We start from the raw sequence: 72,089 nt of genomic DNA, 5'->3' as shown, positions 1-72,089 counted from the left end.
TTTTGAAAATTACCTAATTAACGAGCGGATCGCGGCGCCGCCACAAAAGTTACACGCGCTCTTATTCGAAACGAATTATTGAATCACGATCGTTTCGCGGTAAAGGCCGTTACGCGGAAATTCCAATAAAAAGAAGTAAAACTGCACGTTGTCGATCAAGCTTGTCTGCAAGCCTTGTGGCTACTGCTCAAGTTCGAAATTGAATTTTAAAATGCATTTAACACGCATCGTTCCAATAGAACTAGTTATTGCTAATTTAAAAGTGTACAATACAATACACATTAGATGGCCGCAATAAAAAATAAATAAATTTTCGCATTATTGACATTGAACTTATGCCTTTCACCAATGTAACTACCTTGTCACGAATGCCAGTTTATCGAACTGTGACCAATTATTTCCAATTCGATTTAAATAAATACGTGATGTATGTATTGCAATCACGAGTAATCTACATCCATTGATTTGTCCCATTCCAAAATACTTCCCACCATTACTCACCAAAGTTGATTTGGCACAATTATGCATATTTTGTAGTCCTTGGTACGGATGGTTGCCTAGGAACTTCAAGGTATTCCCATTGTATTATGTTCGCTATACATATAACGCGTTTCCTTTGTAACATACACCTAAAATGACCAGTCCCAACTATCCTTATTTTGAGTTAGTATATTGAGCGATTAGCATAAAATTGATTTCATCTTCTTCGAAAAGTCGAATACGAATTTTTGAATTCTGTTTTTGGCTAAAAAGTCGATCAAATTCACTCAAAACAGTTAACATTTATTGGGAAACGAGCGCCCAGCATCTTATTTACGGAAATTTATTCATTGCATATTCGCGAATTAGGAAGCAAATAATTTACGCCTATTGAAAGCTGCTAAACTTGTAGAAATTTTTATATGTTTATGTAATGATCGTGATGAAATTAACAAAACTGACCAGAAAAGAGTGTATTAAAGGGAAAGTTTTGAAATGTCGGTTTAAATGTATAGATAAAGTTGCGATTGATAAATGAATTGGTGCTGAAAATTAGGCAAAATACGAATTATTTGCTACTAAAAATAGTACCATACTGTTACCACTTAAAAAAATGAAGGATGTCCGTACCCAGGGGCACTATTTTGGGTGATTTAGTATGGGCAAAATAACGTTTGCTACAGTTAACCAGCACGTTAAGTTAACCGTGTCTTAGTGAGAACAAAAAATACAATACGCTCTGTATACATTAATGGTGCTACGTTTTCGATTTCGACCCTTCTAATGCCGAAAATCAGAGGATTTTCATAACGAAGCTTGAAGAAAAAGTTAGCGTTAGTTAATGGTACTCGAATCCGAGCTGGGTTTGAGTAATGGCGTGTCTCTAGGGTTTATTTTGTTTGTTCTTTTTTAAAAAGTGTAGGTATCTACATAGGTAATACCTAACCACCTAACCATTTTATTCTTTCTTGTACGGATACATGACATTATTAAGCCCTTTAGGTACGATCATGAAATTGGTAGAGGGCACATTAATTAAGCGTTTTCAACAAACAAATTTTCGGGAGAAACCCGAAATTTTGTACAATCTTAGTTAAAAATTTACTTCATTTCGTCGAAATCTGAGGTTACGTTATTTATATTGCGTAAACTAGTCCTTTATTTCAATAGATGAAACTGAAAAATGTGACAGTTTCAGAAGTAACAGCCATATTTTCATCATTCTTTTTCTACTAAACTGAAAGATGCTGAGTTTAACGTGTACATTAACAGTTAATGAATGAAAGTAGTACTTATACACAAAATAAGAGACACTTCCATGTCACATATGGATACACTTTAACAAAACCACTTTTGGAAGAGCATACAGTCTAAACTTGATTGCCTTAGGAACGAAGAATGTCGTAGAGAGGGTTAAAGTTGGATCTGGCACCTTTCCGTATCGACCAGTGAAAGGGAAAACTTACCACTTAAAAGGAGAAGGGACATCTTTCGCATCTTCCATAGACCGCCTCTTTGTTAGCGACCGCCGATTAACTTCGGCCGCCTTTTTCGTACCAACTGCTGATATTGTCAATCTGACTGCAAGAACTGCAAAACGACTCCCTCCTGCTATTCCAATACTTGCAAATCACCGCAGTGAAATAAATACTAGAAAATATTAGAAACACATGTATGGTTATACATCATTCTTTAGAGTTTATTAAATCGTGGAAAAATACCATAACCTCTTAAGAAATTAAAGTTCTGGAAGGAATGTTACGCACACTACCAACCTAAGGTACCGTTATCTGAATCCTGTTTATTTGTTATACTGTACATGTGTTTATGTCTTTATAGTGTTTCATTAAGTATTTATTTATGCATTCACGAGGAAGTTTGTTATCAGTGTGTTGTTGGTCTATATGCTTCGATTTAACTATTCCGTGGAGGGAGTACCGCATGCAGTTTGATTTTCGGCTGCACGTATGTACTCGTGCGGACTGCAGCGACTATGTAGCTCAGTGGCAGAGCATTGGGTTACATAGCCGGAGGTCGGATATGTGAACCTGGGCTGAGGTAAGATTTTTTTATACCACCCCTGCCCACTTAGTTGGGTTGGACTCTGAGGGGTTGTGAAATTAACTTGAAAGTAAGAAAAAGAAAATGAAATGTGCGATTTATTTTCCCGGTATTTTTCATGGTTCTTGAACCAGCACTTGCAAGGTTGCAGGCAACCTATATAAATGTTAGTTGCGTATTGCGGCTGTGAACAATACAACAAAAATTGTGATAGAGATGGTATTTTCCTTAGATCAGTTTCGAGCATTCTTCCGGCTACTCCGAATTAGGTTTTCCTGCAGTTTTCCTAATTCGTAAGGTAAATACCGGAGTAGTATAGAACAACTTAAGACCTTCTGCAGTAGCACCTCTAAAAGCATTGTGCAAGCCTATTGAGAGCCCAGAACTAGAGAGGGATAATAAATAAAGAAATAAATAAACTATTTCCGCAACAGTCCGCTTCTTGGCTGTATCTGTTGCTTTCTTTTCGTGCGAACTGCAGTCTTGTGTCTTAGCATAAACGAGAAAGGGTTCTCTAATTAACATTTTCTCTATTTAAAATATGTTTCGCTTGAGCGATAATGGAACATTAATATTTAATATTGGCATTCTTACCACACGGTTCATACTAAATTAATTGAAGTTGATGGGGGAGTAGACCTATCCTTTTGACGTGATCTCTTTGGTACGTGCAATTTAAGACTTTACGAGTTGAACCGGAACCGTAGATGTGTTTTGTACTTGATCTGATTTATCGTATTTTCCACTTGTGTTTATGATGTCTCGTGTGTTTAGTTCTCGTTTAATTAACATCATTTCACTTGTTTACCTGATTTAATTTATCGTGCTTTCCTCTTGCATTTATTGTCTGTATTGTTTGTTTTTATGAATTTGTTTAACTGCATTTTATTCGATTACCAGATTTTTATCACACAATTTATCATGTTCCATTTTGGTATTGGCTTTGGTCGTAGTGTTTCCCCCAGAGACTGTAAGTATAGGTTAAGTCGCGATTGCAGTGCCCGATTGTGGAACATTACAAAATATTCATGATGTCCTGGATGTCTTCAGTTTTCTCGAGCGCCACCAGAAGTTGATCAACCCATCAAGCTGTCACGGAAACTACCAATAAGTTCCGATATTTTATCTCTTTTCTATTTCTTCAGATTATGATGTACTCTCTCTAGATAATTCTATCAAACGCTTCCGGGATGGAAGATATCACAAACACTCATATTGTATCATTGGAAGATAAGTACTTTCTGTGAAAAAATATTTGAAAGAACTCATTATAGAGATAAAAGTGGTAATTATACTCTTAATTTACCCTTTAAAGATGCCGAACTCTTATTAGATTTTAATGCTACATGTAATAGCGCCATAACCATATTTGCTTCGTTAGAACGACGCGACGCATGTTGAGTAAACCCGCAAATCGATCTTAGTATGGACTCTGCCTTATGCATATCGTCTTCCTAACAAGACGAAATAAGGTGCCCTCTCTTGCAGAACATTCATAGTTCTTGCAAAATGGAAAAGATCCCTCCAAATTTTTAAGAAAACTCAACGCTTTCTTCGATCAAGACGGCATACTGAGAGTGGATGGCCTCATTAGAAACTTGAACTAGAAACGTTTTCTTCACATCGGGGCCCAAAAGCTCCATTTTGTTATTATGCAACACTTGATAATGTTGATTTAACACACAAAGAACAAACCTTAAAATATGACATTCACATAGTTTGGATTTTGGGTGACCAGTCCAAATATTTAACACATCACACAGAGTTATCTTAGTTATTCTTGGTTCGATAAGAACCAAACAAACATTAATTAATGTCATAGTAAGTCAACCTTGTATAAAAACGCTAGGTGAAAGCGTAAGTACATAATATAAGAGAGGGCACAAGGTATTACCTATTAGCAGATCCCACATGTTCCGACAAGGCAAGAGCAACCGTCGACATATACTACTTGTATTTACCTAACATAAACAAAATATATAGAATCGGTAGACTCAAAGAGGTGACATAATTTTGCCTCGACTTAGCAAAAGATTGGCACAAAATCTAAAGACACATAAAATCAAGTACATACAGGGTGACAATTTGAAAACATACCACCCCCCATATCTTAGTAAATAAACGAGATATTTAAAAAAATCAAAATCCGTTTCGGTAATTTGGAGGGGGAATCACAATGACATAGTTGGCGACGCACCCCCTCCAACCCCCCGCGCCCCAGCCACCCCAACTTTTAAATCTTAAATAGTGACCCCCCATGTGTGATACGTCGTTGGAAAGCTCTGAAAAAATGCTTTCCAACCATACCAAATAGCATTACATTTAGGTTAGTAATTATCGTGCAAATAAAAAAATAAACTAATATGATACATTTGAAATCTGTCGTATTTAAAACGCAACCGGCGAACATAGACGAACTAAGACAGAGAATAATTCAAGAATGTCGAAATATTGCAAAACCAACATTTGAAAAGGTTCGACAAGAGTTTGAGAATAGATTATAACTGGCGATCAAAAATGAGTTGCTGTCGAGTCGGCTTTGGAAGTTCAAGTTAAATACGATTTTCCATGTTTATTTTTTGATTTGCACGATAATTACTAACCTAAATGTAATGCTATTTGGTATGGTTGGAAAGCATTTTTTCAGAGCTTTCCAACGACGTATCACACATGGGGGTCACTATTTAAGATTTAAAAGTTGGGGTGGCTGGGGCGCAGGGGGTTGGAGGGGGTGCGTCGCCAACTATGTCATTGTGATTCCCCCTCCGAATTACCGAAACGGATTTTGATTTTTTTAAATATCTCGTTTATTTACTAAGATATGAGGGGTGGTAAGTTTTCAAATTGTCACCCTGTATAAATATATTTCTGACGTACGTCAGGCACTTTTGTGGGTTAACCTACCGACGTTCAAAGTGAGATTTGGTATCGAAATCAAATAGGTACATCACATAATCAAAACAAGTCATCCTACTAAACATTAATACTCATCATTACACGATTTAATTAAAAAGTAACAGGAGCATTACTTTAATTAACATTACAACAAAACAACGAAACATATCGTGTCAAAATATCTTGACTTAAGGCAACCCACCCCCAGATGAAACACCCTGTGTTACTGTATCTAAATATAATAAAAATAAGGAAACCTGCAAATGAAAGAGGGTTCGTCTACAAAGGAATTTTTTTTGTGCGAACAAATGGAAGCCGTTAGTAACAAAAGCGTAGCTACTCGATTACCTACAGTGATAACTGTAAATTGGAAAACTTATTTACATAAAAAAATACAATGGACTTTTACGGTATGAGTCATTAATTATGAATATGATCTGCATAATTTAATTATAAAGGTGCAAACGGTAGATGTAATTAATATGTAGTTATAAATAACGTTACCACGGTATTTACCCAAAGTATCATGCACATTAATTTAGCAAATAAACCCATAAAGAGCGTTTAAAAAAGTGGTAGAGCCCATCGGTGTGACCCCACGGAGTCATTGGATTTGACCCATTTCCAATTGGCTTGTTACATGTGGTATATATGTTAACTGTGCAAAGTTTGAACCAAATAGCTTCAAGCGTTTGCCAGAGGCAGAGCGGCGTGACTCTACGGGAACGGGGTCATCGGATTTGACCCATTTTCAATAGACTTGTTACATGTGGCAAAGTTTGAACCAAATCGGTCCAAGCGTTTAACAGTTATCTGTTCACGGACAGACGGACACCATCGACTCCCCTATAAAACTTGCATCGCTTTGCTCTGCCGCTTAATAATGCAATGCAATCGGTACCAAACAAACTAAAGATAAAAAGAAAAACATGACCTGAGTAATAGTCCTATCACAACGGTGCACCCACTCGATTCATTCCAACCACAAAAAAAAACAACAACAACAAACTGGATTGATTTTCTTCGAAGGGAGTGGGATAATGGCATTCTTCGCTCTCCCCGTCTCTTTATTTATTTATTAATTGTCTCTTTTTGTTGCTTTTTAAAGGTGCCCCTTCAGAAGGTCTTACGTTGTTCTATACTACTCCGGTCTTTACATTACGAATTAGGAAAACTGCAGGAAAACCTAATTCGGAGTAGTCGGAGTTCTTCGATATTCAGCCTTAAAAGGAGAAATTTCCCATAGTTTCATTAATGTTCTAACAAACACAAATTCCTGTGAGAAACCATAGATTCCCATGACACAGTGCAATCCCATTTGTTGCGCCAACAAATAAGTAAATCACCACCGGAACTTTTTTCAGCATAACGTAAATATACTGGCGCGCTAATTAGTTTGTCCTTGATCGCGTAAGGCTGTTTTAATTTCTCTAAGGAAAGCGTTTTATTCGAAGTTAACTTGTTTATTACTTCCTCTTAAATGGGGTCATCCCGCCTTCATTTTTTATTTCTGATCCACAAAGTACATTAAAAATAAAAAGACCCGTGTGTCCTCAATTTTTATTTGCGAGTAAAATAAACCCAAAATAAATTATTGAAAAGCTGTGTTTTTAGTCCGAATTTGAAACGCTTTAGACTAAATACGTCACAAACCTACAACCAATCACGTAGAAGTGAGCTGGCAACCTTACGCGAGGGTCTGACGTTTGTCACATTTGACGTTTTGAGAGGGATGTTTAACTGCATCACAGCCGTCTATAATTACAAGCCATGCTGAGAAGTTTGGCAACGTTGTTCGAAAGTCAATCGGTGGGCCGATGTAAGTTTTAATGGCGTCTTGTTGCTCTTGAAAAATGGCATTTTTCCTCTCTCCTATGTTTCGCCTTGGCGGTTTTAATGTAGAAGAAAGATACTTAGGCAGCTTACAATTGTGCATATATATTATTTATTTACAAAAATGGATAATAACATTTTTATTTGACTTTAAAATTCGGAACGCTGTAAATTGGTAACTGCATCATAATGTGTTTTCCATCGAGATCTCCGAAATTGGCGAACTTCTGTCGAAAGAGGTGGAGGTGAAGCACACGCTTGAGCACTTAATTTCGGCAAAAGGATAGTAAATCGCTGTGCATCAGCGAGGTTTTATCAACCACCAGGTGCGATTCAGAATGGCAGATTTTAAGCCAGTCGCTACTCCAGTGGGTCTAGGTACGAAGCTTTTAAAGAGGGGAGCCCCGTAGACTTCAAATTCCTGTACCATGAACTCTTGGGAATAAGTTGAAAGGTTCCTTCAGAAAATCGATTTGACATGTCCGTGCTAGAATACCTGAAATACAAACTAATTGTATTTTTTCATGATAAACACTTACCGTACTTACGTACCCACGTAGTGTGTAGGTCATATTTGAGCTTGTACAGGTACTTTGAACAAATACAAGTGCTTGTAAAGGGTCCAGTAACGAGTAGCCTGCTTTAGAGGTTATGACAACAAATCGATATATTTCGTTTAGCAACTTACCTGAATAATAATTTCTGTTCATTCCATACGGAGTAACACAAATTGTCGCATTCTCGCTCTGTTAAAACAGGTAAATATGAATATTACACCCAAAACACGTATAAAATACACCTGAAATCTGTCAAGTTGAATTAGGAAATCGGCCTACCATGCAGTGTTGCCATAATTCTCAGCACGGCTTGTAATTATAGACGGCTGTGACTGCATCTAGCACGAAAGTGACAAGCGCCTGTGACAGATGACGCAAGTTATAAATGCCATTCTCCTGCAATATTGCCAAGTCGTTATGTCATCTGAATGGTTCTAGGAGCTGATTGGTCGGGCTTATTACGTCACAGACCCGCCACAATCATATCGTTTTGAATAAACCTTTAAAACCGCACATGTTCATTATTTTTTTGCTAATCAGCCTCTATTTTTAAATAAACTTTTACTGTCCAAAAAAATGTTTTATGGTTTCAGGTACACGCTTACTAAATTAGAACTGCGGAATTCAACTATACTGTAAACCCCCATTCGCGATAATCCGTATTCTGCAGTGAAAATATTTTTCCACCGCTCTCACACCGTAGTCGACTAAGAACTACGACCGTACCGTAAATACGTGAGAAAATTATTTTGTGCCGTGACCGTTAACAACAAAAAATTGCAGGTTACGGAAGCTAAACTAGTGCCCCCGCACGTACTTTTTCATTGTTTATGTAAAGTTTTGTGCTAAATATGAGCTGGTTTGCTCCACGAAGGAAAACTTTTGTTTTCTTTTTATGAGATGTTGAATAGGTACTAGAATACATGGATGAACTTAAAGCCTTTCATGTTAATTAATAGTGAAAACCAAGAGCAGTAGCTAAAAATCAACTTAAAGAAGAGAACCTTTTTTTACTGTGTCAACTTGATCCAATATTACAATGAAAACGTATAAGCTGGAACGTTCAACGTACAGTTCATCGCAACTTTTCTAGACTAATCCTTTGTAAATAGGTATTCCACGTTGATACTCCACCGGTGTTGCCTAACTATGTGATTAAACGAATGATTATTCTTATCGTTAATTGTACATAATTACCTTGTAACGTCCTTCAGATAGCCACGCGGTATTCATTTGGCAATGGAACTTTTTAAATTAACGTTGACGTCTCGCAAATAAATGCCCAGACGTTACAAACCACCTGAAGGGAAATGCGGAATGTCGCACTTCCAATGTGAAAAAAATATACTTACGAATTAATACCCCTTATCAGGTGTATTTGAAGAGACCTTTATCTAAATTATACTAACGAAGCAATTTCGTAAATCCAACGACTTGATGTCTCTGAATTGGTAGTGGGTTTCACAGTGCTGCGTACAATATGGGCTAACCTGTAGAGGTCCTTTTCACAAATATTTGGTAACGGATCGGTAAGCAATGTAAAATATATGGATGTTGGCTTCACTAATAAGGCATTGGGAAAAATAAATCTTGAAATCTTAAGAAAAGATAGAGGTGCCGTTATCTTATCCGAAACCATTGTCCCATGAGAGCTTGGATAGGCATCTTCGATGTGCAAAAATTGACGTGAAGTCTAGTGATAACTCCAACAGCCATGACCGTCGAAATATTCATACTTGTGACAGTGTTCGCAATCTTCATTGCATCCTGTTGCGGGTTCCTTCAGAAAATACGGGAATTCTACAACGGCCAAGGTAAGTCATCTACGTTGCCGCGTGTCAGGCTGGTGTAAATCAATTTCCAGGTATTCCACAAGCGGCTAACACACCACATCAAAACGAAGAGCAAGGTACAGCTGGCGTCTTTCCCGCAATGTTCTCTCCTCCACCTTATATAGGTAAATTCCTTTCCTGTAACGAAGTGTGTTTGTAATAAGAATTGTTGCAGAGTACTTAGAACCGCCGCCAAAATATGAAGATCTGATCAAAGAAAATCAAATTACGGTAGTCGTCCCTCGGACGAATGAAAATCCGGTTGAAAGATCCCAAGATGTTCCTTTGACTTACACGATAGCAATAAGTCGCCAATGATATTTTGTATGTATGTAGCAGAAACTTTGTTTTAAATCTGTACCGTCTCCAATAAACGTTTTTTTCTGGATTTGAGGGTGAACGGGTGTTCGTATTCGAAAAAGTAGGTTCGATTTTGTTTTAATGCCGCCGCAGCGCTACTGTCGTCGCTTCTAACATGCGCGCATGCTTCCTTTGTTCACATGCTACAAACATACGCCATTACGGTTAAAAGTTTTCGGTGTTTACTGAAGCCGTGAGGGTATCCGAAATTCATCGTCATATTAGATTTACAGTGAAGGCAATGTCTGAGAGAGTGGTTCATAAGTGGGTGAGAGAGTTTAATGGAAGAAAGCGAATGCCGTTCTCTTGTGAATGATGACTCGGGTGGACTAGTTGGCCGGAAAATTCAATAGAACAGACGACTCACAATGTCGATACTTACTGATGGAAATGAATTTTCACAGGTTTCGAGAACTGTTTTGCATGAGACCGAAACCGACCACATCTTTAAAGCTGGCATAAACCGCTAGTGCAAGTTCCTGAACAATGGTGGGAACTATGTAGTATAACAATAATTTCTTGTATGACCACGGGTATAAATTATCTAAAGAAAAAAATTGTTTTCGTATATTTACACCGAGCTTACTTTCTGGATAGGAGAGGTATTCTGGACCATTGTACTCCCCTCTGCCACCTAAAATGTCACTCAAGAATAACATCAAGCGACTTAATTTTTTTATCAATTTTCCACAAGAAGCAACTAAAACATGGAATATCTCGGAAACCGTTTGAAGCAGCTTTTGACATTTTTGCATCAAATTAAAGGTCTGGGAAAAAGGAAAACAAGGGTGAAGAACAAAATGGGGGTTGCCATTTGAAAAAATGGAGTTACGGATATTTAAAAGTAACGGTGTGTGGATGGTGAATCCAGGACAATGCAATGAAGCCAGTTTTGATGTCACTTGCACCCATCCCTCGTGCGTGCGTCCTCTTCTTGTCTTGGGGCTACAAGAGAGGCTGCAAAACAAGATTCTGCAATTAGTATCGGCGGACACTTGACGAAGATGGAGAACTCCTTCCATACATTCAGATTCAGAGCTGCGGTTGTAGGGGAAATTGCTACAACAATGGCAGCGAAAGTAACTTTATTTTACACAACTTTGAAAGTGGTAGGGAGGAAGTCACAATGTTTTAAAAAGTTTTCATATAAAGAAATTAGAACATTTTTTAAACTAAATAGGTACTATATTTAGTTTAAAAAATCTTCTCATTTCTTTGCATCAACTAAATAATGGAGTCATTACATTTACGTTTTCGTATGGTTTCTTACTTACCGAATGCCCTAAAATTACGCCGCCAAACCAACTTCTGCCTCTTGGTTGCATAGTTAACATCCGCAGTTAAGCCCTTCAGGTGTGTAACATCCGGTAGTCGCAATTCGCATATTATTGCTCCGAGCCACCGAAATGAGGAATGAGTGGCCAGTGTAGTAAAAATACGGAAAAAAGAACGCCTTTTTCATTGTTTTTGGACTTGCCAGGCGCCATATTTGTAATTAAGCCCCAGGCATATGACGCTGCAAGAGGTCTCCGCATACTTAAATGTTAATGGATGTGATTCTACACGTAAAGTATAACCCAAAACCGGAGCTGTGCAAAGCCCTTTTGCAATGTGCTTCATTCCAAAGCCCTCAAGCCCGTGTAAGAGGAATGGTGAATGGAAAGCTCAAATTCGTCTTAGCACGAAAAGGGCTTAAAATCCCAAAGCCCTTTAAAAAAGGCTTAAAGTTACGAAGCCTTAAGCTCAAAGCCCTTTGAAATTGAATTGAATTCCTTTTTAAAAATGAATTGAAATCCGTTAGGAAAAGGAATTGGGATTTGGAATTAAAAGAAATTGAAATCCTTGGCAAAGGAATGGAATTCCTGCGCAAAAGGAATTGAAATGCTTTATGAAAAGAAACCGAACTCCTTTAAAGAACGAACTAAACTACTTTGCCTTTCTAGATTCTAGATCTCGTCCCACCAAACAAACAAACAAATAATTACTTAACAAGTTACGTGCATTATAAAAAATAAAATTTTATTCTTACAAAGAATAAATAAAAGACGATTTTTTCCATCATAACAAAAAAAATAAATTCAGTATAGACACTGTAGACAGTAATTATGGTAAAAGGTAAAACCATTACAGGTCACATTACGACAAATGGGCATCAAAGTTGGCATTTGCCTTTAATAACACCAGATTCTCAAAGTTTTTCTCGCTCAACGCATGGCGCCGAGGTGAATTAATGTAGGACGCAAATGAAAATAACCTCTCAACTGCGGCACTAGCAAACTTGCATTAAATTTTTTAAATAATGTCCGTTCTGGGATCTTCTGGAGAACTTCTAATTCAATATTACGTAATATAACGTAATAAATATAAATAGTTTGCACAAGTGCTGGTTTGGTTTGCTTGCTTGCTAGTGCATCAGTATAATTGCATATAATTGTATTATAATTTAGTTAAGGCTCTAGATAGCTCTAGATAGAGGTAGGCACTTACACTTTATCCCATTAGAGAACAACAACACCGCACGCACTAACAGTTCTACGTACTGCAAAGTGCAAGCTCACAAAAATTGGAAATAAAAAATGATGTGGGAGTGGGAGGTATATAAGGAATTGAAGCCTTTTTAAAGAGGATTTCAAGCCTATTAAATAGTATATTAAGATACAAGTGTATAATCAAGTCTTTAAAGCACGCGCAACGAGTTTAAGGGCACGACGCAAAGCGGAGTGCCTTTAACGTTGCAAGTGCTTTAAAGACTAATTATACACGTGTATCTTATAGTATTTTTTATTATACCTGCAGTATAATTTAAAAATAGGAAATACAATGAAGTCATATTGACGTTATACTCGAATACATGTCTAATTAAGTGGGCTGGGTGTTCGTAATTTCACGATTGCCATGGAAATGTCACTTGACGTTTGCTTATAAAAATCATCGTCTTTGTGAATTAAACGATTTCCGTTGAAAAAGATAATACACCGTCCATTAAATCGATTGTTGTAAAATCTAAACAAACGTTGGTAGGTGTAAAATCCAACTCCAGCAAAGCCTATTATAAAGAATATGAAAAGTTGTTTCCATGGATGAATAGAGTTACTTACGAATACAGTCTTAAATGCATCCATAATGCTGGCATATATGAAGGAAAGGTATTTAAATCTTCTATATTTTGGTGCATTCATTCAAAACTTTAAAGCAATGCTGCGATTAAAAAGTGGAACAGATTTGGAAGCATACCCTAAATTACGCGCGTTTGTGAAAGCTTCAACCAAAGGATAGGTACAAAAGCCAAAGAAATGTTCTGCATTTACAGAAAGCGACCTAAGAGGATTTTTTATTTCATCCAGATGACAGTTTCAAAAGTCATACTTGAAGTATCGTTACTTAGCAACTTTAAAGCACGTGTGTTTTAAAGGCCCTTTTTCGCACGCATTTGAGTGTTTAAAACGGAGATTGTGATTCAGGTATAATAAAAAAGGAATTGAAGCTCTTTAAAGGGAATTGCATCCTTAAAATGGAGTTTTCAATGAAAAAGTGATTTCAATTCTTTTAAAAGGAATTTAAGCTCTTTGTCTGAAATCCAAAGCCCCAAGTTCACGCGAAAAGACTTTAGACGTAAATTCCAAAGCCCTGTTTTTAGAAAAGGCTTGAAGCCTTGGAATTGCAAGCTCTTTTAGAGCTTGAGGGTTTTCCAAGCCTCTTGTACCAATTCCTTTGCACAGCTCTGCCCAAAACGTTCAGCGGCGTGCCTTGGGGGCTCGAAATAACCGAAAAACGGCTTTGCCAGTTTGTAGCACAAACCGCTGTTAGACATGATTTAGAGAACCTTTTTCAGAAATGTCTCCCTGACTATACTCTATACATACCTAGAATAAGCGTAGGTATAGAGAAAATTAAATCGACGTGTACTCACTTTTATAACAATTGCCTTTATGTTTATGATGATGTATTGGAACAAGATACAGGACAAACGCTTTTTTCTGTACATGAATGATACGAGGACCTTCAAGCTTATATCTGGCCATTCCAAGTTGCGCTACAAGGTTAGGGAAATAAATATTTTAATTACTTAATATTTACGGATTTAAACATACCTTGCCGTAAAGTAATCGGGCTTTTTAATTGTGTAGCCGGTTAATATTTATAGGTACATTTACTTGCGAGTTGTTCCGAGAATAATACGTAGAAATAATTTACTATTGATGTTGATATAGCAAAAAGCAAAGGAGTACATAGGTGAAAGGTACTATTGAAACGATTCGGACGATCCGAGATTACTTTCGCCATAAATAAAACTACTCTGCAGGGTGTTTTTGTGGGACTGAATACCATATTGCTAATTTTTACAGTTTCAACGAAAATGTAGTAGGTATATTTTTGAATAAGTAATCAAAACTTAGCTCCTGTCAGACTCCTTAGGTAAACGTTGTTATAGTAAAGTATCAAAAAAATCATTCACAAATAACAAATGTATTTGATTAAAATTTAAAACTTTTGTGAAAACCCTCGTTCATTCAAGCAACATAGTTTTTATAGGTAGATACATACCCGCGATACTATACTCATCACTAATTGCCGTTTGCACCGACAAATTTAAGCGGTGCTTAGCTTAAGCATAGCTTAAAATCCATGGCAACGATTATTGAGACAATGGTTGCCGTGGATTTTAAGCAATGCTTAAGCTAAGCTCCGCTTAAATTTGGTGCAAACAGCCATAACTGAATAAAATTTTTGCGAATACAATAGCTGCTTTTATTTTAATGATGTCGTATCTCCACATCGTAATATGATACTTTTATTACTTACAACACTTCTGCGGTCTGCCACTAATCTGTACCGATTTTATCAAATGTAAGGGTAGTATATTTAAATCTGTGGTAAGGTCTCCAAATCAAAAAAATTGTACAGTTTCTTGAATGTACACTTTATCTGGGTAAATGCTCCCCTTTTCGTTTATTGTCTTGGATTTCTGTATCATTTCGTTCAAACTTTCTCTAAAAACGCAAACTTTACAGGCTTGTTTTGGGTAAATAAATAAAATACATCGGAAAATAAGCCTTCACCCATTTAGTTTATAGTGCCTACTATCATGCACTCAAATCGCTTTCTCGTAAGTTTAATAATAACAAGATGGCACGTTATTTTAGAACACTCGAAATGCTACAGCAAACGGGTGCGGTAGATCCCTCTTAAAGCTGTACATCTTATTTTCATTTTCATATGGGTTTGTGTAACGTGTTTAAATTTATTTTAAGGTGGTGGCAATGTATGCGTTGTAAACAATGACAATGTAAAACGTCAACTTGAGAATTAATACAAAAAGTAAAAAAAATTCAGTTTACATAAATACCAAGTAAAAAGAGAGAATATCTAACTTACTGTAGTAGCATAGAATAAACTACGTTGTTTACTCTATGGTAGTAGTTTACTCTAGTTCTCTCACGAACCAATCAAAAGCCAGAACGGTCTTTTGAAGACTGAAAAATATACTTACGAGAATACTTTTTACTTATCTCGCTAGTGTGTTTATTGGCAACATTGGTATTGCGTCACCGTACAGTCAAAAAATCTAGTGTGTAAGCTGTTCGTGATTCTAAAATGATATTACAAAAAAATCATTTGACATTTACAGAGTAGGTATACGTTCAACAAACACTGCAAGATCAACAAAAATCTAATCATAGCATTCATAAAACCATATGGCGCACTTACAGTATACTTATAAATTATATATCACATACGAAATCGGTAACAGTAATAAATATACCCCGAACCTTAACTGGGACTTGGATCTTGATTTGTTCTACTACTCGAAGCTGCATGGACCGCGGGTGTGTTACTTTTAGGAGCAGTCATACAAACCGCTTGCTCATATGACGGTAATTCAACTGAAACTTAATTATCAAGTTTGCGTATGCCACTTAATAAAAAGCATCTTACTTTCAGAATACGGTGGAGGTGGGACGCGATCTTTTTGCTGCATTCTTGCAGATTCCGTCAATATAAAGGAATCTACTGAAACATTGCTGTTATGGGTGGGCCATCTTTGGTTATCGGTACTGTTTTCATGGTTCATCTGTCCTGATACACTCCAAATGGTTTGTTGAGCTGAAACAATAGACGAGATTAAATTTCACAGAAAGTACAGCCGACATTAAAATAACTAAGAAATTGGAGGAGGGAGTATTAACTAGTCATCGATCTGTATTGCACTTTTCTCCATTTGTCAGATTGAGCTCATACTGATTCTCAAGGAATACGCCATCTGATAGTCGGGTATCAAAATACAATGACTGACACAGTGCTTTGTATGGTAATGATACCTTCCTATATGAAGAAAAAGCATCGCTTACGGTAAAGTTTTATCCACACTTTTCTAATAACGCCAGATGCACAATATATAGTTAGTACACTAAACACTACTAAAAATGTAAAAATGCCAATGACAACGGTAGTTTCCATAATAACAATTAACACGATCATATAGCAATTGTAACTTGGAGGCCCTAAACGATAGGGGCTTATCTGATAAGATTAAAATATTGCTCCATGTTTTGCAATTATTGACGGAATTTATTTCATCTATTGAAATCCGAGGTCAATTGCAGTTGGTGAGCATTATATTACCTTACTGTCAACCAGTAAGTACTGTTCACGAAGCCCCTAATCTAAATCATTAAATAGAATTGTGAATTCACAGTGGTATGACTGGATTTATATTATCTAAAGGAGTGTACACGGAAAAAACAATGACAAACAAAATATACCTAATAAGGGAGCTCAATGGACTAATAATTATTCTAAATGTTGATCCTAAAAATTCACTAAGGGCATAATTTTAACATAATTATACCCCTCTTGCCAAGAGAAATTAGAAACCAAACTTACAGCGTCGATCCGAACGAACAGTTGCCGCCCTTTTCCAACACACATAGCACGTCCATCGTATAAACACATACAAAAAACAGCTACCCACCAAAATAATTGCAACCTCAAATGCGTTAAGCATTATTAGCACCTAAAAAACTTGCACTATCTAGTACTGAATGCGGACGATTTTAATAAAATGGGTAGTAGGTATATCAAAGTACTTACCGATGTTCAGATAACATTATCATTAAACGCTATGTTCATATCTATTGGTTCTAGCTGAGTTCTTTATATCCTAACTCTAAAAGGTATTTGACTTACCCTTAACCATATCGTTCATTACTTTCCATCTAACAAACCCGTATACTGCCATTGTTAATAAAATGGCAAACACAAATATCAATAGTGGTGTAAGCGACATGGCGAAATGGAAGTGAAAGGTTTGGGTGTTCGCGATATATAAACGTTTGTAGTCGATTAGATAATAGTGATTATTAATAGAAGTATGACGAAAAGAAATCTTTAATTGTACACCTAGATCTCGAAAAAAGATCTTGGTTTCCTTGGAAACGGGGCAACCGGGTATACCGTTATTATTATTGTCCAGGAGCCTCTCTTGCAGATAGAGTAGATACGTTGTGCTTTGTCAGATTATATAGTTGCTTCTGAAATGATGCTTTTCTTACATTTCACATTATTCAATTTGCATAGCAAACGAAAAGCATCTAGCTAGAAAATTCTAGTCAGCATATCATACTTTCTAGAAAGTATACACGTCATATGCTACTTCATCCCTTATCCCCGGTGAGAGTGACTTATCCTTTATCGACTTGATGACCAAGAATAAAATCTAGTGTAAATTACGTTCAGAATTATAGAATTTCTAAAAAATACAAATTCTCACTTTTTGTCAGAGCTGCCCACACATTAGTACTGAAAAAATATAAAATATTAGGGTGACTAAAATATCGAAAATGAATCATAAGCGGTAAGAGGGTTGAAGAGTGTACCGTGTGCGGACTATGAGGAATGCAATAGTTGAAACTACTGCTGAAGGTAGAAAAAGACAGGCAATTGACAGAGGTGAAACGAACGTGTAAGATTAAGTATTCTTTGGTGTAAGCTCAAAATAAGTTTCAATTAAACCTAAAAAAATGTTTATATAAAAGAATTTTAATTTTGTGTATTATTTATTTCCTAAGTATACCTATAATTAATACTGAATACCGAAGCCACAGAACCGAAACCGCTACAGAAACCCCTACAAAATAATTCTACCTAAATAGTGGAGAACCGGAATCTATATTTCATAGGGGTTCCAACCCCTGGTTTTACACTGGTTCGATGTGACTTTCCTGGTAATTCTATTCGCCAGGAATTAATAACATCTATGTTCTTGGCGTGGATTGTTCTTCAACTAAAAAACGTGAACATTTTTCTAGTGTATGTAATTTTTTAATTCACGAGCGAACTGTAGCAAAGCGAATAGAATAGATTACTAACTTAAGAACACGGTTGCACTTTACACAGTAAAACGTCTTGTCGTGTAGTGTTGAAAATGCGAAGTATTTTCGTGTATATCATTACACATCTTGTACGATTTACCCATCGCATTGTGACAAATCATTTAAAGTTTACACTATTCGTAATCATATTCGATTTGGTGTAAAGTGATTAATGCCCCCCAAAATATACTGATGCATATATAAAGTACCTAGATGTTGATAAACGTATAAGGTAACTAGATATTAATATATTATAAGATTGTAACTGCCTTGATAAAACTGCTTATCTAAAATACTGTGAAAATTTAATTTGGAAGCAATTTTTCTTAAAACCCGGTGCTTGTCGTGGAGAAACTGTCAAAGGTTGGCCTTTAGGAGAGCTCCTTTTTATAGACCGACGACACCAGGAACGACACTGATGTAATCTTAGATGAAGAAATGTTACTTTCTGGATGCTATAATATACTGCCTGAACAGTGAACACCCAGTATACTTTTAGTAGGGGAGCTAGCCCGAAATCCACTGAACGCGAATGATCAAAATTTTAACCGATAGAGTTCCACTTTGGCCTATCCGGGTATGCTCAAATCTAATAAATATACCGGATAACCTCAGCTACGTCTATGGATATCATACTTCTTGCTACCGTCGTTATACAGTAGTGAAAAAAACTGCTATTGAAAAGTATAATAATCTTTCCGAAGAAGTCCCTTCTGAACCACATGTGCTAAGTACGGAATCAGATAAAGATGAGACTCGCGGTTCTGGTGAGAGCATGTTAACTAAAGAAGATTTAGTTAAACCATTAACATCGAACACAACTGACCTATTTAAAAATGTATGTCTCTTCTATTCTGCAATAAGAAATATTTTTGTGATAATCAAAAAAATTATGGGCTTATTAGCGTTGCCACGCAGAAGATGCAAATTAGCATATTATCTTGAATATCAGTGCTCTTCTTCATCTTTAATCAGCCAAATTATTCTCGATGGACAACAAGATTCCACGACAATGTATTAGACATAGAAACAAAGTACCCTAACTACAACAGTCAATTGGTAATTGGTTTATTTTCAATTAAACGAACTAATAAACCGTTTTCCCGATCACCAATAGATTTAAGTCTCGAGCAGACCATAAATGCAAATGCTGCACGACGATCAGGAGTAACTTCCATAACGAATTCTGTGGAAGCTCGGAAAAGATGGACACTTAGTCATTCAGTATAAGAACTTCAATCGTGACACAAACGTTTGAAGATGCAGGTTGCAATAAAAAGGAAGATATTTCAGCCGATAAAAAAAGACAAGAAGGCATTAAATTCACTAATAACTACTATAGAGGATTTCATGAATCCTTTTTCAGATGTACCGAAAGATCAATTGTTTAATATTGCCACTGGAAAGGCCACCTCCAATCAAGCAGAAAAGTTCCTTTTGAATATTATAATAATAATAATAATATTTATTCAAACCACTTTACAATAAATATAATTTTGTTTGTGGCAAGTCAAGAGAGACAAATACAAGTATAAGACAAACGTAATGACATACAATACATACAACATACAGGACTAGTTGACTGCATGGAGGCCCAATCCAAGTACTCTATAGTTGAGTAGAATGCATGTGAGATAAGAACTTTTTTTAGGGAAGATTTGAATTGGGATAGTTTCAAGGTTTTAAAGATTGCCGGAAGTTTATTATATAATTGAATGTTAATTGAATTGTTAGATGAGAGTTTGAGTCTATGTTTATGTAATACTAAGAGATTTGATGATCTTGTGTTGTGATTATGAATATTTGCGACTTTTTGGAATCAAATGGTTTTATACGTACAATTTTCACCCCAACACGCGGTGTGCACTGTTTAGACAATATATTTGTTAACTTTTCCACTTCTAATTATCGTGCTTCGACACTAAATACAGGTTTATCCGATCATCTAGGTCAACAAATTGAACTTGTAAGTGCATCGAAAGGAAATGTAGTGTGTGCAAAGAACTTGTATCGTCCTTTGACTAGGTCGGGGATGCAAGACTTCTTTAAAAAACTCTCAAACTGTGATTGGAAGACTATTGTTCGTTCAGAACACAAAAATTTTAATAGTACGTTTAAGAACTTTCACGATATTATTTATGATTTTTACATTGCTAGTTTCCCAATTAGAAATACAACTAAAAAAAATGATGGCAAGGTCGTAAACTGGTTTTCGCAAAACCTATCTCGTTTAAGAGATCATTTACAACTCATTAGTGAATTGTATAACAGGTACCGCTCTCAGAACCTTTATGACCTAAAGAAATCCTTATCTTTAACTTATAAAAAGGAAATAAGATCGGCTAAAATGAAAGCAAATGATACGTTTATTAAAAACTCCTGCAATCCCACTAAAGCGATGTGGACAGTAATCAATTCACAACGAAATTGTAATATTGTACCTCAATCCAATTTATCTTGCAATGAATTTAATATGTATTTTGCTAATATCGTAGACAACATTTTAGCCAATTTACCCAGTAGGAACACCGACTCCATGAACTATTGTAAACTAAACTCCTCTCATACGACCTTTGATTTTAAAAATGTATCCCAAGTTGAAATTCGCGACGCAGTAACCAGTCTGAGAAATAGTCATTCCAGGGATATTTACGGTCTAAGCATTCAGTTGATTAAACTCAATATTAATTCCCTTGTCTACCCACTAACCAAGTTAGTCAATACTATCATTGGCACAGGAGTCTTTCCAGATATAATGAAGGTAGCTTTAGTACTTCCCCTGTATAAAAACGGTTCCAACGATATGAATAATGTAAGTAACTACCGACCGATATCTATTTTACCCATATTCAGTAAAGTCATAGAGAAGATCTTATACAAACAGCTTATAAGCTTTTTTGAAATAAACAATCTGTTTTATCGGCATCAATATGGTTTTAGGAAGGGAAAAAGCACTTCAGATGCAGTTATTACCTTTATCAACAATGCACTAGAATGTTTTGAGGATGGTCGTCACATGGTTGCTGCCTTTGTGGATCTCTCCAAGGCTTTTGATTGTGTGTCTCATAAAATCTTAGTGAACAAGCTCAAGGAAGCCTACAAATTTGGCAACACCAGTGCACAGCTGGTTAAATCATATGTCACCGATACCAATGCGTACGTTACGGTCACTCCCTATCTGATAGACTGCCAATAAAACATGGTGTGCCGCAAGGGTCAATCCTTGGCCCCATATTGTTTCTTATCTATATTAATGACATGCCCTTGACCCTACCCGCTGATGTTGGGTGCATACTGTATGCTGACGACGCTACTTTGATGTGTAGCAGCCCTGATATCAACTATGCGAAACGTCAAATTCAACTTACATTGAACATGTTACAAAATGGTGCACTGATAATAACCTGATGCTCAATACGGATAAGACAGTGATCATGCCGCTAACCCTGAAAAGAGGAATTGAGGTCCTTGTTACCAATAAAATGTCATTATTGGGCTGTACGATAGACAGCAAATTAAATTTTAATTACCACTGTGATCATCTAACAAAAAAAATTAATACAGCTATTTTTTTAATGTTACGATTGCGGAATAGTACATCAACAAGGATTGTCAAAACAGCATACTATGCTCTCATCCAAAGCATCCTCTTATACGCAATATTAGCATGGGGACGTACTTCACATTGGCGATGCATGTTTAGATTGCAGCGCCGAGCCATCAGAATTATAGCTGGGTTGAAATACAGGGAGGATTGCAAGAAGGCTTTTATTGAACTGAACATTCTTTCCTTTCCTTGCATGTTCATTTTCGAAGCAATTTGTTATGCTAAGCAGAACTTATCAATGGCAAAAAAACAATGTAACGTACACGATCACGATACTAGGCTTAAGCATAACTTTCGAACTAAGTACTGCAGGTTGTCAAAAACACAGGATGGTGTAGTCCACCAATCTCAACTTCTTTACAACAGCCTTCCTAATAATATAAGATCTATGCCCATTGGAGCTCTTAAGTCACACCTCAAAACATTTCTTTCAAAACATGCTTTTTATTGTCAGGAAGAGTTCATGAAAAACTGTTATGCGATATAATATGTAAAATTGTACTCTGTTATCCTCTTCTGTTAGTTAGTCTCTGAATGTATCTTTGTATTTTGTTTGTAATATTTTTTTTTCCAATGACGACCGTAAGTGTACCCACACGGATAACGGTATAATAAATATTATTATTATTATTATTATTATCCGAGTGTTTTTGATACGATGATATGATATTGAATAAATCGGGACTAAATTAGTACGTGACAGATTTATTCAAGAATGTGTATTGGATCCTTGGTTTGAGAAGCCTATAAAAAAAGTGGAGGTTCATACTTTTGCCAACGAAGGTATTAAATACTCAATTAAACACAAAGAAACTAAACGTGAACTTAAATTTGAAAGAGATTTAATGAGTAAACTTTTGCTGTTATCAATAAATAATAAGCTAGACCTAGAATTAGTGATGACTTATCTCTTAACGCCTGTTCCTTTATCGCTTTCTTTGTAACCTCGATGGAAGCATGATAAAAACAACAAATCAACACTTCTTCAAATTTTAGAAAAAGTTTACAAAAACCCTGAAGAGCCACAATTAGTTGATGCCACGATCATTGATGGATATTTTTTTACACTTTAGATTAAACCAAAATTTCAAGGTTTGGCAAGATTTATCCGATCTAAATTATGTGGTTATAATGGAAATGAAATACACTTGATATTTGACAAAATTATTAATCATTCGTTAAAAGATGCTAAACGTGATCGAAGAATTGTAAGTGGTAACAGAACTACTGAAAATTATAGCGAGTAAGTATGCATTTTTATGATTTTCGAACGTTTTAAGTATTTTTTTTGCAGGAAACGTGGTGTATTAGTCAGAATATACTATCGGCTTTGAGCCATTTCGCTTTCAGTAATTCAGTAATGTTTATTGTTCAACAGATTAGTAATCCATAAATGAACAATTATAAAAGTAAATATAGAGGCGTATACATACATTATTATTAAATAATTATAAAAAAAAGTAAAATAAAAAAAAAGATAAATGGAATATAATTGTTACAAATTAGTAAGAAAAGTAAACAAACAATAACAGAAAAGGGTATGTGTATATAATGGTACACGTAATGTTGCAAAGTAGAAAGCAATTCTATGAATGAAGGCAAAATAATAATTACAAAACTCTGTTAATTAAAAATAGAACTTAAAACATTCGATAAAGAATTATAATTAATGTCACAGTTCTGACAATACATATTATAATTACATGCCATTATTAAAGATGAATAAAGAACAATATAAGTTCAGATTCTATTTCTGAAAGCTTGATAATATCAAGAAACCAATACTTTTTTTTTGAATTTTCAGATTTATCGAGACACATTACTTTTTTCACTAAAAACTCCACTATTTGTTTATGTGCGCCATTTTGTTTTTCGATAAATTCCGTTTCAGATTCAGAATCAATGACATCAAAATATAAAGTAACCAATTTCTGGATGAGAAAAGTTCTGAAAATGACCAATTTTTTTGGAAAAAATCCATTTTTTTGAGTTTTTTGGTAATTGCACATTTGCACACATTTTGACTTTTAAACTTGTTAGAGGAATCGATTAAATTGACGGGTTCTACCGCCAACTATTCACATACTAATTATGTCCTAATAAATTCACTTTTTCTTCTTGACTCCATTTACAGGAGTACAAAAAAAATAGCGTATATACCACAGGACTAAAGTGCGGAAGTGCGGCCTAATCCCTGAGGATTAAAACACACACCAAGGGACTTGGTACATAATATACTATTACGTCGAGGAAAACGCCTTCAATGAGAGAAATTAAAACAGCCAGTCAAGGATAAATTAATTAAGCGCACCGATATATTTTTACGTAACAAAGAACTGTTTTTAAAATTGAGTATAAGTTATCCCAACGCTAATGAAACCAACGGTAAATGAACTTTGTCGTTGAAGCTCGTTACGATAAGATGGTGATAAACTTAAGCATTTAAAAAATTCACTAGTAAAAGCAAGGTGTAAAATTTTGAGTTGGTGAAAGTTCCTTCTTTTGTGTTCGAAAAGAAAAGTTTAGGACCATAAGATAAGTTAGTTACAAATTACCCCCAAACTTTATCACTAAAGTGGGTATTCTCATACGTACTAAATATTTTATTTTTTATTATTTACAGCCCTTCGATTTTTGACCGACGAGTTATAGACCGGGGGATAATGACAGATTTTCGGACGTGATTTCTTACAGTATGCCTCTTGGAGTATATTGAGGTGTGGATATTCTAACGTTAATGACACAACTATGAATGAATCACTCCTTGTTCTTCATATATAAAAGTTAATTAACTTAATTAATTAATTAATTAAGTAATGCCATTACGTTCCCATGCAGTTTGTGATAACGTATGATCTATATGCTCTATTGGCATAACGAGTGGGACAGTAAAATTCAATGGTAAAACGTGCAGACATACGCAACAGAAGTTGCAAAATTGTTAAACAAATTTTCGTGTATTGATACAGTATGCCCTTTTGTTTTTCACTTCATATAGATGTATTTAGGTAGTATATATAATTCCCAGTTACAACTGTAATTTACAAAATAATTTCTTATGTGTCCTATCCAGAGCTTCGTAGCATACTGAAGAAAATGCCGGCATATTATATGAAGAACACGGAGTGATTCATTCATAGTTGTGTTATTAACGTTAGAATATCCACACCTCAATATACTCCAAGAGGCATGCTGTAAGAAATCACGTCCGAAAATCTGTCATTATCCCCCGGTCTATTAGGCCCTAAATTAAATTACGGGTTCAAGCCTCAAATCCGCCTACAAAATGGCGCGTCTTTAATCGTTAACTAATCGACTTCGTTTCCTTATAACCTAAACAAGTGTGTATAAAGACCATCTGTCAAAATCCACCAGATTACTGGCTCACTTAGGTTGTGCTTCTCGCGCTTCTGCATGACATCACTACGAGTAATTCTGATTCAGTCGTTTTGATCACGTAAAAGATATTAATATTGTGTTATTGCCTGTCAGACTGCCGCTGATAACTTTTTTGAGGCCATTAACCGATCACTGCGCATCCGGTAGCCACTCACAAAATATAGATCGCCAAATTCATTAATAATCCGTTGACCTACAAATCTGAAAATAATAAAATGTTGGAATTAATAGTCTTCTATTGGAAACACCCATCAGGATGCTTCCCAATACTTAACCCCTAAAACTGAGTTACGCTAGCTAATTTCAAAGTTACACCATTAATTTGGAAAATATTATGTTTTAATGAAATTTTGGGATATCAAAATTTTAGAAACCGATGGGATTAACTAGCGGCAAAATATTTTATGGTGCAATTACCGCTCTACGGTGCGATAATCCATTTGGGGATTTTATAAGTCTGAAGATCTGTATAAGGATAATCATTGTAGCGCTTTCCATTGTGATACAGATACCAATTAATTATCTAATCTCCTAATCATCACAGCGTTCACAGTGTTTATTGACATATGGCGCACTAGGACCAATTTTACGCGTTATTAATTTTCCCATGAATGTATTACATCAAGGTAGGTAATCAGTTGACAATAAAATGCAAACTTACCACAACGCGATGTCTTCAACGCTCGATCACAACGGCAAAATATCATACAAGTCAAGAATAACGTAACTGCGCCAAGTGCACCTAAACCGTAACAGAGGTTTTGTGTGGGAAGCATCTGTACTGATTTAATAATAGCGTAGTTCCAGCGCAAACGTCCGATGCGGATAGCGATAGATATATAGTAGATAAAGGAGATAGGTAATAATTTATGGCAGACGGCATGTTCACAGATTGCAATGAGGGTTTGATTGAGAATTATTAACTGCAAGCTTCCACTCCTTGTATCTCAGCTATCGACAACTTTTAGACTAAGGATTCTCGATACATTTTCAAAATGCAAAATCTCTGTCCGCAAATGCTGTTTTTTCGGGACGAAATTATATGGACGTGTTTAGTGTGATTTAAAAAATATTTCCTCGCACAAAATTTAATCTTTATCAAAAAATATTAAACGCTTCAGCCATCTAGACTTCTAGATGACCAACGGGGAATTTTTCGTATTTACAAGGGCTACGATTGTCACAGCGGCAAACAACAGGATGGTATGCACTAACGTACTATAGATAGGAATAGCACAAAGAGACGATAGGTGGTATACACTTCGCATCATTCCGTGAGCAATACATTTCAAACAAAGTGCAAAAGTGATTACGTTATTATTCGATCTTTATATAACGCTAGTTAAAAAATTTTTTTGACTACGCCACCGGACTTTACCTAAAAATATCTAAAATAGGTTTTTACCTGTTTTCTGTTTTACATGGGTAGTAAGATATGATAACATTCCAAAAGTGAAACTTTTCGTTTTCGCTCTCTATCTCAGAAACAAACGTAGCTAGATTGGTTCTGTTTCTGAAATAAAAAGTTTCACAAGAAGTGGCACAGTGTCGCGAAAACCGCAAATCTATATCTTTAAAATCAGCCGAGACTGCAGTCTCGCTCAAAATAGGACTTAGGATACACGGTACAATGGCAAAATGTGTAGTTTTTACGTTTTTAATTTCCATAAAATAGTTTGTATAAACCCTGTGCCGGATTCTTAGCAGGTATGGATGTGAAGATTACCAAGAAAACTAGGGTGAATTAGTTTGTACTGCAGTGTATGTCATTAAATGTTCTGGAATGTAGTCCTCAACGGCCAACGGGTTGTTGCAAAAATTTCCTTCTTGTACATAGTAGTCAACTTGTAAATGAATGCGGTTCGTTGAACTGCATCGTTTTACTTTTTATTAACTATAGCGAGTAATAAAATGTTTAAATTAATTTTCTAATGGAAGTTATTTGACTGACGAAGGAAACCTATTATTTGTTGACTAAAGATTATCAGTGATGGTATGCAATATACGAAAATATAGAAGTTTAGTTCATTACCCGAGTACCAAGGTAATAATACACTTACTTACCCGATACCTGTTATATACTGACGAAAAATCACGATCAAGTTCAAGACAAATTATATTTTATATAACGTGTTTATGTCGTCATTTTAATGTTCAAGCTTATAGAGTACTTTATATATGGGGTGATCATAAAGTAAAGGGTACACTTTAAAGTCGTATATAACTAAGAAAGTAAATTAAATCTAGTTGCCTTAATAATTGGATTTTACTGTATCTGTGGATTACTGATACATCAGACGTAATCATCGCAACATATAGAATTATTATGGTATAAATGTGCACAATACGAAGAAACGGTTGGTAATCATACATTACCCACGTCAAGCACCAACTAAACTCTGATTTGTTGTCTCTTAATTTAAAGAAAACTTATTTTGTGTATTTTTCATTAATAAATCGCCAAGTTCCTTTCAATAACGTTTTGATTCATTCATTTAGTTGTTTAAATCAAAACTATCTAAATTGTGTATGTGATCACAACATAATGGCAGCTTCTGAGGTTAAGTACTTAGGTATCCTAATTGACTGTAACTTACGATGGAAAGCCCATGTAGACAATGTAACTAAACGAATAAGATTGTTAACGTACAAAATTAAATTACCTGACAATTTATTAAATATGGTATATTACGCTACAGTACAGTCGGTTATTATGTACGGCATTTTAGGATGGGGTGCAGTAGCAGATTGTTATTTGCATCAATTAGAAATTTTACAGAAACGGATTATTAAAATACTGATGGGTAAAGACTAATCGCTACCCTACCAATCTTCTGTTCGCTGAATCGGGATTATTAACGATTTGACAATTGTATCTGCAAAAGATTGCTACTTTTACTTTTGAGCGCAAAGATACATATAAAGTGCTTGCCCATGAACATTATACAAGAAGCAACCAAAAAACGTTAATAATTCCTAAAACGAGTACTTCGCATGCCCATCATCATGCATTATACTTGGGTGTTAAGCTTTATAATAAAATGCCTATCTATTTAAAAAATTGCGAGACCCTACATTCGTTTAAGAAAAGGTTTAAGGATTGGCTATTAGGTGTAGAATTGGATTTTTACTCCAAGCTAACGTGATCTATATTTTTGTTTTGTTCTTTTTTTTGTATTAGTGTACTTACATATAATATACTCGATTACCCATCACGCACGAGCCTTGGCTTATGTGATTGTTGCCAATTTTTTTCATTATATCAATAAATAATTATATTATGCTAAATAAATACAAATACAAATAAATACAAAATTAGCAAAATGGACAACATATCGAACATTTACGTTAACCACTGGTGGACATAATATCCCACCCTGTATTTTATTTTTGTACTTATTACTTAATGAGATACTATACAATCAAAAATGAGTTGCTGTCGAGTTACCTTTGGAATTTTTGTTTAATGTTTTTTGTTTTTTTTTTTGTTTTTTTTTCATAAAAATCATATAATATATTATGGAAACATATCATTTGAATTATAGATATATAAAAATATAAATGCACATATAAAACTAGACATTAAACTATGCAAAGACAAAAAATCACAAAATCATAAACAAATTTGTTAAATAGATTTGCACTCACGGACGAATTCGTCAATAGAGAACGCCTTTTCGATTAGGTTCATTTTGATTTGATGGGGAATTGTACTTAACTTGAACTTCCAAAGCCAACTAGATCGCCACTAATTTTTGATCGCCCGTTACAATTATAAAATTGTGGCTTTCCCTTAAAAAATAGGATTTTTTCAAGTCAATTTTAATGTTAATTTTCCCCTGTATTTATTTATATTTAAAATTCAACATATCAACACAATCCACTAAAACGAAACTTCTTCTAATTGTACAGTCAATCTATTCCGTTTCTCCATAAAAGGCTTCAAACTAAATTTTTGCGATGAAAAAATAACTGAGTTAAAGTAGGAATTCAACATATCAAAAAATCCATATCCGAATATGGCCGCTAAAATTGTTAACTTAATAAAAACGATTCACTACCACAATGCTTATAACACAATAGTCCAGTCGATATAATGAAAAAGTGGGAGGTAGCTGGAAAGTATTACACAAATTACATACGCATAATGGTAAACTGTGAAGTGTGCAGTAACAAGCTAGGAAGGTACGATGATATCTTGCACTGCACTGGTAACTGCAAAGGCGCTTATCACATACAATGTGTAAATACTTCTGTGGACCTATATCAAACAATGAAAAAGGATAAAAGTATCACTACGTGGTTACGTAATGCTTGTGATCCAGGAGAAATTGATAAGAATGCCGCAACGGGCAGCAAGCAACAGATGCGTGCTAAGACGATTGATGAGAAGCTCGATTTCCTAATAGACATGCATATCGACATAAAAAACACCGTTGCTAATTTAACAAAAAAACTTGAGGAAGCAATGGCAAGTAACATCAAAAATGAAAACAGAATCATTGCTCTAGAAAACGAAGTTGAGAGCCTAAAGAATGGGGCAAACACCGAAGAAATAATTAATGAAATTAACGAACGCTGGACTCGCCAGAAGAACATTATCATATTTGGGGTAACAGAAAGCAATAATGAAAGTATTGATCTCCGCAGAGAAGACGACCGTAGTCGGGTAAACCAGATTTTACAGCTAATCAGCACTGATTGCAACCTATCCGGAGTGTCTATGTTTCGACTAGGTATCATTAACAAGACATCTCGCCCAAGACCAATTAAGGTTATACTCAATACCAGTGAAGAAACGAAAATTATCTTGAAAAACAAGATCAAGCTCAAAGGTAACCCGAACTATCAAGCAATCACCATCAGTAGCGATCAAACGCCTAAGGAACGCGACTATCTGAACAAATTGCGCAACGAACTAGATTCACGGAAAAACAATGGCGAACCAAACCTTACCATTCGATATGTACGCGGCCAGCCCAAAATCATTGATCAAAAAAACTTGTAAATGCCCTCCTCACAAGCTACACTAATCACACAATGCAAATATGTTTTACCAATATACGATCCTTGTCTAAAAATGCCGACTACATAAAATTGAAGGTGGTTGATTTCGACTTCATGTTCTTATCAGAAACCTGGTTAGATCCCAAATGTACCTATCCCCATATAGTATTTGACACCCATCAAGTACATCGAGTTGATAGACCTACCCATGCTGGTGGTGTGGCGGTTATAGTCAAAAATCATATCAAAGCAAAAGTAATACACACCGCTAACACTGGAATCGAACAATTATGGTTGGAAGTCGAACACGGACGTGAGATTTTTGCCATTGGGGTCGCCTATCGAAGCCCAAGTAGTAACATTAGTGACCTGTCTGCTCTAAATGATACTATTAAGAACTTATATTTTAAATATAACAATCTAATCTGTGTTGGTGACTTTAATATTAATATGCTTGGTCCACGTGTACCTCATGTTTTTGAAGAAATGTTCAACGAACTAGGTTTTGTTCAGATGGTTAAAGATCCTACAAGAATTACTCCCAGCTCGAGTACACTCATCGACCTCCTGTTTACAATCCATCCCGAGCGAATTATTAATATCAAACAAACTTGTCCTATTGGAACTTCTGACCACAATGTTATTTCTTTTGAATACATTATGAATAATTCAGTCACAACTACCACCAACGAAACCAGCGTCCATGTTAGAGATCTCAGGAATATAAACTACGCTGAATTTTGTCAAACTGCGTCTTCACTGGATTGGAATGGCGTAAACAGCTGTCACACAATTGATGAAAAACTACACCACTTATATGTGCTTATCAATCAACTCCTCAATGAATATGCACCGATAAAAGCTATCAAAACGAGCAAAAAATATAAGCCATGGTTGTCTGGAGAGCTTTTAAAAATGATACGTCAGAAAAACAATGCCTGGCTAAGATATCGATCTCAAAGGAATTACACCAACTGGGTATTTTACAAACGCCTACTTACTGACACAAAGCATGCAATTAAAACTCGTAAAATGGAGGCCATCAATAGATTTGTTAACACAAACAATATCACCCCACGCAGCCTTTGGAATGGACTACGTAACATGGAAATTATCGATAGCAAACACAACAAAAATTTTTTCAGCGTATTAAAGGACCCTAACGTGTTTAATAAATACTTTCACCAAGACTGTAGATATACCGGGCTACAACCTAATTTTACTGTGGAGGCCAAATGTCGAAATCCTGAGTCACATGTATTCAATTTGAAATGTGTGGATAGGTCTGAAGTATTATCCGCAGTGCAATCAATCAAGAGCTCAGCCAAGGGATGTGATAATTTGTCCATTACTGAGCTGAAGTTGTGTTTGCCATTTTGTTTAGATGCGCTGACTGACATAATTAATTATTCATTATACAGCAGTATTGTCCCAGCACTATGGAAAACCGCAATAATCACACCTATCCCGAAAATCAAAAATGCTCAAAATGTGGAACAGTATCGGCCCATAAGCATCCTTCCAGCAATGTCCAAAATACTGGAAAGAATCGTACACCAACAAATCGATATTTATTTAGAAAGAAACCATCTCTACTACCTAAAACAGTCAGGTTTTCGTAAGCACCACATCACTGTTACTGCTCTATTGTGTTTACTACATTCAATAAAAGGAGAGTATGATAACGGCAATGTTACTGTAATGTGTGGATTAGACTTTTCGAAGGCTTTTGACACTGTCAGTCATTCTAGACTAACCCATAAGCTGGAGACATTAGGTCTTTCTAAACACTCTATAAACTGGTTCAAAAATTATCTATCCGATAGATCGCAAAGGACTAAAATCTCTACGGCAAAAGGGATTTCCGTATCTGCTTCATTACCTGTTGAAGGAGGTGTTCCACAAGGAAGCATCCTTGGACCATTACTGTTTAACGTGTATGTCTCGGACCTCAACTATTTCCTAAAATATGTTGATATACATCAATACGCAGACGACATCCAGTTGCTAATGACGATCAACAGTAGCAACTCAAATACGCATATGAGTAATCTAAATGAAGATCTACACACAATTTCTAAGTGGGCAGCCGTGAACAACTTACATCTCAACTCCAACAAAACTGTTGTTATGGCCGTTGGCACCACGACAAATTTACATAAATTTCACATGTCAACATCTCAAAAAGTAGAAGTCGACGGAAACTGTATAGAGTTTGCCACATCCGCCAAAATCTTGGGACTGCATATTGATCAAAATCTGAACTGGGAAGTGCACGCCAACTATGTATGCACCAAATCGTATTACAAGTTAAAAACGCTATACAGATCTAAAAATCTTTTAAGCCAAAATATTAAACTCAATCTAGTTAAACAATTAGTTTTACCACTAATCACCTATGGAGATGTATGTTACCATGGTCTTAACGGGAAGCTATCTTACAAATTACAAAAGGTCCTAAACTATTGCTTACGTTATGCATGTGGCTTACATAAGTTTGATCGCATACAACCTATGCTACGCAGTCTAAATATGCTAGACATGAAGAAAACCCGTGTACATAACACACTTTGTCTGTTGCATAAAGTAATCAAAACAAACAGTGCACCATTATACCTACGTGACTTGTTCAAATCCCTACAAAGTTTTCACTCGTATAACACACGTACCAGTGACTTGTTTCTACCTAAAACGAACACTCAGATAGGCTCTACTTCATTTCAAGTGCTAGCCGCAAGCCTATGGAATACCTTACCGCCGAGCATTCGTGACATCACTGCCAGAAAACTTTTCATTCAGCAATGCCACAACTTCCTGATGAACGCTGTAGGCTAAAGTTAACTCATACCACTGCAATCAATGTATATATACTCTTTCTCTTTGATGTTATCTACTTATCTATATTCTTATGTACTTACTATTTAATGAACTTTAACTACATTTATATGATTAAGCTTGTAGAGGAGGGATAAATGGCCCTTGTGGCTTTTCCTTATCCTAAATAAAGATGATTATTATTATTATTATTATTAAAAATAGGTTGTAGTTATGCGGACAGTAAATTCTTCGTCCTACGCATTCTATTTTAAAGAGAAAAAGGTATAGGTATACAGATTAATGCGGATCGTAAATAAGGTTTTTAGTGTATAAGTAGTTCCATTTATTATAGTGTTTGTTGCAATATTATGCAGCTAAAAACGAATGGTTAAGCGGCTTTCGGATTCCAAATGTTTAACAACGCATCAAAGCCTCGCATTTCATTCTGCCGACGTACTTCGTTAATACCCTCATACATTCCTCTCCACGAAATAATCCTTAAAACTATTTATAGCAAAGACAAATAGCAAATGCCCTTTATAAATTGTCTCAAATTGAGTTTAAAGCAATTATGGGGAAAGCCTCGTCCCTTCGTAGCCAAGTTCTCAATCCAGCAACTTTGTTTACAATGGCGATGAGAAACCGCCTCGGAGCTGAAACAAATCGATAGCAATTATGACACTTTCCCAAAAATAGTATGGGAGTGGCGCAATTTAAATGAAACTCGTCCTTATCATCACATTACAGGAACGATCATAGGAATTTGAGCATTATATAAATTGTGGAATCGTCTAAATTGCACAAAAGGAACAATAGAAAGACAGGCCGATTAGAATAACTAAAACCCCCGTTATATCAAAGTAAATAGGCAATTACGGAGCGTCGATTCAACATGGGCACGCACATCTGTATTGAATAACAGGAATATACCTTGACAAACTAATCTGATGCTCTAGCGTAGTCTCCAATTTGAGGATGTATTCAAACTAAAATTACGTATAAATTCAATTTCAAATTGTATTGCTTCCTGGATGCGGTTAAGAAGGCAGGAAACTCAATTATAACAAAATTTAACTTCCGGTATTTTTAATTACGAACATGCACTTGCAACTTGGTTTACTTACAGGTTCAATCAATCAATGCTTGTGTGTGCACTTCACTGTAATTTCAGAAGAAACCACATTTATTCGTTTTCACTACCTGATATGGCAAATTAAGGACGCGCATGGGGCACACAAAAGTAATTTCTATACAAACTTTACTATACGTAAAGATATATACGCTACATGAAAACGAATGATACTTTACATTCATCATTGGATCATAAAGTGACGTTTTCTTGCTCCCCGTTTGTCATAACAGAGGTGTTATTAGCGCCCTTTTACTTTATGACTTCATAATAGAATACGGCTGTAAAGTAAATGAACGATGTAAAAAATGTTTTGAAATATAGACACGAAATGGCTTTATTTAACATACACTCATATACTTTCCCTTTTATTTGGTACTAAACGGTAAAAATTTATGGGAAAATTCAACAGATAATGGTCTGAAGTTTTGAATAAAATGTTTCTTTTGTGGTAATAACGCAGACGCAAAATATTACCCTCTGACAAATCCTTCTCTCTTTTCCAAAGAGAATAAATATTACACCAACAAACAATGAAAAAAAATCTCCAAACTTTCTATTGAGAAGTAAACTGAATTGGGAACCATCCACGATTTTACCAATTAAAATGCTAGAGTAAATTATTTTTTTTAAGTCGGAGAAACATGAAGCAGCTGTAATGCTCAAAAGTCACATCTCAAAACTAACAGAAAAGTGTGATATATATCACTTTACTTCCGTGATTTCAAGATCAATGAAATCATTTCCACTCATATCACATGAGCCAGCTGTTGCGTATTTCAACGCATGGGGGTTGGGATTGAATAGAAATATATGGAAAAGGGTGGTAAGAGGGATGTTGCTCGACCAAGCAATTAAGATCAAACAGATAAGTTGTGTATTTATTTTTGTAACTTACCATCGATTATCCATAACGGCACTAATATTCAGAAGGGAATGTAATAGGATGGTGGGATAAATTTATGGTAATTGGCCGAGATGGATAATGAATTGTCTGTTGATAATTTAATGACAACTGACCACTTTCTTCTAACTTTTAATCTCACAATTTTTCGTTTTCGTTGTACCCGTCGCGTAGGTACGATGACGTCCGACTACATGGCGGCAATTTAAAAATAATTTCTATTGCGTGTCCATACCCCCCACCATGAAAACTTGTTTTCAACTCAAATTGTACCTAAAAAATACCAAAAAAAAATGTAATTATTAAACATTGAATAACCTTAAATTTTCCCAAATACCATTGCTCCCGCATAATAAAACAAAAAAAAACAAATCTCAAAATGAGATGAAAGAAAAAAAAAATCCCTTACTTTCTCTATATACTCCAAAACTGATAAGATCTACTGTGTAGGTAAAGGACATACTTTAACGACAGGTCGCGTAAAGCTCCCTTTCGTGGTTTTAACTTTAACAACTCTGATCGTACCGTCCTCTCCGGGAAATACGTCCGTGACAATTGCTAACGGCCAATGTAGTGGCGGTGAATTATCTGCCTTTAAAACTACTACCGTTCCAATTTCTATATTAGGGGTAGGTATCTTTATACCACTTTTTCCGAGTTTGCAACGTATTAAGGTACTCCAGGTGCCATCGTTTCCAAAATTCTTGAATTAAACGATCGATCATTTGGAAGCTATCCAATCTATGAGTGGAATCTCTAAAATTGGTTCCGCAGGTAAATTACCCACGGTGACCCGGTCAAAAAATGAGCGGGTGTTAAAGCGCTCGGGGAAAAAGGATCCGCCGACAATTGACACAGAGGCCGAGAATTTAGTAACCCTTCGATCGGTGTTAAAAAAGTAGCGAATTCTTCGTATGTTAACAATTGATCACCGATAACTCTGTAGATATGACTTTTGGCTGATTTAACCTGACTCTCCCATATACCACCCATATGTGGTGCCGAGGGAGGGTTAAACTTCCATTCAACGCCCTGGGTGGATAATTCCGCCATCAGCGTATCGGTATACTCCCGAGAATTTAAAAACATGTATAGATCCGAAAGTACCCGCTTGGCTCCGATAAAATTGGTTCCCTGATCCGAATAGAGAACCCCACAAGGACCTCTACGAGATAAGAACCGCTTAAAGGCTTGTAAAAAATGATTAGTTGATAAGGAACTTACCAGTTCCATATGTACAGCCTTTATGCTCATGCACACAAATAAACATACGTAAGCCTTATACATCGACGTTCCTCGCCTCCTACCTAAAGTAATATTGATAGGCCCGAAATAATCTACTCCCGTATGCAGGAACGCTTTAGCTGGCTGTACCCGACAGGATGGTAAGTCCGCCATTATCGGAGGTTTTGCAAGTGGTTTACGCCTAAAACAGTGATTGCACGCATGTACCCGACTTCTAATGAGATTCCGACCCGCTATTATCCAATATTTTTGTCTAATGATAGCCTCCAGTAAGTGAGGCCCCGTATGCAGATTAGTCTGGTGATAATAATCCACTAATCTATCAACTAATGGCTCTTTAGCTGGCAAAATTAGGGGATGCTTTTGATCAAAGGTTATTTGGGCCCGACCCAATCTACCCCCCACCCTAAGTAATCCATCTTGAACTAATGGTCTTAATTTCCGCAATTTTTCCGAACATTCCTTACCCAAAACTAATTGTTTGATATCAAAACCGAAATGTTTAGATTGAACCATTTTGATTAATATAGACTCCGCTATAAATAAATCTTTAGAAGTAACAAATTCTCCCAGTTGAATTAATTTTGCAAACCGAAGTACCCATACCGTAGTCCTTAAAATAAATGACCAAGACGAACGACGCAAAACCAACTCATATAAGGGATGTTCTTCCTTTTCCCGAACATTGACTAAACTGGTGTGTATATGTTGATCGCCTTCTAGACCTTCCTCCCCCAAATCAATAGAAGTCACTGGCCAAAGTGATTCATTGATTTGTAACCACGCTGGGCCCGACAGCCACAAACGGTGTTCCATTAATTGCAAAGGGGACAACCCTCTAGAAAGACAATCTGCAGGATTTTCCGTACCACTCACATGGCGCCAAACACTAGAAGGCAGATTTTCCCTAATCTGTTCTATCCGATTAGCCACAAAAATATCCGTAATGTAGGTTGACTTCAACCATTGAAGCACCGTAGTCGAATCTGAAAATGCATAAGTTTTTGAAATTACGATTCTCTCTCCGTAAACTTCGATCACGTGCTTAAGCAATTTGGATAACAATGTTGCCGCGCAAAGTTCCAATCTTGGTATTGTGATTTTTTTGAAAGGAGATACCTTAGATTTTGCACATACTAATCTAACCTGAATATTTCCCTGCGCTGTTATCGTTCTCAAATATATAACCGCGCCGTACCCGTCAAAACTTGCATCCGCAAATGCTACCAACATCACCGGTGTATTTTTTATCGCACCTACATGTCGTAACACTTTAAATTTTTCCAGGATACTCCACTCGTTATGTAGTTTAATCCATTCCTGCATAATATTTTCAGGAGGTTCCTCGTCCCAAGCTAAATTCAACCGCCACAACTCTTTTACTAATAATTTCAAATAGAGAATAAAGGGAGCAATGAGACCTATCGGATCGTAACATCTCGCCACTGTTGACAAGATTAGCCGCTTGGTACACTTCAACTCGGGAAGTGTTATATAAAAACTCAAAGAATCTGAATCTGGATTCCACTGCATTCCCAAAATTTTAGTATCCGCCTTAAAACTTACAGAATTTGATAACCGCTTATCAATAGGAATTTTTTCTAACAAGTCAGTACAATTTGTAGACCATTTAGTTAATTCAAATCTTCCCGCCGCACACAATTTAATAGATTCTACATGAAGACTATAGGCTTCCTCGAATTCACTGACACTTGTTACCAAATCATCCATATATAAATCCCTATTTATTATTCTAGCAGCTAACGGATATTTGAAGCCTTCTTCCAGAATCAATTGTTTAACAGTTCTCAACGCTAAATAAGGAGAAGATTTCACCCCAAACGCTACCGTTGTAAGCTCATAAACGTTTACTTCGCTTTGAGGTTCGAAACGCCATAATAACCGCTGAAATTTCCAATGGTCCTCAATTAATTTTATTTGGCGGTACATTTGACGAATGTCCGCCGTTATAGCTATACCAAAAAGTCTAAAATTAATTAACATTGTAAATATATCTGCCTGTAGCTTTGGCCCGCTGTACAACAGATCATTTAAAGAAACGCCGCTATCTGAGGGAGCGCTAGCATCAAACACAACCCTTACCGGAGTACTAATACTTTCGGGTTTAAATACCGCGTGGTGAGGAATAAAATAGGATGACTGACCCTCGTTAATCTCCTGAACCAATCGCATATGACCTTGATCGATATAATCCTGCATCACCCTATTGTATTCCAATCGAAGTTCCGGAACCTTAGATAATCTTCTCTCCAATGATAATAAACGACACTGAGCCATGCTTTTAGAATCTCCTAAATTGTTTGGGGAAGTTTTAAATGGTAAAGCGACTTTAAACCTACCCTCTTCATCTCTAGCCTTTGTGCACCTATAAAGTTTATCACACTCAACTTCCTCCGGTTTAGGAATTGCCTTTTGTGGAACTTCTTCGACTTCCCAAAATTTTTTCATTAACTGTTCCAGTGAGGACTCATTGGATACAGTAAAACAAGCCTGGATATCCGTTTGTACTGGAGCTACCGGCACCTTTCCCATTACAACATACCCCAAAGTAGTTTGAAGAGCAATTGGTTTTCCGGCTGTACCCAATACTCTACCAGAACCAATTAAACAAGAAAATGTTTCCGCCCCTAGAATCCCATCCACTTCTCGAGATTGGTAAAATAAATCATCAGCCAACGGAATATCTCTCAAATGAGAACAGCCGTCGGTATCAACTTGAAGCCTAGGAAGTTTATCCGTAATTTTTTCGACTATTAACACCTTAAGTGCATATTTACAATTCCGATTATGACGAGACGCGATCAACATCTGCCATACCCCTTACCGGTTCCGACACCTTACCTAATCCCTGCACCGAGGAATAACATTTCGAAATTTTAATACCCAAATTTTTGCAACACCTAGTCGTTAACAGGTTCGCTTGACTTCCGCTATCCAAAATAAATCTAGCTGTTTGACCTCCAACCTGACAATTTAGAATATCGACCACCGCGGTTGATAACAAAACCGTATGCTTAGTAGGCATCGGATTGGCTGTTGCCTCCTCCGTCGAGCACAGGTTAGTCACCAATCCTGAACTCTCCGCTAAAACCGATGGCCTCTGCACATCCAAATCTGCACTTCCCCTCGAAGACCCTGTCGCCTCGTTTAGCCTTTCCCTATTTGGCCTACCCATGTGTAGCAGAATGTGATGCCTTTTTTGACATTCGATACACGACCGATCAGATGTGCAGAACCGTACACCATGATGTGAACAATTATAACACCAATTATTTTTTCTCACCGCTTCATACCTCATAGCCGGAGTCAACCGCTTAAATTTGTCGCATCTAGTTAAATAATGCCACCCCTTATGACAATAAATACAACTGTTTCCAGTATGAGAAGTGGTAGCCGCATTCTCCTCCTTAGGAGCCTCATTGACCAAAAAAGACTTTGATATTTTTCCTACGCTTTCACCCAGATTTCCCGATTTTAGTGGTAGCTTCTTATTCAAACTTAATATTTTTGACTAGTCTTTTACAAACGTTATGATATCCTCGTAACTAGGAAGCTCCGCATTTCGCTTAGAAATTTCAAACAATTTTACTGTGGCCGGGTCTAATTTTGATAAGGCTAAATAGCCTAAAATGAAATCCGTTAAATCAACTAATTTGAAATTCTTAAGAGCCTTTACTGCCGCATCAAATTTTTCTAAGAATATATTTAAGCCCTTTGAAGCCTCGTATAGAAGCTGCTTAAAGTCTATAATCTGTTCCAAATAACTATTAGCGAGAACTCTTTTATTATGGTATTTATCGAGAAGCGCTTTCCAAATGATTTCATAGTTCTCCCCCGTGGGAGCTAATCCGGAGCAAACCGCCAAAGCTGGACCCTTAAGCCTCCCGACCAAATAATGCACCTTATCGGCGTCCGATAGATCCTTATTTCCATGAATCAAACTTTCAAATATTGAATAAAAGATTTCCCATTCCCTGATTTCCCCAGAAAACAGAGGTAATTCAATTTTCGGTAATTTGGGTACCGCCGCCGTCACTGAGGGCCCCGTTGCCGGCGCGCCTTCCCTTGCCGCTGCCTTTACTTTTACATAACGTTCCGCGGCCCTACTAATGTGACAACAAAGTTCATCTATAGTACTCAAAACCTTAAAATCTGGCTTATAATCTTCATTAACTTCCAAACTATATTCCGCGATTTCCTCTAAAACTACATTTAAATCTTTTTTTGTAGTTTCTAAGGACCGATACAATATCTTAAACTTTTCTAGTTTATTGGAATTACCTAAATCTTTAGACAAATCGTATAAGTTTTGGAGTATTACAAATAAGTAAATAACGACTCTTTTTTAGCAGTCAAAGTTCTAACTTTTCGTTCCGCTACAGTTGCCATTGCAATATTATACGTCTCTTTATCAACAAGCAATACCTGTATGGTAAAGATAAGCAATAGACAAGAATATTGTATTCTAATAAGTAACAAATAAACAAGTTTGAGTCGAAAACAAGCCCTCTGATAACCCGCTGATAAAACCACGATTTCCCGCTGAAATCGCACGCCTTCGTACTCAGGGTATCAACCACCCTTTGTCTTTCCGAAAATCCACTAATAGGTATGTATTAACGATAAAATTGCGAGATTAAACTTATCTCAAGTTCGACCGATTCGAACTTATTATCCAAAAAATTTCCGCAAATCCTGCTCGAAGGACCAAATGTATTTATTTTTGTAACTTACCATCGATTATCCATAACGGCACTAATATTCAGAAGGGAATGTAATAGGATGGTGGGATAAATTTATGGTAATTGGCCGAGATGGATAATGAATTGTCTGTTGATAATTTAATGACAACTGACCACTTTCTTCTAACTTTTAATCTCACAATTTTTCGTTTTCGTTGTACCCGTCGCGTAGGTACGATGACGTCCGACTACATGGCGGCAATTTAAAAATAATTTCTATTGCGTGTCCAACAGTATACCCAAATATTGTAAGAGAATATAAAAGTGGCAACGTCAAAATTTTATTTGTGAAACATCTTGTAATATGTGTTGTAAAATTCCTCCGTTAGATGTCGCCATTATCGCCCCATCCTTTGAAGACAGCATTGAGAGATTTTCAATACAGCGTTTCCTTTCGGAGATATCATCATCAACTTTATTTTTATTTGGCACGTGAAAAAGTACATACTGTATTGAGGAGCATTGTTTATTACGGATACAACAATGTGCGGCATATAAAAAAAAGTTGGAAATTGGGGGTTTCAACAGGATGGCGCATTTTCCAGGAAATTTTACACATTCCAAATTTTTTGAGGTTGTTTTTATAACTTTCGTCAAGCTTTATGGGGTATAATACATCGTTCACTATTTACTGCACACTGCTAAGTGGGTGGCAGTAATCAGTATCAATATCAGTCTGTGTCTCGCTCCCGGATGGGATTTAATCTCCGTTTCTGCGACTGCGCCGCCTCACCATGCTCATCTTATGCTAGATTGGGGTGGTTCGGTAACTTTTAGATATTTTACTTGAATTTGAAGAATCTTATGAATCGGAAGCACCAAGTCTAATGAATTTCAAGGCTCTCAAGAACTTGATGCAGCATCGGAGGGGTTCAAACAAATGAAAGAGTGCCAAGTATCTGAAACACGAGAATCGAGAAAATCATATAAAGCTATGAATGAAAAATCAGAAGAATCTAAATAAATGAAAAATTTAAAAAAATGCAAAATACGAGTTTGGAGATCGTGACGTAAAAGTTATAGGAAAAGAAGAGAATGCAGCCTGATGAGGAACAAATGTCTTAGGTTTAGAATGTTTGTATAAATCTTTTAAAGTGTGGCTTTTAATTATGCCATTTGCGATACATAAACAACCTCATCTGAGGCTGACAGGAAAAACTTCATCACTCTACTACCTCAATACGTTCCCCTACCACAACATGATGTCACAAAAAAAATAATGTTCTGTGCTACGCGCGGTATCTCATTTCGAAAGCTGTATGCTTGATTAATTTAATCCGTCTACAAAATGGTGCTGTAACCCTTCTGCCTTATTGTGTCAGCGTTAGGGTAGAACGAAATTAATAATAAGTTTCGGCAGTACTAGTTATCCCCGCACCGATATTGTAGAATCCGTCCAAAATGAAAAACCTAAAATTAAATCGCTTACCATAAACCTCCTCGACCCGCGAACGTGATAAAGTCACTGAAATTTGCCCTGTATAATTGGCTAAAGTAGTAAAGAATACTTTTCTCCTTACCAACGTCGCTCGTAAAAGTAAGGAAAGGGAAAACCATTAAAAGAGAATTAATTATAAACCCTATAAAGTTCAAGAATTCTGATTGTTAAATTATATTGATTAAATAATTGTATTTGAATTTCGTCCCCTGTACTAATTTAATAATCGTAGAAAATAAATTGAATGTAATATTACAATGTAATTTCTGAAATACAATTTTAGGTCGCCTGTCAGGTCATATTCCTTTCAGTACAACGAAATATTGTGTCACTTGTTTAAAAAGACGCATTTATCTTTTACTTGGAAAGTTCTTACAGTTCTGGTAGAATTGTATTTTGTGTCAAAGTCAGTATACTTTTATCTTGGCTGTTGTGTCCTGGATAAATCATGTGTAAGATACTCTCCCCTTTCCTTTCCTATTACCCTCTTAATGGTAATGGCTATCCAAAGTCGCCGGAGCAACCTTTTCTCCATAAGTAACTAGGTAATTATTGTAAACTAAAGTGTGTACCTATTTACTGCTAACGTCCAGAGATTTCACTGACACGCATCAAGAGTATATTTGGGAGCTATGGGGTGGATACATGTAAGTGCAGTCTCTTTCAAAATTAATGACCATTGAATAGCAAAACTGCAGGATAGGCAACTATAACATAACAGTAGGTACCACCCTAAATTGAATGGTTAATGTTTTCGAATGTATACCATTTCATTTGGCCTATCTCGTCATTAAAATCACAGTAATAGACTCATTTTACGCCGTGCTTAAAACCAAATGTGTTGGTATTTTGTAAACACTTGGTATAAAGATAAAAATGGTGCCAAACACCAACAATATTGTATTGGTACTTTCCTTCTAGTAGGGTCTTAACTGTCTTTGGTGTGCTTGTATTTGTCAATTAACTTTCGGTATTGATTTCGGCTTCATTTCATATTTAATGATTACTTATACAACTGTAGTGAGCAATTTTTGTTCAAGTAATTCTTTAAAGGTAATAAAAGAGGAGGGTGAATATTACATGGACGCAGGTAATCCCATTCGTGTTTTTACTACTGGCTTTCCTATTGTGTAATTCCGCCACAATAATTTACTGTAAGCAAGAGAAAAGAGACAATTTTATAAAAAGATCAAAGCTTTGATCTTCTTACACGTATATAAATAATAAAGGGCTTCATTTATAAACCATGCATAGGAGAGATTGAATTGACGTTAAAAGCAATTTGAAATGCGTCAAACTCGTGTTTGTAAAAATTCCCTAAAAGCGGTGCTGTATAAAATTGCATACACGCCACATACATTTATTTTGTCTCCAACATGCGAAAAGGAAAGCAGTTAATTATAAATAATGTGCTCACTACATACTGTGTCACAGGATTATGAATTAGTAAATAGCTATACTCAGTTTCCGATTCAAAACTTGATTTTTACGCTGATTTTGTAAAGTAAACTTAATTAAATGATTTATTTATGCACAATTAATTATTAATGAATTATTTTTATTGTTATTTATCGCTCACTTGTACTCGAATTAGTAACATGCAGATTTATTTATCACATAAGAAATCAAGTTGGCGTCGATGTTGGAACTTTTTTTGAAACTTCGCATCGCTTTCGCCGGTGCCTAATCTTTTATCAACTTGATGGCGCCTCGTTGTCTGGGATGCTCGCTACAGTATTTAGATCACTTAGAATTGTTCTAAAGTGATCGAATCATCACCATAGATATGTTTTTTTCGTAAGTTGGTGCGTTCCCTCTATTTACACAACGGTGCCCTTCATATGCTAACGCTAATAACTAATAAAACAAGAAATTTCAACGAAAGGTTTCATTGAGTTGCAACGGGATTTCTTGCCCCAACTTTATGGGGGTGGAATCATATTCGCAATGTATAAAATTGACGACTGAAATTCAGAATTTTATTTTATGATCCTTACCTGTCACAATAATAGAACGATTTTTGCGTTCTTAAATGTCATACCGATTTAAGAATTCTGTTTGTGGTATTCCGTATATAAATAATTATAAAAATGCAAGCCCAATTACTGACTTTGTTAGATTACAATTTCCTAATTATAGAATTTACGAAAATACTGTAAAATTATGATAACAGATCGGATTTCCAAAAAGTTAAAAATATCTGAATTTCGACAAATTTCAGATTCTTTCAAAAATGTGTAAAAATTTTAGATTCGTTAAAATTCGAACTCAAAAGGCTAACTAGGCGTCACGCAATTATGAAAGATCTAATTATTAGGAAAACTTGAGAATTCCGAAGCAAATCTGACGTTTCGAGAAAATATGACTGAAAAAACTCGGGATCCTATAAAAATGTCACAACTCCAAAACTCGTAGATGAAACTGAAACAATTGTGTATCACTTGTTTTTGGATTCCAAAATAGTCTCGGATCTCTCGAAATCTTTTCGATGCATTTAGAAATGTAACGGTTTAGTTACATTTATAAGGATCGAAAACCTCACTTCTATTATATAAAACTTCTACGGGACCGGCAAAAATTTAGTATAAGAATCAATTTGTTTTGATTGAATATATTGAGTAAAATAGAGGCGATAAAATTCAATGTTCCTTTCCAAGCTATTTGACTTAAGATATCCGTTTGGCTCAACAAAAAAAAATACAAAAAAGGCAATGCAGTCTCTTGATCACGTGTCAATGCTAACTTTGATCCTTATCAAAATATAGACACGCCTATGCATTCTAAAGAACATTTTAAACCAACCAAAGAAATTGTGTAACTGATGAAATTTCCAATCAATGAAGCAAAATAACCCAAATCCTCTCTTTGGCTCGCTAGGCTTGTTATCAATAAACGCAATACAAATCTGTTCCATGCAAATGATTCTCATAGTTTAGGTCGATTCGTTTAGGAATATTAAAATTACTTGACAAAATTAATATGCAAATTCCCAAAAATAGTCGACCACTGCTTCTACACAAATCAAAAATTGAAAATAACTTGAAGTTTTTGCCGTGGATAATATGTATTCTCTTCTGGCAACAATTGATCTTATCTCCCTTAGGAAAATGGCTCTTCCTTTAGAAATATGGAAACAGATGGTACAGTTGACTCCGTGATGAATGTAAAACAAAAATGTCCATACATATTCTAAATGGAGGCGCTGTCCAATGACGTCACTCAACTTTGTGAAACTTGCTTTTAACCAATCGTTGCTGTTAGCGATCCGAAAAAAAGAAATACTTTACTACAATAATTTGTCAATTCGCGAAATATTTGTCACAAATCCGGTTTTAATTACTGCTTGTAACGACGCGATTTAAAATAGCAGCAAACTTCTTGTTTAGAATTTTCTCACTCAAAATAAAACTGGTAACACTTTACCGCTACTTGATAAACTTTCACAAACTAATTGCGCCTGGAGGCTCTTGAATTTTAACCACAAAAACTTCGCCAATTCGCGGAATAAAAATTTCTAACACTCAAATAATACGTGCTTACACTTTTAAAGTTTAACATCGCCTACCGTAAACCCCCTTACAATCCGGTCTGACTGACAAAAAATGCACACGTTGTTATCGCTTTTATTTGCAGACATACTTTCGTTCACGTTCGATATGAGGCGGTATATGTGTAAATTTTCCTATGTAGGAGTTAGGATTTTGTCATCCACCATCTATTCCTGCCAATGATTCGGTTTGGTTACGCCTAGTTTTTGTGTTTGGTCAAATATTTTTAGGGGTGCATACAACAGATACAATGCAAAGTTGGATTTGCTGTAGGTAGCATAGGTAATTTCTTAGTTTCCCATTTAAGAGCATTCTGAATTGTATCCCACAGTAGAATCTAAATCTGAAAAGTAAAACCCACTTCACTTTAAAATTCTTACTAAACATTCGTTGTAGAGCGCTTAAAATCCCAAACGACCCACTGAAATTAAATGTCATTGCATAAAATCTCGCATGAATTTAAATGTATGCAGATTCGACGAAACGAAGCATTTACACGGCATTTTCAAGATTTCCTTCTAGTAAATAAAGGTGTAAGATGAGCTAGTCACGAATCCGACTTTCATGCTAGTGTCATGTTAAAGTTTCATGATTCATTCAATTTCGTCACGTTAATTTCCCTGCTATTTATCATTCAATATCCGTTTTGGGGGTCCTATTCTGTAAATATAAAACCGAACTACAAAAAAAGAAGGCAATATGCGATTTGTCTTGTTTTTTTAGATGTATTGGTCGCAAGGATATGGAGCTTCGAAAATGCTTGGGAATACCCTACCCGAGTTCACGTTGTGAATGTGTAAGGTAGATATACCTTTATTAAACTTGCAAATTTAATGATATGGACTGTGTTGTGAATATTTGTACGAATCGTGCATATAAAGTGGAAATTTCATAGGGACGGTATACCTACCGTCTTAAGGATTTACGGCAACTACCAATTTTAAATTTAGAACCGAAACCACAAATTTAAAGCCTATCGAAAAGTAATGAATTTTAAACATTGCAGTTTATTATTAAAAGGAAGTTGCAAAATTCTTATTCCACGAACGTTTGCTGGCGACTGTTATTCCAACAGAAGGGAAACGGAAAAGCTTTTACAAATTACACGGAAAATATTTATATAACAGAAAGGAGAGAGAAGTAGAAATAATGCATTGTAACTGTTACACTTTTCGCAAACGTCAGCGCTTAAAATTTATGAAATGCAAAACTGGAACTGCACCGTAAAATCAAATTTGGTTCGTACGTGCTTGGGGTTGTTAATTAAACTGCTCGCTGTGTACCGACGCACATTTTTATTTTTCATTAATCATCACGTATTCTGGGGTTTTCGCATTAAAATGCGGTCTCAACTTTTCATAACTAACACAAATTGAATAGTGGATAGTTACCTATAAAAAGCTAAACTAGACTAAAATTCATATATCTCTCTTGACAAAACAACTGTAACAATATAATGGATCATAATGCGCACCCACTAGGCAAATAATTCAAAGGGACAAAACCGGATTTAAGGTATTTCCTTTTTACGTGATAAATAGGTCGACTTTATGATTTATCACAAGTTGTACCAAAAACCTTCAGAAATGATTTCAAACTTGTTTTGATTTATGCTCCAAAATATAGTGAATTGTTCTTGCGTCATGCAACGAATGAATGTCGAGGACAATCACCTAAAGCAGCGAAGCGACTCAGACGTACCTACTTCAAATTTAAGCAACTATTGCAGAGGAGCTTTTAAATGACGGAAAATATGTACAAGCCATGAACGGGGTATCTGCGAAAGAGGCAGTGAAACACTAGTCAGAATGCAATTTATGTATGTTCAAAGCNATCCAATTCTATTAAGATGCTATAGCGGTCGTCATCGCCATTCATCTAATCGTTGTAGCTGCCACGCGAGCAGCCCGGGTTCGATCCCCGGTCGTTGCAGAATTTTCTTACGTTCATACATTTCTACAGTCCGCCAGACTATAATGCGGATCGTTGACATAGGGTGTCACACAGACCCGTGGGGGTTCGTATTTGTATTGACTTATAGGGGATGAATTGATTTAACCATATATCCAGAAAGTACAAAGAACAATGCTTAAATTCCCAGAATCTGTAGATTAATTAAAAAATAACGTGCCTGTCCCTTCTACGCTTTCGTAAATAGTGAATCGTCTCATTTAAACTTCATTTGTAAAGTTACCATTCACACTTATTCTGTAACTCGTTGCTGAACTATTATAACTTGTTGAAAGTTACAAAAAGTAGCATGAAATATTAAACATTTTCACTTAGCAACTTTCTACATCAATTACGAGATGGTGTCCATTTCCAACTGTAGTAAAAGCTTGTAAAATCAAGTGATGTTCAAAGAACACTTTATAATGTTACATTACATTTCGGAATTGCAAATCGAAGTGCTCTGATAGTTTGTGATAAATATGTCGTTACCTCCATAATTTAAAATTATATCAACCGAACTCTTGATAAGTTTAAATTTAAAATTCTGAAATTTTCAAAAGATGACCTCTTCAGTTTGCTACCTACGATAATTAATATTATATTTATAATATTTTATAATGTGTATTACAAATGAATTTATGAAATACATATTATCGTAAAAACAAAACATACAAGTAGATACTTAAGAATGTAAGTGTTTTTTGTACAATTAAATCAAACCCTGTCCGTGGTTTCATAATGATGGTTAATTTCGGAAAGGGCGGTCTCACTGCTCTTATGAACTTATAAATTATACATTTCTACTGTACTATATTGTTGTGTTAATCTACGTAGTTTAGACTATGTTTAATTTTTGTTTATAGCCGCATTATAATTTGTTTATTTTGTTCACTTAATTTTAAATAAATTATGTGTTATAGGATAAGGAAATCATTTGTGTAAAATTGGAAAAGTTTGTCTCGTGTTTTCCTCTGGTCGTAGATAACATTTGCGCTTAGCGCTAAAAGTTAATTAATTTTGTAAACAGATGTTGTCGCGGGTCTACGTTTAAATAATGTTTTATTTAATTAAGGAATAAGGAAGTGGAATCGAAGATGGGGCAAGAGAGGGAAATGGTTTAAAAAGCGTTTGTCTTTTTCGCCGTACTAAATATTCAGTTTTTGAAATTACGAGTATAAAGTTTATTGAAGAACGTTTAGTTAGAGAATTAAGGGATTTTAAGTACGTCGCATTAAACTGAATAGTGGAGTTCGAGTTAAGGAGAAGTTTTGTGTCACGTATTCGAAGAAAAGTGTTATGTAATAACTAATAAAGAAGTGGAGCTTCTCAGGCAAATTCAGTTTAGTGTTTGCGTTTTTTTGTACGCGTGTATTTCATTCAAATCGCAGTGGAACACTGGATATTTGAATTATTATGGTAATTAAAACTCTATTTAACCTGTTTTGATCGAGCGCTTGTAGCGTGGTATTGGTCGCTGGCACTGTTGCCATTTTACAACATTGAGAAAATTTATGTTGTGTTTAAATAAACAGTTTTGTATCTGTTTGAGCCTACATTGCAATTCTGGTTTTATGTTAATTGTTTTTTTGAGTGACTATTTAATTGAGCTAGCTGTTTTTTTTTTGGTTTTTGGGTGGCTTAGTGGCCGTTTATCATTAATAATTTAGTTGCGAACAGCAAGACGTTGCATTTAACATTTCATCAAAAGGGAAAAAGTAAATTGTTGATATAGTGGATCCTCTCATTTACTATCTACTGTTGCACAAATCAAATGAAATACGAAGAAATCTTTCTACAAGAGTGTAAGTGCCACACTACTTGCATAGAAAATTAATGAGTTAAAATTTGATTATAAAATAAAGTTGTTTTGCTACCACAAAATTTAGTATCGTCAAGTGCTTCAAACATTAAATTTGCTTTAGTTAATTATTTAATTAATCCGCTAATGAGTGTACATGCCAAAACCACACAAAAAGTTTTCTTCAAACGCTTCCATCCAGGCCAAATATAATATTTTAAAAGTTGCTTTATAGGTCAAGATTTGCTGAAAACGAGGCGAAAAATCAGCAGTCAAATATTCATTTAACGTAAAGTACATATTTTGTATCGATTAAATAAATTTTAGAACGACCGACTGCATTTAAAAATTTCTGTAACAACCACGGCTCATTATCCCTTGACGGCATTGTTTACATCGTTGTTGCCATAAGTGATTAGTTCAAAATTTTATGATATACGATGAGTTAACAAAGTACAAAAGCTATATGAGTATTTGCTTTCTGAGGTAAAATACGGGCGATGCCATTCCAGTTACGAGTATCTATTTCAATGGCCGTACCCTTCCGTTTTTAGGGGAAATAAATTTCTCTTATGCGATGATTTTGCCCGCCCGTCCGTCTGTCGACCAACATAATTCAATAAGCATAAAAAGTAAGTGGCGTAGTTAATTAACAAAGGGTGCAAATTTGCACGTATCAAATAAGTTTAATTAAATATTTGCACTTTATTATCATTTAGTGGATTCAATGAGAAGGAAAATACATTTTTAAATTGATATAATAGCAATAGTCTCCTAGAACAGCGCCCGACAGCAAATAATATAATTAAAAGGTAGTTCAGATAAGGAAAAGTACATTACTCGTAAACGAAGTTGGTGTTTTTTTAGAGGAAAGTTGGAACAATTACATTCTAAAATGGGTTGTTCACGTTTTAAGAAAAACTCTTATCATCAGTTGTGCTATAATAATCATATGATGAAAACGATAGACTAATTGGGCAAAGGAATCACCAGAAAAACGAGGAGTTGAGTCTCACTAATTTTAATGTAAACTTTGGTGCAACGTATAGAGCAAAATTAATGATTGAATCGAGATGAAAATCTATGACATATTTACAATGTTGAAAATCGTAAATTGTTCAGACAGAACTTCTTTTTCCCATACTGAATGTATCTGCTACGCCTTGTTGCAATGCAAATGTCTGTCAGTTTCACTCTATCACTCCGCAAGACAGCCTATTACCCTAAATTTAGCAAACTTTACTTCTTCTTCATACGTGAATGGTTTGTTCAATTTCAATAAATTACCTAGAACGTAAAAGGCTGACATTCAAATATAATTCTAATTTAAAGCTCTTCAATTGATTAAAATTGTCATATTAGTTATTTTAGGCATGTATGTGTTAGAAGCTGCGAATTACTGATGATATTTATGACATAATTTGTTATATAGAACTGTGACTACTTTTACAATTGTCAAAATTCTTGAACGTCAAACGGGTTCATGTAAATAGAATATCAATTTTTTCACTCGCGATAGTGAAAGTCCGTTTCTATTGCCACAAAATGGGGACTGAAATCGCAAATGATTCCCTAGGGAAATAAAAATAATGAAAACTCCCTGCTGTTAATATATCATTTACTAACACGACACAAAGAAGCACATTATTTATATTTAACAATATACGTCTAAGGAGAAATTAATTGGTTTCCGGTGAGATGTTGCAGACTACGTTAGAAGTACAACTAACCCTTTACTTCCAAAGCCTACCACACCTAATCAAAAAATTAGAATATTTTTTTAAATGCCAATAACTCAAAAACTACCAGATATAGACATACAGAATGTCAATAAAAGTGCCCCAAAAATTCAAATCTACATTAATTTCTGGCATCAGACATATATTGAAAAACTACAGTTTTTGACATTTTTTGCTCTGAAAACTTTGAGCGGTCTGTAACATGCATGACATGCGTGTGACCCCATGGAGAAAATGTGTTTGTCAGCTTGACGATTACATGCGAAGTTTACGAACGCACTACGTAGGGACTGCAAAACGGAAACTTCCATTCTGTATTCTGTTCTCGTTTGGGCTTGAGATCATAACGGCGTAGTTTGGTGGTATGAAAGGAATTGGAAAGTAGTCTGTTAGGTACCAATGTGAGGGAGAACGCTGTATATTTTGTGGGCACTGGCCCAGTTCATTATTTGATAACGCCAGCTTCGAACAGAATGCGTCGCGCGTCCCCACTTACGCCAAACTAATGCGCACATCGTTGAACAGCTGCATAACCCGTAATCGGTTCTACAACAAAAAACACGTGCGTTAAGTAAATTTCGTCCGATAACAAAACCTCTTATCGCAAACTACCAGATGTTCCTACATTGTAACACTCAATTTCACGATTTACAATTAAGTACACACACCTAAATAAATACAAACAATTGTAAAAGGAAAAATAACACCACAGAAATGCAAATTCAAATGTATAAACCAATTCTGTGCTTATTCGTAAATATCCCCCCCCCCCAGATTTATCTTGATAAATTGAAATACTTCTGACATGCCGATCTATCTAAATTGAGGTGATGACAAATACTCCTGCGAAAGGCGGAAGGACCTAAATACCGAAAGGGGGTGGTAAAGTTGCGTACTGTGTTCACACACCAGTCGAAGGTAGAGCAAAACATGCAGTTTTTATGCTGCAGCTGTCTACAAAAGTTGCAGGTCGAGACTAGAAGTTGCACATAAGCGTTTGCGTTATTCAGTATAGGCAAAATGACGTTTTTGGCAGATAACCTGCACGTTAAGTTTAACGATAGTGATACATCACAGGGCGGAATGTATAGGTATGTTAATTGCTAGGCCCCTTTGATCGTATGTCTCTTAAAAGTGGTGTCATTATTCTCTCATCCGTATCATTTATTTGGAGGCGGGTTTCCTTGTAAGGGGATTAATCGGTGCGAAATTTGGTACAGAAATAGCCAATCTTAAAATGTCAATGTAGCATTCCAAGTGAAAGCTTTCCTTACAGTGGTTTTTTGTCCTTTTCTTTATGTCTAAGACTATGTGTACCAAATTTGGTTTCAATCGGTTTAGTCGGATTCCTGGTGCTTCAAAACGTTTAAGAATTAGCTGAAAAGCTTTAGACAGAATCGCGTAGGTGCAGGTGGCGGGCGGTATATGTGCTAGCCACACCAAATTTTTTGCTCATCTGTCTTAAACGCTCTTAGGAGAAATCATAGATTAAAGTTAAACCTTCATAAATGCAAAGGAAGGTATATTTTTAGCGCATTTCCACAAAAAAAAAAAAAATGCGCTAATGTGTCCGTCCGTCCGTCCGTCCGCTCGTTCGTTGTGACGCTACTAGTTCTTTATCTTAAGAGCTATTGTTCTACTTTTTTCGCTCTTTGGTTCGTTATGGTGTCGAGGCTTGCACCAAGGAAGGAATTTATTCTGCGTTTATTGCTAAACAAGTTATTGTAAAAAAACCAACAAACCGTTTTTTACATGTTCCATAATTTTACACTTTTGCCGTTTATTAAGGATCCTAGAGATCGTTTATAATTTTGTATTGCTGTCTGTCGTCTGTCTGTTAGTCTGTCCGTCTGTTCCTTTGTCTGTCTGTCCCTCTATCTGTCCGTGTGAACGATAACTTTGTTTAGAAATGTCCGATCACTTTGACATCTCCGTTAGTTATGAACTGAATAGCATGAAATTCAATATGGGCATAGCTTTAGCCATATAATACGCAATGCCAAAATTTGAGTCGAATCGATTCAAAATTCACAGTGCCCTTTCCGCATGTCGACCATTTATACACCGAATTGCAAACTTTTTTATTTATAAAAGTATTTGAATGAAATTTGATACATAGGCACTTGGAATAAATGAAAATCTAACGCAAATTTCAAAATTGGGTTTTGCGCATGCGCAGTGCCAATTTTTTTATTTATGGAAGTATTTAAACGAAATTTGATACATAGGCACTTGGAATAAAGGAAAATCAAACGCTAATTTCAAAATTTGGTTTTGCGCATGCGCAGTGCCAACTTTTTTATTTATGGAAGCATTTAAATGAAATTGGATACATAAGTGCTTGGAATAAAGGAAAATGTAGCGCCAGTTTCAAAATTTTATTTTGCCCATGTGCAGTGCCAACTTTTTTATCTATGGAAGCATTTAAGTGAAATTTGATACTTAGGCGCTTGGAACAAAGGAAAATCTAACATTAGTTTCAAAGTTTAGGTTTTCGCATGCGCAGTTCCAACTCTCGTATTTAGAAAAGCATTGAAATGAAATTCTTCTTATAAACTGAAATTGAAGTAGCACGTCAAAAATGGATTGCACATGTGCAACGCTATCTTTCATATTTGTGGCCGGATTTTTACGATTTTAACAGAAGCACAAGAAACAAATGGGAAATGAATGCAAGTGGGAATGCGCTTTTTGTAAATCGTTTACGATTACGTTTTAACTTGTTGTATTTTTGCTATACTGTAACAGTTTTATTATTATATCAACATTTTGTTCGTATTTCCATTTCAATCACCCTGTTTATAACTTTTCTATTCTGTGGTAGTCACCTTTTGTAACCTTCACATTCGTTTATTTCCGTACCTGCCCGTTTTAATGTTGTATATTTCTATTATTGGTCTAAAAGCCAATTTCCGCTTTAGATAACCTATGTAATTTGATACCGTAACCATATATGGTATTGTAAGCTTCGATTGACCGCGTTATTGGTCGGAGCAAAACATCGTTGTTTCATTGGGGCCGGAAATGGAAAAATTCAGCGTGTTTTACTTGCTAACCCGAAGAGAACGGTCGTGCGGTTCATCCTGATTTAAGTGCTAATTTAGTTCCTGTTCATTTGTTTTCAACAATTTGGCGAAAGCATCTTTAAAAAAACAAGTGAACCATCATTGTACCTGCCATTTCTTTTTGGGCATGGTAACCATTTAATCCGAAAGGAGTTCTTCTAAAGGAACGTAAGCATAATTGTAAGTTCTCTGTGTGTTCGAATCCACACTACCGTTATTTCTATTTTAGGGGACCATTCTGACAACGATCGTAGGATAACTTCCATTCACTTTCGTACGTTCACGAAGCTCTTTTATTTTCCGTTGACTCTCTCCATGTAGAGGTTCGCATTTATTCTTGTGTAAAAACGTACCACCCATTAGTTTATTATTTTAGAGTTCACGTATTGGGGTCAAGAACTACGATCCGACTGTTTACCTGTGAAACGAAACTATAGACCACATTGTGTTGCGGGTAAGGGGGCATAGGAAAGTAAATCGACTAAGTACTGGAGTGCAGTGTGTCCGATCTAGCATCAAACCATTGAAATAACTTAATGGCCGAGTCGTACATATCTTGAAGCCGCTACCTTGCTTCCGATACTTTGTGTAACACTTAGAGCAGCATTTGTCATTCAACGTGCAACCATATACCAGGACCTGTGGAAAAGAAGACCTAAACATTGATCGTACGGTGATGTAGCATTGTTAAACCTTTTTGTAAATTTGTGTGTTTGCATTTGACCCACCTCGGTGGTGATCAATTGATAATTGGCCTGCATAGAGCCAAGATTATTACTGTTAATTGGTAAGCTTGACATTTTTGGGGTACAATATTTTAGCTAGTCAAAAGATTACTCTCGTTATGGAGTGATAACAATTTATGTAAGGTACGAACGAGCTCGTAAGAACCGAATAATTTCATTGCCCACTCAAGCTATAAATTAAGGTATCTATTTTCAATTTAATTCATTATTTTGCCACTGTAACGATATTTGTGTGTTAACTCCAGAGATTCTGGTGTATTTTATTCAACATTTTATGGGAAATTTTATGTAAACCCCTTCTTTTGTTAACTTTGGGAGGATTCATATTTTTAGTTGCTGCTTACCTTAAATAAGATTATGAATTCCCAGTGGGGAATCTAGGTTGTGCAATTTTGAATTTATTTCATGGTGCAGTGCACCGAATAAAACTTTTTATTTGTGGGTCATTAGTTGCCTATTTTAAAGCTAAAGCTACCTTTCCTAGTTCCGGTAGTGTAAGCGAAACTTAAATTGGAATTAGGTGGCGCCCAGGAAATTTACAAGAAGCCACAAAAGTAAGTAGTGAAGATTTATTTGGAATCGATGATATATGATGAGCCATTACCAAATGTATTAATTCTGTCACCCACTACCCTGTGTATTTGTCTTGCTCTCTCCGCTGTTTACTATTTGGTCAACAGAGCTAGCTGGCCGGTCAGCGGCGTGTGTTTTTTTTTTATTATTAAAGCACATGGTATTTTGTAGCGCCTAGCATTTTGCAGCTTGCGCGTTATAAAAATTGGCGCCTCAACTAAAGTGGCCTGGTTTGTCATTGAAATTTTCATTATAAAAATTGGCTCTTCAACTTTAGTGGCCTTGTTTTTGAATTAATTTTAACATTTGTTTTTGTGTAACCATAAAAAGGTGGAGAATTATAAACAATTGGCAATCGCTTCAAGTAAGATTTTAATCACTTTTAATTTGTACAATTTTTACTCAACTTTTGAATTTGAACTCGATCCAAAGAAGTCTGAACCTACTGTACTTCTGTTTTCATTGTGTGACTTAGTTCACTTTTATTATATGGTGTATTTGTATTAGGTGTTATTACCTAATCATTATTATCATTGTTTTTGAATATTATAAATTACTATTATGGCGATGGACATTAATCGCTTACGAGACACTGAACTGCAGTATGAAGTCGAAATCAGGGGTGGTCAAGTAGGGTCAACTGTCACTGAAAGTAGGAACATCCTTAGGAAGCTCTTAGAGTTGGAGAAAGCACCTGGCTATGTCGCTCCGATATATCCCTTCTCTTTTGATGACGATTTGGTAGCTTTAACAGAGCTAGCCCATAATTTACAAACTCGTATCGACTCTTTTGAAGATGCTTATGGGGGTGGTTCTTACCTCTCAATTGTAACTATGTTTGCACATGCCGACAGACGCTTACACCGGACTCGAACATTACTGACCCTGACTCCTGAACAAACCCTTAAGATTTCGGAATTAGTTACTGTTTTTCGTCAACTTCGGGCATCGTTAGATAACAAAGCCTTCCGCTTCAACGATACTATTTTATTACCATCTGCTGCACCTATTACTACTTCAACACCTACTCGAACTACTGCAGAGGTGCACCCTAAATTATCTGTTCATAGCACTCCTGTGCACAAATGGGGAATTAAATTTTCGGGAGATAGTAAAGGGGAGACTTTGAACTCTTTCTTGGACAGGGTGGAACGTATGGCTCGCGCGCGCGGGGTTGATACCTTAACACTCTTCGAAACCGCCTACGATTTATTCGATGGAATTGCAAGTACTTGGTATAATGTCAACTCTTACCGAGCGACGTCATGGGAACACCTGACCCAATTATTGAGGGACGCTTTCTTACCCCCTCATTATCAAGAGGATTTACTGGATGAAATTAAGGCAAGAATCCAGGGACCCAACGAAAAAGTCGATATTTATTTTGCCGTAATGCAGGGACTTTTTGCTAGATTATTAAATCCACCCACCGAACGCGAACAAACGCGAATTATTCGTCGAAACCTTTTGCCCTTTTACCTTACGAAACTTGGACCAAATGTACCGGACACTCTGGACGGACTTTTGCTTGAATGCCATCGTTTTGACGCTATTAGACAAGATTTAGCTCGACACGACGCTTTACGTACTCAGACTCGTTTACCATTATTGGAGCCAGGTTTTAGCTGCCCCAATCAACGACCTACCACCTCACGTTTTCCTATTCACTCAATGGAAACGCGTGAGTCACCATGTTTCAATTGTCAACGATTAGGACATAACCGTGTGGATTGCCCGGAACCCAAACAATTGTTCTGCTATAAATGTGGAACCACTGGGGTTACTATTCGTTCATGTACATTCTGTTCGGGAAACGGACCACGAAACGCTCGTTAGGTTGTCGCGAGGTTTCGGAGGTTCCGACAACCAAATTTTTGAAATCTTCTTCCAAACCCAAATTAGACTTTTTACTTCAACATGTCAATAACGATTTAAGACCTTATGTTAAACTCACCATATTAAACCTTCCTTTAATAGGATTGTTAGATTCCGGCGCTTCGCGCTCATTTATTAATCAAGACCTTTGCTTTAAATTACAACAACTTAATTTAAAATTTGTGGAACAACTTACTTCGTGTACCGTTGCTAATAGTGTTGATGCACAGTCCATCGGTTACATCATAGCTCCGTTAACTTTAAAAGATAGGACCGTGATATTAAATTTGCTTGTTATGCCTTCTTTAACTACCGACTTGATCCTTGGAATTGATTTCTGGGATAGGATGGGAATTATTCCCAACGTTTCTGACGATTGTTGGCATTTTGTTGCTACAACTCCAACAACTGTACCGAGCTTGGCTATTATCGACCAACCACATCTTACTGCTGAGCAACAGAAATCCTTAGCTATCCTCCTTGATCAGAAATTCGAAGCCATGGGGACCCAGTTAGGTGTCACTACAGTGGGGAAACATGAGATACGCCTTGTCGAGGGTGCGACACCCCTTAAACAACGCTATTACCCCGTTAACCCTATTAAACAAAAGATTATCAACACCTGCATCGATGAGATGTTGAGAGACCACGTCATAGAACCATCTAATAGTCCGTGGGCTTCACCTGTATGTTTAATCCCGAAGAAAGATAATACCTATCGCTTCTGCGTGGATTATCGCAAGCTTAATTCTTTGACTGTGAAAGACTCATTTCCTCTTCCCTATATTTCTACCATTCTTGACCAACTTCGAGACGCTCGCTACCTTAGTTCGCTCGACATCAAGGCGGCCTACTGGCAAGTCGAGGTGACCGAATCTTCCCGACCTTATACGGCCTTCACTGTGCCTGGGCGAGGACTTTTTCAGTTTCGTCGTATGCCCTTCGGTCTCACCAACGCCCCAGCCACCTTCCAACGCATAATCGACACCGTGTTAGGACCCGAACTGCAACCTAATGTCCTCGTATATTTGGACGATGTCATCATCGTTTCCCAGGACTTCGATTCGCATCTGCGAATTTTGCAAACCGTCTTCGATAAACTACGTGCTGCAGGGTTCATTCTTAACAAGGACAAATGTCATTTTTGCCGTTCTGAGCTGAAATACCTAGGGTATGTGGTCGACGCTCATGGATTGCATCCGGACCCAGACAAAGTAAAAGCTATTCTCAATATTACCTCTCCTACTAATCTTCAGGAAGTTAGACGTTTCTTAGGTACCTGTAGTTGGTACAGAAGATTTATACCGGAATTTTCAACTATTGTATCACCTTTAACCCGACTTCTTAAGAAGGATGTTAAATTCGATTGGACTTCAGAATGTGAAGAAGCCTTTGTGCAATTAAAACAACTTTTAGCTACTGCACCCATACTTCACTGTCCTGACTTCACCAAATCTTTCATTTTACAGACCGACGCTTCAGCCTATGGTCTAGGCGCCGTTTTAACTCAGACTTTTCCCGATGGAGAACGAGTGATTTGTTATTTGTCTCGATCCTTGTCCCATGCGGAACGTAACTATAGCACCACTGAACGCGAGTGTTTAGCTGTCATTTGGGGAGTGGAGCAACTTCGCCACTACCTCGAGGGAGTTTCATTTACCGTGGTAACCGACCACCATTCTCTCCTATGGCTTCATTCTCTTAAAGATCCCCAGGGACGCTTAGCACGCTGGGCACTTCGTCTTCAACCGTACACGTTTACCCTTGTACATCGTAAAGGTAAGGACAATGTGGTACCTGATCTCTTATCACGCACCGTACCCATCGTCGATGCTATTACCCCTTCGGACGAAACTGTCAATCCCGAAGAATTTCGTAACTCCACCGACCCTTGGTACCGTGGTATGTTTGATCGACTGGAACTACATCCGCAGAAATACCCTGGATGGAATACGAGGAATGGTCTACTGTACAAGTACGTTCAAACCGCTTCGGACACCCGAGACTATGAAAAATGGAAACTCGTTGTTCCCAATAATTTTCGCCGTGCCATTATACGAGAATGCCACAACAATGTCACATCTGGACACTTCGGAGTGTATAAAACTTTCTGGCGTATTCACCAACGTTACTATTGGCCCAGAATGCTTCTTGACACCAAACGTTTTATTAGACGCTGTTCCACTTGTGCGGAACAGAAGCCTGAACAACTACGACCTGCTGGTCTTATGGGATCTCACCCTAGGATTTACGAGCCTTGGCAAATGATCAGTTTAGACTTCATTGGTCCCTTACCACGTTCTACTCAGGGACGCACTCACCTTTTGGTTGTCTCTGATTATTTGAGTAAGTTTGTACTTCTTTTCCCCGTAAGGACTGCGAATGCCCAAACTTTGGTCAAGTGCATTGAAGAGTCCGTGTTTCTTGTGTATGGAGTACCTCAACATATTATTTGCGACAACGGTGTGCAAATGCGCAGCCGTCTTTTTATGAACCTTTGTGACCGTTATCATGTTAAAGTCCGTTTTACACCCTTTTATCACCCTCAAGCCGATCCTGCGGAACGTGTGAACCGGGTGGTAAAGCAACTCATTTCCACTTATATTAAGGACAATCATCGACATTGGGATGTCAATTTAGCTTCGATTGCCTGTGCCATTAGAACCTCTAAACACGAAACCATTGGTGTTACTCCCTACCGTGCTAATTTTGGGAAAGAATTTCGTATTCGAGGGGACAGCTTCGACACTGACTTGACTGACAATGAACCAATTGATGTTGAACAACGACTAGCCCAACAACAACAACTTTACACTAAAATAGTCGAACGGATTAGGAATACTCATGACCGAAACAAGCGAACCTATGACTTACGACGAAGGCATGTAACTTATGAGATTGGAGATCAGGTCTGGCGTAAAAACAAGTCTATTTCAGACGCCACTAAGGATTATTCTGCTAAATTAGCTCCTCGATTTTTAGGACCCTTTACGATTGATCGTAAAGTAGGGTATCTCACTTACGCTTTGAGGGATGCTGATAGAAAACCCGCAGGCCTGTGGCATGTCCAAGATCTTAAGCCCTATGTTGAGCCGGAAGATCATGGTTAGGTTTGGTATTTTTTTTAGAATTGTCTACCGTTGACGGACGTTAGCTGTTGTTGGATTTTACTCTTTTTGACTTTTATTATCGGATTTGACTTCATTTAGTGTTGACACTTTGTCTTCACGCAATTTTTTGGGATGGCTGGATGGGGACTGTCGGTTGGTCCATTAGGGGGTTGTGCCGATCTTTCTTTCCAGGTGCAACCTTCCTGCTCGTTCACCAGAGCCCTTCTTTATGTTATCATTTCATCTCACCCTCATCTTTTCGTAGTATGAACATTGAATGATTGAGCTACGAGAAGGGTGCGAGGCCTTGTGCATCTTTCGGGATCACAAGACTCCCCCGGCTCAGTATGAACTTATGAATGCATGTGAACACGAGGAAGGAGATGACCTGTGCAAGCTTCGGTGACCACAGGCTCTCCGGAATCAGAGTGACTAAGTTTCTTTCTCTGCGAATGTGTTAATGATCATTTCTATCTCATAGCACCTCCTGTCATTTCATCGTGCTAGTACATGGTGGCAGTGAGGAGGCATCTTTTTTTCTTCTGTGTTTGTCTGGGAGGGTTTCCTGTACGTCTATCCTCTATCGTACTCTTCTGGGATGGGTCGTTTTGTTTAGTTTGTTTTTGTATTTTTGGGATGGGAGTTTTTACCGGGGGCGGGAAGGAATGCCACTTGTGGATCCTGTTGTATCTTCTTGAGTGAGCTACATGGGAGTGTGAATTTTGTATGACTCAGGGCAACAGCCTACCCACCTACCACTTTTACTACCCTATCCTTATCCACTTTGCTTCCTTCACTTAGTATACACCTTTATTTTATTTTTATTCCTTTCAGTTTTTGTTTGTGGAAGTTGTATTGCTTCATGATACACTTTCTTTGGCTTGTTTTTTTTTGGTTTTTCACTTTTTTTTTTCCTCGTACCAGCCGAATGCTGAAGAACTCTTGGAAGGCGTGAAGAGTTTGGCTGTTGCCTAGCGAATCTAGAGCGATAGTTGTTGTGAATGAGTCACTTGTGTTGGTACGGCAGGATCGATGAGTGGGATTCCGGGTTATTTTTGTTTTTGGGTTTTCACTAGATTAGGTTGTGCTGTTTGTTGGGTTTCACTTTAGTAGGTCGTCGGATAAACTTCTTGGAAGTTTCCCGCCTCTCGAAGGAGAGGGGGAGTGTAACAGTTTTATTATTATATCAACATTTTGTTCGTATTTCCATTTCAATCACCCTGTTTATAACTTTTCTATTCTGTGGTAGTCACCTTTTGTAACCTTCACATTCGTTTATTTCCGTACCTGCCCGTTTTAATGTTGTATATTCCTATTATTGGTCTAAAAGCCAATTTCCGCTTTAGATAACCTATGTAATTTGATACCGTAACCATATATGGTATTGTAAGCTTCGATTGACCGCGTTATTGGTCGGAGCAAAACATCGTTGTTTCATTGGGGCCGGAAATGGAAAAATTCAGCGTGTTTTACTTGCTAACCCGAAGAGAACGGTCGTGCGGTTCATCCTGATTTAAGTGCTAATTTAGTTCCTGTTCATTTGTTTTCAACAATTTGGCGAAAGCATCTTTAAAAAAACAAGTGAACCATCATTGTACCTGCCATTTCTTTTTGGGCATGGTAACCATTTAATCCGAAAGGAGTTCTTCTAAAGGAACGTAAGCATAATTGTAAGTTCTCTGTGTGTTCGAATCCACACTACCGTTATTTCTATTTTAGGGGACCATTCTGACAACGATCGTAGGATAACTTCCATTCACTTTCGTACGTTCACGAAGCTCTTTTATTTTCCGTTGACTCTCTCCATGTAGAGGTTCGCATTTATTCTTGTGTAAAAACGTACCACCCATTAGTTTATTATTTTAGAGTTCACGTATTGGGGTCAAGAACTACGATCCGACTGTTTACCTGTGAAACGAAACTATAGACCACATTGTGTTGCGGGTAAGGGGGCATAGGAAAGTAAATCGACTAAGTACTGGAGTGCAGTGTGTCCGATCTAGCATCAAACCATTGAAATAACTTAATGGCCGAGTCGTACATATCTTGAAGCCGCTACCTTGCTTCCGATACTTTGTGTAACACTTAGAGCAGCATTTGTCATTCAACGTGCAACCATATACCAGGACCTGTGGAAAAGAAGACCTAAACATTGATCGTACGGTGATGTAGCATTGTTAAACCTTTTTGTAAATTTGTGTGTTTGCATTTGACCCACCTCGGTGGTGATCAATTGATAATTGGCCTGCATAGAGCCAAGATTATTACTGTTAATTGGTAAGCTTGACATTTTTGGGGTACAATATTTTAGCTAGTCAAAAGATTACTCTCGTTATGGAGTGATAACAATTTATGTAAGGTACGAACGAGCTCGTAAGAACCGAATAATTTCATTGCCCACTCAAGCTATAAATTAAGGTATCTATTTTCAATTTAATTCATTATTTTGCCACTGTAACGATATTTGTGTGTTAACTCCAGAGATTCTGGTGTATTTTATTCAACATTTTATGGGAAATTTTATGTAAACCCCTTCTTTTGTTAACTTTGGGAGGATTCATATTTTTAGTTGCTGCTTACCTTAAATAAGATTATGAATTCCCAGTGGGGAATCTAGGTTGTGCAATTTTGAATTTATTTCATGGTGCAGTGCACCGAATAAAACTTTTTATTTGTGGGTCATTAGTTGCCTATTTTAAAGCTAAAGCTACCTTTCCTAGTTCCGGTAGTGTAAGCGAAACTTAAATTGGAATTAGGTGGCGCCCAGGAAATTTACAAGAAGCCACAAAAGTAAGTAGTGAAGATTTATTTGGAATCGATGATATATGATGAGCCATTACCAAATGTATTAATTCTGTCACCCACTACCCTGTGTATTTGTCTTGCTCTCTCCGCTGTTTACTATTTGGTCAACAGAGCTAGCTGGCCGGTCAGCGGCGTGTGTTTTTTTTTTTATTATTAAAGCACATGGTATTTTGTAGCGCCTAGCATTTTGCAGCTTGCGCGTTATAAAATTAATGTTTGACTATTTTATTCGTGTGATTGCTAATTACATGAGCTTTCTCAGATTATTGATCTGAAATTTTACTTTTAATTATTTGACGTATTTCTCGTGTTACGATTTTTCGTTGCTGGTCTCAGGTCTGGGGTATTACACGAATAAGCACAAAACAAACGAAGTCATATATGAGAACGCTGTTATTTATGCTGTTGTTTTCTGTTGTTTTCGTTCCAATGCTGGTTGTAAGCACGTAGTTTGTCTGCTACAGAAATGACGTTGATAGGCACATAGTGTGACTTACATAATTTAAAAAAAACTACTTCTCGAAATAAATCGATTTTGTAGCAACATCTACCAAGGTAAGGCACCTCCATTAAGTGTAGTTGAGAGTGAGAAAATGTGTTCTCGAGTAAGTGCTGTCAGTATATATTGCTTGACAACTTATAATTTCAAAACTTCCGTTATCGGTTGACGACACTTTATGAAGTTACAGACCACTGCAGCCTTTTCGTAATAAAAATGGTAGAATTTCTTATTTCTGTTATCAAAGTGTCGACCCAGATATGTAAGCTTAGAAACGTAGGATCCACTTGCCTCGGGTAAATGTATGTAGGTAAATTCCAGCAGATATGCTAAAAGGAAAGAAGGGGTGAGGCTGAAACCCACCGTCAACGTCGTTTCAGCAGTGCGGTTTTAAACTTTTCACGAGCGGTTTTAATGACCTAGTTTAATTCATTCCCTATTTTGGCTAGTAATCAATCGTTTTGTTTCAGAGTGTTTTAGGTAGCGACACGACGTGACAGTTCGATATTTCAATTTCGAACGAATGTGATTGATTTTAATTAAGTAATTTGCGCTGTTTGTACAATTGATTAAATTTAAACGGGCATTTACAAATAAGTCCGTCAACATTATAAATTGCTTTCTCTTTACTTTCCACATTTTAAGTTTCTCACACACAAAAACAATACCCGACCATTAGCAACATAAAAACCTTTCCCCTTTTGTCGCAAGGAAAAAGGGTAAAAAAATTTATGAATATTCAAAAACGGGCGTTAATTATAAAATAAATTAAAGTTTCTCGTATGCCGCGAGTGGCATATGTTTGGAACGGGAACTTATCGAACCTTTTATTTGTCAAATCCAAAGAAATAACGCGTGGTGTTAACAGACCTTCCAAACCTGCTGCCTTAACTTTTGAGCCCTGAAATATGGTAGCTAAGACCCTATTGTAACGAGAGCATTTGGTTTAATTTTTTCGATTGTTCTGGCCGAAATAAATAAGTTAGAATTTTTTTAAGTTGAAAAAAGAGTGGAGTGTTTTCCCAAACAAATTTTGGCTGTGAAAACGTAAAGAATTTATCTGGACAATCGGTCAACGAAAATATGTACCATGTCTAACTACTCATTTACTTTAAGTGCTGGAGGCGGCAACATACCGGTGATCGGGTGCGAATTCAGTCTTTTAATGGAGTTATAGTATTGCATTTCTTATATAATCATGAGATAAACGCGTTGTGCTGAACTTGCTAACTGTGCAGGTTTTGTATTGAGTGGGAAGACCAACAAAACCGTTGGGGATTGGCAGTAGAAAAGACATTAACCAATTAAAAAATGTATACATCGCCATTTTGAAGATAATTAGTCATTTGTGGGGTGAAAAATTTTTCAGTAATTAAAGAAGGGATTTCGCAGTGGGAAAAATTAATACCTTGAATCTTGCAACGAGCAAGGAGAGATCGACATTTCAATTAAAAATAAATCTAGATTTTCGGTGTGAAAAATTTGAATTAGTTATTTTTTCTTGAAACGTCATTAGAACATGATATGGAAAAACCATTGGGCGCGATTAGCGGACAACAACGATAAAGCATTGCGGGTAAATTGTACACAGTTGCTGACAGAAAGCTGATTATATTCAAGGTTGGTATATTACAGGTTGCCTCGTAACTGCAATAATGGGGATCAAGTCGTCTGCTCGTGACGTCACTGGTAGCCACTCAAATTTCGTTATCTTGTCATTACCGCTTATGTGACATACGCGTAAGGTTATAAATATTGAACCTCCTATACCTGTGCATTTAGAACCTAGAAATATTATTAAAAGGGTCGTGGAATTCTTTGACAAACAGAAAGCTGCCAGTATGTGGGCATTTCCTTTGGAAAAGGCTACAGAGCTAGCTGCTGCTGTGACGGCAAATCAATAAAACTCATAACTAAATTAGGTAATGTTAATTTCAATTTCAATTATTGATGGAACGTAGCAACATTGTTGATTGGCGGTCACGATATTTACGGAAAATGAAAGAAAATGATGCTTTAGGGAAAAGCGGGTCGGCAGAAGATGAACGTGTTTAAAACTGACCGAAGCAGGAGAATCATATGGTCTCGTTGATACCGCCTATCTCATCTACAAATCGAAGACTAATTGTAGAGACGATATAAACTACGTTAAGAGAATTGGAAGAAAAATGTGACTACGCAATTGATTGTTAGATGAAGCTGTTTATCTTTCGCGGTAAACACTGGTACATCAGACGAAGATTGACTGTATTATATAACGATTTATAATTACTAAATTTTAAAATATAAAACTGAATATGTGTTTCACTAGTTAAACGATTCAAACATCATCAAAGAACTGTAAACAATAGCTACGCATCAAATTTTCCAGCTGTATGGCTGCATGCATTTATTATGTCGTTTAAATCGTGGGATACCAGTGACGTATTCGCGCCTCGATTGCTATTGGTCGATAGTTACGAGGCAACCTGTAATATACCAACCTTGGATTATATTAGCGTAGCCACGGCATACAAGTAATACTTCTCCATTACTTAAAATAAGCTGTACAGTTGAATTTTGTTTTTTGTTCCACAATTTCAGTACAACAATTTTCCAAATTTAGATGTTACTTTACTGATCAAATATGTGAAATAAAAAATCTTCAAGACTATTAAAATGTGAGAACTTAGATTATTTAGAATGAAGAATGAGATGGTCATTTCATGTAATTTAGTTATTGCATCAAAAACGGTTACACTGTTGAATGTTTGTAGGTAGGACCCGAGACTGAGACATAACGAAACATGGATTTTGTAATGACTCTACTAAAAACAATTGCGGTCGCCAAGAAAATCAACAATCAAGAAATTCAAGATCCAAGAGTGGATAGAATTGAGATAAGCTGTGTGCCATAAGGGGTAGGTACATAACGAAATCGTAATTCGTTTTTGTCTAAATTGTGTCTCATTGCCAAACATTAACTTTTGCTAGAAACTGTGCAAACCAAACGTTTACAAATTCAAAGCAAATTTGTGAAATAAAGGGAAGGGTTCGGGCAGGATATTTTACGGAACTTAATTCGTTTTGTAAATGTGTTACTATAACTGCGTACTTTTGCATATTCATTGCTAATTTCGCATTAATCACGAATATTGTTAAAAAGCCGGCAATATTTAGGAATGTATGAAATTGTATCGTTTCGAATTTTTTCTCAAATCTACAAAATACATTACACCATGTTTGCTAACGCTTTAAGTGGATTGAGCTGTAATTAAGCATGATCGATTGGTCTGCCTATATGATTGATTAGTTTCAATTATAACGCAATTTTAAATCAATAAGGGCTTAGTCGAAATGTGTGTGCTTATGTTAGCATGAAAACTGAGCGCTTATTTTGGACAGAAAATGCCTGATGATGAATTACTAAGTCAAAAAACTTTGATGAATAGGGGGTATAATAGGTGTATGCAATTTAAGTCAAAAATTAATTTTCCTGCAGATCGAAAACCACAGAGGTTTGAGACGAATTCGCACAAAGTGCTATATTTAATCTATGCGTTTTACGAATTCGCAAAGGACTGCTAGGTATTTACTTATTGAACACAGCGTTGCTGCCACAATTTAAAGACATTTCATTCTCTTTGACCCTTAAAAGGGAAAGTAAACAGTAAAACAGGGAACAGCCATTTCGTACAAATACAATTTTAAATAAAAGAATACATTTGGATTCCTTACATCAATTCCACGCGATAGAAAACGTGCTGCGTCAGGCACGAAAACCATATACCAACTTTGCATGTGTGTTGTGGGTGATTGAGGACATCGACATCATCTGGAAGGGCTGTGTTCATAACAAATATCGGATTTTATTGCCAAAAAAAGCGTGTTACTCAAATAAAAGTTTATTTGTCCCACTTCTTCGTTCTAGCTGTATAGGCCCCCTTAATTTTTTTCGATCGGCCAGGCGCGCTTCAAGCGTATTTAGATTCCAAAAAAATGGATGTGGAGAAAGTAAGATAATTCAGTTGAAAGGGCGCCCCAAGAGAGTGAATTAGATATGTCAACAACTACAGTAAAAGCCGCCGAGGTCAATCGTAATATTTACTTGCCTTGCCCTTTGAGTTTACTATAGACCTTATCGATTGCGCGCGTCTTCGTTGGATTGTTTCGTATATCTCGAGACCCTTGTTTATTAATTAATAAGAAGTAACGGCTACATTTCGCCGTGCTGACGTGATTCTCGCCCGCCTCCATTGTAAACATTTAGGTGGTAAAGAACGATTGTCTCTTGGGAGGGAGTTTGTTGAATGGCTCACGAGAGATTTTCAGAGGTCAATAAAGTAATTGTGATGTATTGGAAATTTATCGAAGATATGGTCAATTTTGGGTTAGTCAACAATATTTAAATAAAGATTTGTGGAATCCACCAATTACCGAGGGCCCCAGCTATTTATTTCGCGAAAACGCGTGCAATTTCGCTAAAATCGGGAGTCTTTTTTAATTATTGGAGTAAGTACCTACTCGTATTTTCTCGGTTAAGAAGCCTATTTTCGAATCTAATGGAAGTAAACATGCAAAATAATGCGTTTAGTTCGCGCCTAAAATATCACTCATAAGAATATAAGGAAACAAACCAAATGCAAATTTGAATAAACGGATGTCGGTAAAGCGCTCTGCAAACATCTTCAATGGTGTAACTTTTCTTTATACTGAGATGTAACTCTTTGTTAGAAATTTTTCTGTATGCATAATACATTTTCCGTAATACCATTTTTGGAAATGTGAAATGGAGTTATACCTACATATTAATTATTTACATAGTAACAAATACGCTATTTTACGTGTATTTCGGTGAACGATGAAAGCAGTGGTCTCTTTTAGAGGCGGTAATAAAATGTCAGCAACCTTGCCGAAACTCGCATCACATGAGCGAATAACAACTGTAAATAATGTCATTATATGAATAAGATGGGTTGGATCAAGAAAAATAGTTTGGTTTGGCGAAAAAGCAAGGAAACATACCGTAAAACGATCCACTCTGAATTTCAAAACAACATCGGAAATGACAGTCTTGCGGGCTTAGCGACTATTCGTTTTACTATATCATCATGTGGTATAAGGTATATAATTACTCTTTGGTATAAGGTTTTAATTGGCATAGTTAAGGTACCCTTGTACATACGCAGTGTTTAAATGAGCTGTAACGATAGCTCTAAATTTGGATTCATTTTTTTGCATTATATAGAGGTTGATAAAGTTGAAATTGCTTGTATTTCAAGGGTTACAGCAGGTTAGGCAGTATGTATAGAAAATTTACAGGGTATCCGAATTTAGAGGGCAGATTTTCTAATAAATTGTGTGGCTAGTATGGAATTTCCAGAATACACCTGTAAGCATTTGGTGAAATTGAAGATTGTCCTTTCTGCGTCTTTTAATTTCTGCAGAGGATTGTTTTCGTAATGGGTTTCGGATGTTTGGAATGATGTCGCTGTAACTAGAACTAAAGTTGGTATCTTAATTGGCCTTATTTATTCCAAATCACCGAATAAGCGTGAGGTCATTCAGTAGTTTGAGAAATGCAGAAGTACGTGAGATTTGATTTATTACCTAAGCTTTTATTTAGGTAATTGCTAGTGTAAAATTGAAGAAAATGAATTAGCTAAGTAAATATTGGTGTGTTTAATTAGTTTTTTTAATTTGCCTTTTTATTTTTGATAAGATGATTTTGATTTGTTGATAAGAAAAAAAATAAACTCGTGTTCAGGGAGTTTCGGGCATAAAAAGGAACCCATGACATGGAAAATTACATGGCCGTGGAACGCAAAGTCAATTTTTAAACTACGGAATATGTGTAAATAGTAAATCACAACTCATATCGCACATAGATTCCAAACCGAAGAGTTTTTGTTAGCAGGGTGAGTTAGTCGGGTAACCTCTTGAGGAAAATGCAAACCTACAGTTGAGACCATGTAATCATCAAAAAATAACCATTAATTAATCAAATATTTCTACTAGCAAGTGGACACATTTAAACCAAAAATAATGACGGTTACGGTTACAAACAATAAAAATTGACGGTATTTTCTAGACACGTGATCCGGCATGGAGGTTAAATCATGTCTATTTTAAAAACAACGATAACACAAAAAGATGGCTATCACGTAAGGAGCGCTCGTGCTCTCGAGACGGCGCAAACAGCTGGTCTTTGGTCTTCCCGAGCTTGCGGCGCCGCTTCTTCCGCCTGTCGTAGTGTAGGGGCCGGGCGTATATCAGGCAAGTGTAGTTAGGTCTCCGTTTTCTCTCCTTATCCAATATTCGTTCGTTCCGGAGGAGGTCACGATTCTGAATGGACCTTTTGTCGCGCGTCCAATTTTATATGCGTCCTAATTTCTTGCGTCCTAATACCCGCGTCCTTTTGTCGCGCGTTTAAATATATGCGACCTATTGCCGTAGATTCCGCGCGTGGGGCCGTAATTGGCATACCGGCCGAGGTTCCTGTGTTGGTTCCCGCATATTGCTTCTATGCGCTCATCAGTTCTTTGGCGAGGCTGTTGCTCACTCCTGACCTGACCTTCCCCGGTCGTGGGAACTTGTATCCTAGCCTGGGCCTGACTTGGTGTAGTGCCTGTTGCTGCGTCAGGTTGATGGGCAGGTATTTGTCCGATGTTTTCGGGTCTTTTCCCTCTAGGTGTATACGGATACCCTTTTTGACCTTTTGATTTCGTCTGTCTACGGGGTTAGCTTGGGGGTGGAATATATCGGTGTAGTTCAATGGAAATATCCCCATTTTTCCATTGCGGCGTCCCAAGTCATCGAGGTGAATTAGGGTCCGTTCTCAGGCAAGGCGGTCTTCTCAATACGGTCGGTAGCGTTTGAGCGCCCATACTATCACCCTGCATTCTTGTTTGCTAATATGGAATTTTCTTTGAGCGTCGTTGAGTTTTGCGCTACCGTACGTGATGATCTTTCGTTCGCTGTTTTCACCTCCCTGATAAAGGCACTGTTGCAATTCCGTACCTGTTTGCGTCAGTCTGCAGGCAGAAAGGTTCCCCGAAGTCCGGCCTGTGGAGCTTCAGTGGGCTACACGTTCTTGGGAGTTCTGCGGTTCGATGTACTCCGAAAGCGGCTCGTTCCCCGCCGAGATATTTTATGAACTTTGCTCCAATTAAATTGGCACTTGTCGGCGGAAAGTTTGAGTGTTGTTGCAGCCTCTCGAGTACTAGCCGTAGATGTTGTAGGTGTTCATTGTATATTTAAACTCATCTACGACCGGTATTCGAAATGCTGTAAGAACACAGACTCAAACTCTGTGTTTCAAGTGCCAATTTGGTGTCGTCAACCTTTCCAGCGCGAATTTTCGTAGATACCCTGTGCCACTATTTTGTGGAAGCTGGCTGGCGCTGTAAGGGCTGTCAGGTGTTTGGATTCATCTTCCATCGTAACTTGTCAGTATCCTGATTTTAGGTCTAGCGTTGCGAACACCTTTGGCATGCCTAAGTCTCGTAGCGCCCCTTATTATATTAATTATCTATTGATAATAAATTACTAGAAAATTGATATCGCAACACAGAATAATACCGTGTAAATAATTAAAAATAAGTATACATTATTTTTTGGAAACAAATAAAAAAATGTACTTAAATATAAGTATAACTCTCATCACCAACAAATTGCAAATTATTAATAGATACTTGCTT

General features: G+C 36.6%; 5 protein-coding genes across 9 annotated transcripts; 1 reads left to right on the top strand and 4 right to left on the bottom strand.

Annotated features, from left to right (window-relative positions):
- Positions 1 to 9,120: 9,120 nt before the first annotated feature.
- On the top strand, positions 9,121 to 10,058 carry LOC116182143. The gene is made up of 3 exons (XM_031502642.1): positions 9,121 to 9,640; positions 9,691 to 9,783; positions 9,834 to 10,058. Exons 1-3 carry the CDS (start codon positions 9,541 to 9,543, stop codon positions 9,974 to 9,976), a joined length of 336 nt encoding a protein of 111 aa, XP_031358502.1. The 5' UTR covers positions 9,121 to 9,540; the 3' UTR covers positions 9,977 to 10,058.
- A 5,613-nt stretch (positions 10,059 to 15,671) lies between these two features.
- Positions 15,672 to 26,160, bottom strand: LOC116182140. Of its 5 annotated transcripts, none has more exons than XM_031502640.1 (3): positions 26,058 to 26,160; positions 15,956 to 16,123; positions 15,672 to 15,909 (listed from the first exon to the last, which is right to left on the bottom strand). In XM_031502640.1, the coding sequence occupies exons 1-3, from the start codon at positions 26,101 to 26,103 to the stop codon at positions 15,791 to 15,793; spliced, it is 333 nt and encodes a 110-aa protein (XP_031358500.1). In that variant the 5' UTR covers positions 26,104 to 26,160; the 3' UTR covers positions 15,672 to 15,790. The 5 variants fall into 5 exon arrangements, with proteins under 5 accessions (XP_031358500.1, XP_031358499.1, XP_031358497.1 ...); XM_031502639.1 differs by lacking the exon at positions 26,058 to 26,160 and adding an exon at positions 17,207 to 17,357; XM_031502637.1 differs by lacking the exon at positions 26,058 to 26,160 and adding an exon at positions 16,904 to 17,079.
- A 10,007-nt stretch (positions 26,161 to 36,167) lies between these two features.
- Positions 36,168 to 37,503, bottom strand: LOC116182144. The gene is made up of 2 exons (XM_031502643.1): positions 36,478 to 37,503; positions 36,168 to 36,418 (listed from the first exon to the last, which is right to left on the bottom strand). The coding sequence occupies exons 1-2, from the start codon at positions 37,312 to 37,314 to the stop codon at positions 36,278 to 36,280; spliced, it is 978 nt and encodes a 325-aa protein (XP_031358503.1). The 5' UTR covers positions 37,315 to 37,503; the 3' UTR covers positions 36,168 to 36,277.
- A 988-nt stretch (positions 37,504 to 38,491) lies between these two features.
- Positions 38,492 to 39,694, bottom strand: LOC116182139. The gene is made up of 4 exons (XM_031502634.1): positions 39,344 to 39,694; positions 38,859 to 39,279; positions 38,602 to 38,810; positions 38,492 to 38,533 (listed from the first exon to the last, which is right to left on the bottom strand). Exons 1-4 carry the CDS (start codon positions 39,692 to 39,694, stop codon positions 38,492 to 38,494), a joined length of 1,023 nt encoding a protein of 340 aa, XP_031358494.1.
- Positions 39,695 to 40,030: 336 nt separating this feature from the next.
- On the bottom strand, positions 40,031 to 40,846 carry LOC116182141 (the record flags this gene model as incomplete). The annotated part of the gene is given in 1 exon segment (XM_031502641.1): positions 40,031 to 40,846. A coding segment is annotated over 1 exon segment (816 nt), but the record flags the coding sequence as incomplete, so codon positions are not given.
- Positions 40,847 to 72,089: the final 31,243 nt, after the last annotated feature.

The sequence above is a fragment of the Photinus pyralis genome, unplaced genomic scaffold (genome assembly GCF_008802855.1).
Source record: "Photinus pyralis isolate 1611_PpyrPB1 unplaced genomic scaffold, Ppyr1.3 Ppyr1.4_unclustered_Scaffold3984, whole genome shotgun sequence".
Lineage (NCBI taxonomy): Eukaryota > Metazoa > Arthropoda > Insecta > Coleoptera > Lampyridae > Photinus > Photinus pyralis.
This window is presented reverse-complemented; position numbering and strand designations above follow the sequence as displayed.

Bases quoted from the DNA above. Each gene is read 5' to 3' on its own strand.
- LOC116182140 (XM_031502635.1), bottom strand. From the start codon at position 16,498: ATGATCGTGTTAATTGTTATTATGGAAACTACCGTTGTCATTGGCATT. The intron at 16,124-16,368 runs GTAAGCGATGCT...CTATTGTTTCAG, and splicing joins AGTGTGGATAAAACTTTACC to CTCAACAAACCATTTGGAGT. The intron at 15,910-15,955 runs GTAAGATGCTTT...TTGATAATTAAG, and splicing joins ACCTCCACCGTATTCTGAAA to TTTCAGTTGAATTACCGTCA.
- LOC116182143 (XM_031502642.1), top strand. From the start codon at position 9,541: ATGACCGTCGAAATATTCATACTTGTGACAGTGTTCGCAATCTTCATT. The intron at 9,641-9,690 runs GTAAGTCATCTA...ATCAATTTCCAG, and splicing joins GGAATTCTACAACGGCCAAG to GTATTCCACAAGCGGCTAAC. The intron at 9,784-9,833 runs GTAAATTCCTTT...GAATTGTTGCAG, and splicing joins CTCTCCTCCACCTTATATAG to AGTACTTAGAACCGCCGCCA.
- LOC116182144 (XM_031502643.1), bottom strand. From the start codon at position 37,314: ATGGAACACCGTTTGTGGCTGTCGGGCCCAGCGTGGTTACAAATCAAT. The intron at 36,419-36,477 runs GTAAGTTCCTTA...CTTATCTCGTAG, and splicing joins AGGCTGTACATATGGAACTG to AGGTCCTTGTGGGGTTCTCT.
- LOC116182139 (XM_031502634.1), bottom strand. From the start codon at position 39,694: ATGGGTAGGCCAAATAGGGAAAGGCTAAACGAGGCGACAGGGTCTTCG. The intron at 39,280-39,343 runs GTAAGGGGTATG...TATGCACTTAAG, and splicing joins TAGGTAAGGTGTCGGAACCG to GTGTTAATAGTCGAAAAAAT. The intron at 38,534-38,601 runs GTAAGGGTTGTG...TCTGTTGTACAG, and splicing joins CCGAAAGTATTAGTACTCCG to CGGGCCAAAGCTACAGGCAG.